The sequence below is a fragment of the Stegodyphus dumicola genome, chromosome 12 (genome assembly GCF_044657685.1).
Source record: "Stegodyphus dumicola isolate Sdum_Otavi_A_Nest chromosome 12, ASM4465768v1".
In the NCBI taxonomy this organism is placed as follows: Eukaryota; Metazoa; Arthropoda; class Arachnida; order Araneae; family Eresidae; genus Stegodyphus; species Stegodyphus dumicola.
Genome location: NC_140779.1, coordinates 102,602,037 through 102,674,125, shown reverse-complemented (window position 1 = coordinate 102,674,125; position 72,089 = coordinate 102,602,037). Strand labels below are relative to the sequence as shown.

At 33.3% G+C, this 72,089-nt stretch overlaps 1 protein-coding gene across 1 annotated transcript; it reads right to left on the bottom strand.

Moving 5' to 3' along the window:
* Positions 1–19,929: 19,929 nt before the first annotated feature.
* Positions 19,930–30,347, bottom strand: LOC118185939 (uncharacterized). Its single transcript, XM_035355914.2, has 3 exons — positions 30,208–30,347; positions 26,370–26,470; positions 19,930–24,502 (listed from the first exon to the last, which is right to left on the bottom strand). Exons 1-3 carry the CDS (start codon positions 30,236–30,238, stop codon positions 23,576–23,578), a joined length of 1,059 nt encoding a protein of 352 aa, XP_035211805.1. The 5' UTR covers positions 30,239–30,347; the 3' UTR covers positions 19,930–23,575.
* Positions 30,348–72,089: the final 41,742 nt, after the last annotated feature.

The window sequence follows — 72,089 nt, the reverse complement described above, 5'->3', positions numbered from 1 at the left end:
TTAATTTTAACAATGGTTCAGCAATAGCTGCAAAATATTTTATAAAGGACCTATAATATGACCAAAGTCCTAGAAAAGAAGAGAGCTTCTTCGCCGCGTTTGGAGTCGGATACTTTTGTACAGCGATTATTTTTGATTCGTCTGTCTCAATTCCTTTCTGAGATATTTTGTAACCTAAATATTTTAATTCAGGGGCTGCAAATTTGCACTTTTCGACATTAACTTTTAGACCGGCCTCATTTAATAAAGAAAACACCTGTCTTAAATCCTGTACATGTTGGTCGAGATTATCACTAGTAATAATGATATCGTCTAAATAGATAAATGTGGACTTTCCAAGAACAGGCCTTAACACAATGTCCATACATCGCTGAAATGTTGCCGGTGCCCCTGAAAGGCCAAACGGCATACGCAAAAATGCATAAGTGCCAGACTTGGTTATAAAAGCAGTCTTAGGCACGTCCTCAGGCCTAACCCCTATTTGAAAATAACCAGTCGTTAAGTCTAAAGTCGTCATATATTTGGTGGATGTTATGTTCCTTAGAATTTCTTCAATAATAGGTAACGGATATACCGGATATTTAGTTATGGAGTTTAATTTACGGTAGTCAATTGCGAATCTCCACCTCTTTGGATGTGTCAAAGGATAGTCATTATTTTTCTTACATAAAACCACCGGGCTAGCATAACTACTTGAGATGGGCGTTATGATCTTTTTACGTAGCATATTGGTGATATGCCATTCTATAATTTTTTCCTTATTCTTATCATACCGGTATGCTTTGTGGCGAACTAGCATTGAATCTCCGGTGTCAATATTATGGTTAGTAACCTGAGTAAATCCTGGAATATCACTAAATAACGAAGCAAATTCACTTACCACTTGTCGGATTCTTCGCTGTTCTTCATTAGGCAGGTGGTCAAGATTTAACATCGGCGGTTCAGCCTTTCCTTCACGCACCGGTTTCATCGTCAGCTTAAGGGACGCTTCATTAAAATCCAGCGTTGCTTGTGCCTCTGAAAGAAAATCTATTCCTAAAATAATATGTGCTTGCAGATTCTTTACTATGAAAAACATAACTTTTACTTGTTCGTCCTTGATACGGACATACAGCGGTAATTTACCTATACACTTCCATCGTTCTCCTTGCGCCGCTAACACTGTCGTATTATCCGAATTGTATATGCGGTATTTCCGAAAATACTTCCTAAAAAAATCTTCTGCCACACAGGAACACTGCGCGCCTGTATCCAGGAGTGCGGTGGCTGGGATGTTATTCACCAACACTTCAATCTTCGGAAGATTCAAATTTTTCACCATTACTGTATTTAACTTGAAGGAAGAGGGGTTTTCTTGGCCTTCGGATGTCCGCACCCTCCCGTCAGCAGAAATCCGTTTTAGTTTAAATCTTGTTGTTTCCTTTCCATGCTTTTCTTCTTTTTCCACTGGCCTTCAGAATTTTTTCCTGGATTACTATTGAACTGTCGACGTTCGCCGGTTGTTGTTGGATACTCGGGTTTCCTTGCCCACTGATTCGCTTTGCTTCCGTAGACGTGTGCTTGACTTTGCTGTGGTCTTGGCGCACCAAATTGGTTTCGCTGTTGATATTGGCGTCTTCTTTCAATGTCCGCCGTTCTTCTACTTTCAAACTGGATTGCTAGCTCAAATAACTTTTCCAGTGTAGGCGGATTTCTTAATTCAATAAAGTCTTGCACTTGGGGCAGTAACCTCGGCAAAATCACTTGAATTATCTCAGGATCCGGACGGTTTCCATACAAGAGTTTGAAGACGTGAATTTTTCTTAAAATAAAGCTTGAGAGATTTTCGATTCTTTGCTGATATATACTAAAAAGTTCCGTTTCTAGTTTCGCACGATCCCTTACAACAGGGAAGGCTTTTACTAGGGCAGTCTTGAAATTCTCGTAAGTATAGGTGGGACTTCCTGCTTGACCCAAGAGACTTCTGCCTATACACTTGAACCAGTTAAGCGCTTGGCCCCTCAAAGCGCTGGTAGCTAAGGTAACTTTTTGAAATTCGTGCACGGGGTAGAGCATGAAGTGATCATCCAATTTTTCCAAAAAATTGGTTACCGGTGAGTTTCCATTAAATGTTGCTTCTGGTTTCATCGAAGCGCGCATGGTCTGGACGATGTAACCAAATCCTTCCAGGGCGGCTGCTGGCATTTCTGGATTCTGAGCCGCTTCTGCAGGCAGCACAGGTTCTTCTTGAAACTCGGCCATGGTTATTCTTCTTCGTTGGGCGCCACTATCAGGTTCAATGTTCCGTCTTATTTTCTTCGGGAACATGCAAGGACCTGACTCGGAACAGAGAGCTTACTAAAGCTATGTTCAATAACTGTGGGAAGTAGACAGGATACACAAGAAGTGTATAAAAAACCCTTTATTTTTCTCTATTTACAATAACTTCCGTACTTCGGAATACAAAGACCCACTACTTGTGCTCTAAACGTAAAAATATAAAAATAAAACTAAACTCTTAACTTTGAAATAATAAACGTGGAAGATTGGCCTTATATTAACAGGAAGCCGTATGTAGTACAGAGAACTGTGAACACTACAATACGTTTAAAATTATCAAGAGGATTAAACCTCTGGCCTGGAAGGCAACCAGAAACTGAGTAAAACTTCTAAGGTAAGCGGCCTGCTTCGGCTAACTCCTTCCTCTCTCTCGCTTGGCAAAAAGCCACAACTTAAGTACTTGGCGTTCGCCAGACAAATTTTGCATAAATACGTTAACGCTTATAATTCTGGCCGGAAGTAGAAAATAAGAAGTGATAGTAAAGATTTAAAATAAAAATAAACGTTAGTAAAACTTAAGATCCTTACAGTAGATGCTCTGTAAAACCTGCTAAACAAATAGCAGCTCATTGCCAAAGGATCGAATATTGGGAAATCCCCCATTTACTGCAGCGAAATTGATTTCACTGGTTCAGTCTTTCGTCGTTAGCGAAAAGACACTCAACGAAGGACATACATGTATATAGCGTTGTTCACATGTGGAGTTACTGCAGCACTTTATATCGAATTGATTACTGATATGTCGGCGAAAAGTTTTATTTTATGATTAAGACGTTTTTTGGCAGTAAAGTGAAACTGTAAAGTCATCAGTTTTGATAAAAAAGGAGATATATAATTCTGCTTGAAGGGACCGCTAAATCAAAATGTTTACGGTTATTTGGTATTGTAGAAGAGGTTTTCACTGGTCGTGACTGAAACAGATGTCGGTCCCCCCCCTTCAACCAAACCACATGCGAGGACTTTCGGCTGCGTACATATTTAGAGTGCCACCACACCGCACTGATACTATACATTTAGAAACATTGGAACATTTACAAACATTGCCTTCTCCGGGATTTGAACCCGGGATCTTCGGCACGGCGTTCAGCGACGCTAACCACTAATATATAATACCGATAAGGCCGCATTTCCAGTGTACTTTCAATTACCTGGGTGCTGATTATCCGTAGCGTCTTCCACAGATCCGTGGTTTCCACGGATAATCAGCAACCGTGGTAGTTCCCACGCCCACACATTCAACGCTATGCGTGAGCTTTTCAAAGCTTGTGTGATGCGGATATAGTTTCAAATGTCACAATAACAGAACAGGCAGACAGTGATACAAATATAGAAGTGAAGAAGATATTAGAAATTAACATTTATCTCACTCATTAACTTTTGTTTGACAGCAATAACTTTTGTTAAAACTCTATTGGTACTTCGTCGATCAAACGGGATTCGAATACAATCACAAAATATCACTTTGAAAAGTACGCAGTGAAATTCGAGAAACATTTAAACATTCTAAAAATAAAAATATTTAGGAAATTTTTTAAAGAAATAAGCACATACAATATGCATGAAAGTCGATACTTTGGGTTATCCGTGACTTGCTTTCCAGTCATAAGTCCAGATAATCGAGAGTAAACCGTATATGCCAACAACATTTTTTCCAATTGAAAATTAATAGGAAAAAATGTACGTAAATCAATAAACATCTATGATCCGTGATGAAGTTAATTTGTAGTAATTTCTTTCCAAGGCTACGAACTTAATCAGAATCAAAACGTTATCAAATGTCAAGAAATAAAGAAGTTTCCAATTGCTTATTACAAACATATATATTTTTATTTATACATCAAAGGATATTTAATAAATAAGAGACAGAAACTAGATGTCATTATTTAGTCTTAAACTTTTATCTCACTAGACAAACTGATATAAGTTTTAATAATTCTTTATTCTTAGTTTAAATTAAGTTATTTAATGATTACTTAAACCTGTTAGAATTATTCTAATATATTTTATCAGTCTAAGGATATAATATTTACCTGTCAATGTGCTTGGATTACTAATTATAATCAAGAGAATGTCTTACTACATGTACCAAGCTTTAGATTTAGGATAGAAAGTAAATCTTAATTTGAATATTTTTCATTTACGATGTTGTTCTTATTGTTTATGTATGCTTTGATAAATATTTTGTAAGCGAAATTTAACATTTATTAATTTTTTATTTTGTTAATAAAATGTTTCATTTTGTTAAAAAATAGACTGCCCCGTCAGCTATTTTTCTTCCTGTATTCGGATTACATGCAATCTAAGCTTGAGACTACTTATCTAAATTATTACCCATAAGCATATTTAAGATACTACTCATAATTATTATTGCTCAGAAGCGCAATCAGTTTCAGCGTTACATTTGCTTGTTTTTTCGAAGAATTAAAGTAAAAAAATTGCTCTTCTTATTGATAGATGAAAAGAACAGAAATAATCCAAAAATAAACACTGTGGTATAAAAAGTGGAAAATGAAGATGTAGATATGTCTGCAATATTTGCTTGCAATACAAAATGCCTGCAGTACTCTGAATTGTAGAGCTTAGTATGCTAATATTACTCGCTTAGAAAAATAATACTCACATTAATAAATCATTAAAAATAAAAAAAAAAAGAATATCGTTACGAATTTTGTACATAGATAGATGATTTTAGTATAATTGGTAAGTGAAATTGCTGTATTTCTTTCGTATAATGCAGCGTAAATATATCAAACTAGAAAACCCGGCGGTCATACGAAATGACCGCTGTTCTAGATATTATAAATTGTAATTTAAATGATTTGTGCAAAGGTGTCTGCTAATTCAAACTGAATTACTCAGGGCAGGCGGTGAGGATGTATCGTTGCTTACTGCCCCACGGGGTTTCACCCTTCTCCTTGTTTAATTGCTTAAAGTAGAGTGCAATGAAGGAAACCATTGGTGGTAAATTTCTTAAGAGCCACCGCTAGCTCAATAAATAAAGGTGATTTAAATAATAAAATGTTAATTCACATGTCAAAGATCTCTTTGTACACAACATTTCTTGTGTAAATCTTTCCATCACTTTTAAGCTCGCCTTGCAGAGGACCATCCATTATTTTTAATTTTACGTCCGTTCTTTCACGAGCTCTTGAACAGGCCGTGTCCAACTCTTGTTCAAGAGTTGCCGAACTCTTGAACAGGTAAGGTTTATCGTGTCCAAATGCAGGCTCAGGTAAAAAAAATGCCAACACGCTTAAGCGTATTGATGGTCATAAGTAAAGGCAAGTTTTACAGGAAGTTGTCTACGTCTCAACTGAAACGGCAACCCTGTGCCAGGGCAACTTCACTCCATTGGCTAGAACAGTTACGCAAGTAACCTAGAAACTATCGGCGACAAACAGACACTTAAGCCGCATATATATATATATGGAGTGAAGTAACATCATCTCCTCAGAAATGGTTGGCTCCCGGGCTTAGCGAAGCACACCGTTGGATTCCGCGGGTCCGTTGCACGCCCTTTTGACCATTCGCATCTCCGTGAGACTTTAATTAGCCGAAATATTAATTAAAAACATTTTCCACTTTCTTTCTTGGGTTTTCCCTATTAGAGTGATTTGGCTACGTGCCAGATTCTTTTTTCTAGAATATCTGAATATCTACGCAAAGGCGCGGAGTTGAAATTCGAGACGCATATCCTCGGATTCCAAACAATTCTCCGAATCCATCGATACCTTTCTCATCTTTGTACGACTTTAATCTGCCGAAATATGAATTAAAAACTGCGGAAACGTTAATTTACGAGCTCATTTTTCCGAGTGGCAACAATAAACTATCGGCGACACACACTTAAGCCGCTTATATATATATAAAGAAGAGAAACTATGCCGGAAAAGTAAGAATACAGGGGAAAATCCATTGAGTAAATGGGTATGTCGGTAATTTGGCGAGATAACGCTAAACTAACAACGGTTTTAGCAACTTATTTTGTCATAAAATTTGGCATGAAATTGCTAAAAGTCGCCAAACTTGGCCAAAATTTGGCGAAATTTTTGCTCGGTTCATGCATCCCCGTGATAAGTATTGTTGTTGAATAAATATAATTTATGATTGCATGTACTGTAACGATAATTCGACTCTAATATAGTTTTCCAACAATTTTTAGAAGCAGAAAGTGCTAGAAATATATCGGCGGCCGGTAAGTAGTTTGAAGTGTAACTACTGATTGTGCTCTGTGATACTGGGAACACATGTACGAGTATTTCTGTGGAAAATTCCGGAACTTTGAAATGTTTCTGTTGATAAAATAAATTTTATTTTGTAAGTTATAGCATTATAGTTTACTTAATGCAAATTAAATATCTTTTTTTTTTTTTTTTTTTTTTTTCATAAAAGGGATCAGTTCCTTTATCCTTTGGGGACAGCCTTTTTAAAATCTGATCTTATAAACTAAATATTTTGAATTTAACAGATTCTTACTGTGTTAATGGTGACTGCCCCATGATGAAACTGATTGTAGTATTACATGTTGTCAACTGACTATCTTTCTGCAAAATCCCATACGGAACATTATCATAGGAGGAAGAAATACTGAAAGCGTTATCTGATGAAAAAACGATCAACCAAGAACTAAACAAGCTGTTTGTGCAATATGTTGTATACTCTCGTGATGCGTTTATTCATTTACAGTTCTTACAGATATAACGATAAGGGCTCATAGTCCCGCTCCACTGCCAGAGCTTAACAATAGGAAAAATTGTTAGTTCGTTTTGACGATTGCTGTGGAAATCAGATACTACAGCTGGAATAAAACTAGTTAAATTCGACATTGTGAAATAGGAAAAGAGATGAAAGATTTCTTTGGCAAAATGTTTTACTTTAGAAAAAAAAAAATTAGCCTTTGTGAAATAAACTTTTATTCAGAAATGAATGAGACTATCAAATGCATCTAATTTGTGGTATCTGCTTTTTTTATAAAAATATAATTTTAAATAAGCAATAAAAAATTGATCTGGCTCAGAAATTTCCAATATTAATTATCTTTGCGAAGAAAGAAGTACGAAATTCGCAGAAAGAACGTACTTTTGCTTAACTTCAGGTCCTAAACCTTCAGAAAATATAAAGCATCATGAAGAAGTTGCAAGAAATATACAGAATATGAGCATTTGAAATAGACCACAATCATTCTATGAAGAAGAAAAGATCAAGTTCCGTTCTGACTTAGAAGAAATTGGAATAAGTTGGTATATTTTTATGTTGTTGGATGTATAAACGAATTGTCGCATTTCCTGTATGCACTCTCCTGTTATCAATCAGTTAGTACGTCCAGCTAGCTAATAGAAATCAAAACCAGGGCACAGTTCATTAATAATATTATTCTGACTTCAAAAATCTTAATGATCTCTACAAATCTATAAAGGAAAGCTAGCTAACGCTATGGTACTAAAATAGCGTTTAAATAATTGTATTTATTACGCGAAACTTGCAGAAGAAATTATTTTTTATGGGAATTTATGGTATTATTCGAATGAATTTGAACCGATAAATAAATTTAATGGAAATGATTTTAATGTAATTAAAATGGTATTAATACACTGAAGTACCACTAAGTTAGGGATACCCGATGTTAGGGATAACAAATTTCTGGCTGCTCTTTTGGCTTTGATGACGGATGCCACATAATGTGGCATTCATCATCAAACCTCTGCAAGTATTCTGAAGGTATCGGCTGCATACCTTCCAATGAATCAATGAAGAACGCTATTGATGAATGAATGGTTTGCATACTTTTTCTCAGAGTATCCCAAAAGTGTTCAATGGGACTTAAAGTCTGAGCTTCACGGTAGCCATTTTACCACGGAAAAGTCATTGGATTACTCTTTGAACCAGGTGATAATTAACGCAGATCTGTGACAGAAGCAGCTGTCGGAAATTCCGCTACCTGTGAAATGGCAAGAAAAGCAAAAAGGCATATAAAGATCGCTCAAGCAGATTTCAGTGCGTCGGTGTACCAAAGTAATGAGGATGGTAGGCATAAGTGCTAAAAACATTGCCAAGACCGTCTCTTGGCCGCTAAGGTCTTGCACAGTTACAACTTAGCACATTGAAGCCCTGAGAACAAGACCCTGAAGCTATGAAAGCGTTAAGAAACCATAGCAGCAAGTGATTTACAGATGCATGAATTCATTCTAATAAAAATTATAGCCAGATTGGGTTGCATGCTGAGCGCTTTATTGTGTCTCAAGCCGAAACCATAGGCTAGGAAATTAACAATGATGACATGAAGAAGTTACTAGAAAATAAAAATAAGCTAAGAAATGTCTTCAGAAAAAAAAAAGGGAGAAGGAAAAAAGTGTCCATACTTCTCTGATCCGCAAAACTTTTCGAGGTGCAACATAAACATTTTCAATAACAACGCGATCTCTTTCTTTAGAAATATTCTAAAATGTATGCAATTGAAATTAATATTGCAAAATCTTGAATGAAGCAAAGACAAAGTGAATCTCAAGTAGCGGCATTAGCGGCAAGGAAAAGATAAAAGAAGATGCCTATGTTTTCGCAGAAGGGAATTTAGCACGTTTCCTCTTAAACTGTTTACTGTCCTTCGTATCGATATAGCAAAATTAAATTACGTTTTCATCTACTTTATCTGTTTAAGAAATTTATGTTTACCTTTCTTGTTTTTATGTTTACTGATTTCCACCGGTTTTGTGTATTTTATATAAGCAATCACCTGTGATCCATGAGCAAATTAATCCATTTTATATTAATTCCTACAAGGAAATTTGTTTTGTTTTACAAACCTTTCAGGTAATAAATGACCTTCAGGAACGATTTGTTTCACTGTATGTCTTCATATTTTTTGAGTAAGGATATAAAATTTCTTGTAGTAAACTTGTGATAATAAACCAGTTAGTATGAGTTGAAATTTACTTTAACTTCTTTCTGTAGTTCTCACCACAATGTGAATTTTTTTTCATTTAAGCTGTGGGTTGAATGTTTTAGAACTTCAGGCAGTCTTCTCTTTCTGTTACTTACTATCGCCAGCTCTGCCAAAGCTAGTCCACCTTAGACATTTCGCTAGCCGTGCTGAAAACCTCGCCGTTAATTACTTAATTCAATTTAAATAGTTTATTTTCTGTGTAGCCACAGAATACATCATCTGTATTGAATAATAATAATAATAAACTAATAATAAAATAATAATAAATAATAAAAAAAATAAAAAATCTGAAATGTTTCAGAATTTAAATTACGTCCAAAGGGGCGTTTTTTAACATTTTGTGTGTTACCTTTCTTTATTAAATATCATGTTCCTCGCACTTAAACCATAAGATCCAGTGCAACAGCAATATCGCAAAATAGTTTTAAAACGAGCATACCTTTAGAATTTCCGATACAGAGACTCACGCGCTGGAGATAAAAATGTTTTTTTCTGCACAACGTTGCCATTGCTCGCTTTGAAATCCTTGAGTTTGTTAATCAAAAATTCATCAAAGTTTTAAAAAATAGGAAATCGATCATAAAACAAATTTCAAATTTCAAATTTGGTCTTCCACATGCTCATATTCGTTGGAGGATTACGTTATTCAAAATTCGATGACTCTATGTACCGTTATTTTATGACAATGTGAGAAATATACATACATTTACGCAGATTTTCATTATTTAATTTCTTCAGATATAATGCAGCACTCTAACATTTTATGGCAACAGTTTGAAAAGTGAACCGACATTTATCCGTCCGACGCAAAATGCCAAAACGAAACTAATAGTCCTTCGGGATTCAAATCTCTTTGGACTAACAATAGTAATAAAATAATAATAAAATTGGGAGATGGTTGTCTTAAAAATGACAGTGGCTTGGACGAAGACATTATTGAAATTGCATCTTTGTGTGTGGTCAACAGACCAATAGTAGAAGAAATATTTGGTTGCAGTAATGAATCCGAATTACAAGACTTGACCAGTAAAGAAATTTTATGTCCAAAGAATGAGGAAGCGTAATGAAGAAATTCTTTCAAAGTTTCCATGTCAAATTTTCAAACACTACAGTGCAGACTCGGTTATTTGTGATGATGAAGAAGAACAAGACACGTATCAGCTGGATTTCATCCACAGCTTGAAGCCTTCTGGAATGCCACCTCATTTTCTGAATTTGAAAGTTGGAGTTATGCTTCTAAGAAATCTAAATCCATCAGAGGGACTCTGCAATGGAACAATGGTCATTGTGAAGAGAATTCTGCAAAACGTTTTAGATTGTGAAGTCATCTTTGGACAGAATGCTGGATCAAGAGTTTTCATTCCACGTATTGAACTTTGACCTTCAGATTCAAACTTTCCCGTTCAGCTCAAAGCGAAGACAGTTCCATATCTCGACTTGCATTTTGTATGACTATTAATAAATCACAGGGACAGACACTTAAGAAAGTTGGAATTTGTTTACCGCAACCAGTTTTCAGTCATGGAATGTTTTATGTAGTTTATCTAGATGTTCGTCTATGACGAATGTTCGTGTTTTAGTGAAAGACACCAAAACGCAGAGCCATTTGATACCCAGTTGTTCTAAAGTATTTACACGAAATATTGTTTACAGGGAGGTAACAACATAAAACAGAAAAAGTTTGATATTTTTGGATGACTAAGATAAACTGAAGCAAGTCAAGATGAAGCTGAAATAGTTTGAGAGTTATGCATTAGTAAATTTTTGTCTGTTGTTACAAAGTGAAATTTAGAGTTGTTAAGTAATCGGAAGTTGTATTATTTTTCAATGTTTTTCAATATTTTTTTTTTTTTTAATTTTTCTTTTCAGGTCTACATGCAATTGCTGTCATTAATTTTTAAAAAAAATTATGTATTTTCCTTTTTAGGCATTTATGAAACTGATTTCATTCATATAAAAATATTTTTTTCAGGTGCATATAGAAATTATTTCATTTAAATTAAAATGAAAAATTCCCTCAGATGGGCGCAACTCGCCCATATGGTGGCACTCAGCTGGCGGTTTCGCCCGCTAGTAATAACAAAAAAATCTGAAAGGTTTCAGATTTTAAATTACATCCAAAGTGGCTTTTTTTAAACATTTTATGTGTTACCTTTATTTATTAAATATCACGTTCTTCGCACTTAAACCATAAAATTCAGTTCAACAGCATTATAGCAAAATAATTTTAAAATGAGCACACCTTTAGAATTTCCGATACACAGTCTCGCGCCCTGGAGATAAAAAGATTTCTTCTGTGCAACGTTGCCATTACTCGCTTTGAAATCTTTGAGTTTGTGCATCAAAAATTTGTTAAAGTTTTACAAAATATGAAATCGATAGTAAAACAAATTCCAAATTTCAAATTTGGGCTTCCAGATGCCCATATTCGCAGGAGGATTACGTTATTCAAAATTGGATGGCTCTAGGTACCGTTGTTTTATTACAATGCGAGAAACATACATACATTTATGCAGATTCTTCATTATTTAATTTTTTTTAATATAATACAGGGCGATAACATTTGGGGGCGACAATTTGAAAAGTGAAACAACGCTTGTAGTGAATCAATGCAAAATGCCAAAACGAAATTAGTAAAAACTATATTATAGAGCTGTGGAAGATATTTTACTAGGTTACGAATACAGAATTAACACATCAGCCAATCAAGCTATTCAATCAAGCCAATCAAGGCTACAGTAAGGAAAAAAGAGGATGGAAATTTTCCTGAAGCATGCAATAATGAAGTACATGGGAATTAAGTAAACAGATAAACAAAGTAAACAGATAAACAAAATAAACAGATAAAATAAGAGCTACATGTGAACATATCTACGTTTCTCTTGTACCCAGCTTCCAAAAGCTACGATAAATTAAAACAGCTTTATAAGTAAGAGGGAAAAATGAATTCCCGATCTCATAAAAGAAAACAAATTGAAGAACACAAAAGTAGACTGAAAAATAATTAATATTTGGATTCCTCAAATGTATATAAAACTAATTCTCAAAGTTACAAAACTCAAAATAACAAATGTTGTGTACCAATGGTCTCAAACCGCTGGCAGTGTTGCAAAGATTTCAAGATTTTAATTATTTCAACCACTAAAAACGAACGTAAATATTGCACATGGAAATCTATAAATTCAGCTTCATATTTGATATAAATCTTATTCAAAGATTTGAATATGCTGACTTGATTAACTTTTATTCGTATTTATCAAGAAATAAATTCGCTTGTTTACGAATTTTGCACTAAAAATAATCAGTTTGTTTTAGAATACGTTTTAGCCTGGACTCTCTTTTTATTCAAATTTGAAAATTGATAAGAAAAGAACCCGACTGAGCGATGAGCATCTACAAACACAATATACAGTGATTTTTTTTTCTGAAATTACAAAGTTTAATAGAATCCAGCCCACCATTAAGTATCAAGAAATAAACTTTAGAATTATTTACAAATTAATCTAATATATGTATTTTAATTTATGATCCAAAGGAAAATCTAGTATCTAAGACACTAGATTATCGTTATTTATCCTGAGGTTTTGTCCTACTTTGAAAGTTTTTGTAGCGTGTTTATTTATAGTTACAATAAAGTACGAGGATTAATTAAGCATATTAAAATTATTTGGAATAAATGCTAGTCTGAAATATTGTTGTTGTTACTGATCCAGTTTGCTGTTACATTGAGGAGAAAAATAAATTTATGCGTATTTTCTGTTTGAAATTTATAGTTTTGTACCTGGAAGACACTTTTGTTGCTTACATTTTATAATTCAAATATATTGACAGTTAAATATTAAATTTTTAGATTGACACTTTCTCAGTTAATTCTAACAGGTTTAATTAATCAGTGAATAACTTACTTTAATTTAAACTAAAAACGAAGAAATTACGAGAGCTAAGTTTTTAGAGATAATTTATGAAGTAAGAGAAAACTTTAGAATAAATGATAGCATTCTAGTCTCTTTCTTTGATTTATTAAATTTCCCTTTGACGCATAAATAAAAATATACATATTGGTATGCAAATAATTATAAAGTTCTTTAATTATTTACACTTTTTTTTAGTACAAGTTGACATCTCATGACTCTTCGACTCTGATAAATTTGTAGCCTTGGCGGGAAACTACTAGAAATTAACTTCATCACGGACTGCAAATGCGCATCGGTCAAGCATTTTTTTTCTTGTTAATAGTCAGATATGAAATAAAGCTATTCACATATAAATGGTTTTTCAAACAAAGCAAATATAGGTAGTGCAGATATTCGAAACTGATTTATTTTTTGACAAGTACGAATAAATGTTAATCAAGTCTATATCTTCACCTCTTTAAATAAGATTTATGTCCCACTGTATATTAATTAGCTCCATTTATATATTTTATGGGGCGTTATTCATGTTTGTTTGTAATGCAGATGAAAGTAATATCAACTTGAATTCAAATAACTAAATTTTTCAAAATTTTGCGATACAGTTTTTGTAACAAATACATAATTGAAATGTCTTCGGGAGCCACATATGACCCTCAGCCTCCAGTTTGAGACAATTGGTTTAAAGAACTTGTGCACTGCCAGTCAGGAAGTAGCGATAAGTAGCTATTATCCTGCAAAATAAGGAGATATTTTCTTACTTTCTGTTTTTTGCATTTCATATTTCAATCAAAAAATTATAGTAATAAAATGTATAATTGCTTAGTAATAAAACAAACAAATAAATTTACGTTAGTTTATGTTCATTTTTAAGAAAAGAGAAATAATATATTTAATCATATTCGGGTATAAACTGAAAATTTATTAAAACACTTTTGAAACCTTTTGCCGTTCGTTCTTAAAGGGATAACACCTAAGAACTGCAAGTTACTTTACAGGTGTATAATCCAGTAAGTTCTTTTTTATTCATTACTTTTTAATTTCATATTTATATATTCATTCAAGTAATTCATTCTTACCCTAAGTATATCACACAAAGTAATCAGTACGAAAAGAACGTGTACGTTTCTTACCTCATATGTGGATACTTATATGAGTTGAGCTATGGAGAAATAAGCTGGAAGGTGAAACTGATTGAAAAATTATTCCTGGCCACAAGATGAAAAGAACTATTGGATCTTCAAAACATTTCACTGTAACTTTCAAAACTTTACCGTATTCAGCATATTTAAATACTGAAGAACATGTATGAAGTGAGTTGGAGAAAAGAATAACGAAACATAGATAAAAATGTTTCATCTGTTTACATTGCTACATAAGAAAAGATTTTTTTACGTAGGACTGGAACCAATGGAAAAATTTTACACGTTAAAATTAGTTGCTTCCTTACCAAAACGCATGAAAATTGTAAATTTTGCTAAAGATATCCAACGATATTAAATGCCTCGTTATTTTCATGTTTGTATTAAACATAAATTGTCTATTCAAAGTACCCAAATACTTATGTGTATTCGTTTTCATAATTTTTATACATTATTATTATTATTAATACTAGTAGTAGTAGCCCAAAGGAGTGTTAGCTCAGAAAGGCTATTAGTCTCGAAATGGCATTTTGCGTTGAATCACTTTTCAAATTGTTGCCACCAAATGTTATCGCCCTGTATTACTTTTCTTAAGAAATTATATAATGAAGAATCTGCATGTATGTATGTTTGTTCCTCGCACTGTCAAGAAACGAAAATACTAGAGCTAACTAGTTTTGAATAACGTAGTCTTCCACACGAACTTGTGTACCTACAAACTCGAATTCTGAATTTCAAATTTGTTTTATTATTTATTTCATATTTCGTAAAATGTTAATGAATTTTTGATTAAAAAACTCAGCGACTTCAAAGAAAGCAGCGGCAACATTGTAAATAGTAAAACATTTTTATCTCCAGCTCGCGAGTCTTTCTATAGAAAATTCTAATGATATGCCGTTTTTAAATATTTTTAGTCCAAAGGGGCGTTAGCTTAAATGTTCTCGAAACGGCCTTCGAAACGTCTATGTCTTCGTAAATAAAAAAAATCGCTCTATTGGGAGTAATCTAAAATCTGACAGCTTTCAGACTTTTTAAAATTTTATTATTATTATTTTACAAAAGAAGTTTTGAATACCTTTTTTAAATCAAGCAAATTTTAAAACAGATTATAGTACATGTGTAAGAAAAAGAAAACATAAATTCATTTTGTTAATACTTAATTACTGACATAGGGTATATCTGCAAATAAAACTCAGAATATCAAGTGTCCAAAAAACAAATGCGAGCCACTGTATAAAAGCGAAGCAGTAGTGGAAGATTTCACAGTCGGTTGAATCATCAAGTAGCAAAAAGAAATGAAGAGCGACGGCGAAGAAGAATCAGCAAGATCACCTGGTGAAAGGTTGGAAAAATACTAAACATTCTCACTAAACGGAATGAGCTTTTAAAGGAAAAGAGTAGAACCTGTGAAGAAAGTGGATATTTGAAGGGTATACTTGCAGAGACTTCAGTTTGCACAGACAAAACTGATGAATTCAAAGCAGCAACTGATTCATTATAATTAAACTATGAAAAAACATACTTTAATACGATTTTTTATTATATAAATTTGCAAAATTACCATGTGTAATTTTTCCCATTCCTCTAAACGTTTAACAATGCTAAAAATATTTATTTTGCGGCATTACAGAATTTTAATCGAATTATACGGCATACTTAGTAATCCGGCATCGATTTTCTGACTTAAGGGAGGTACTGTAATTGGAAGAGACTTGCGCCATTTTATTTATTTTAGTTCATATGTGAAATTTCAAATATCCATGTGATTTATCAATGTAAACTCAAGTTCTAAAAATATCCATGTGATTTATCAATGTAAACTCAAGTTCTAAAAATATCCATGTGATTTATCAATGTAAACTCAAGTTCTAAAAATGCTAAACGCAGTTCTCTATTCCTTCCTGCGGCTATTTTTCTAAAACCATGAGGATAATTAAAGACCAATGAGGGTTGTATAAAACCTATACGATATAACGGTACCTTATACGGTTATGATTAGTACTCATGTATTGCTTTAATTTGGGAAGATGTAGATCTAACTTAATCAGTTGATACTGAAAGTTGAAATGTTTTCAGATGCATGATTTATCTCCATCTGATTGTCGGCAGAATATGCCTCTCAAAAATGCATTCTATCTATTTAATAGCAAATGTTACTGTGAAAAAGAATGGCATTCGAAAAAATTTCAATTCGGGGAAAACGATTAGCATCAAAATATAATATAAAGAACATAGGACTGCCGGCGGTTGAGTTAAAAAGGCAAATCTTCAGTGTAGGAGAATATTGAATCAAATCTCATAATTCAAAGCTGGTGAAGCTTAAGCTTCACCAGCTTTGAATTATGATCAATGCTTAAGATCAATGCTGTAAACAGTATGATATTAGTTTAGTAATTGTTGGCCAAGATACATATTATTGTTGACTTTATAACATCGAGTAATTTCACTCACCAGAATCAGAGAACATCATCATTGAACAGTGAACGGCTAATGCTATATGATATGCTTGGATGAATGATACTTCCAGCTGTCTTGATCCAGGTGTACCTGTTTATGCATGGACAAGATCGCATGTGATTATGCAAGTATCTGTCAGAAATGTGTTGGGTAAGTTGAAGGTGGGTCTTTCATTGTATGGAGTTCCATTGTGCAGAAATGACGAAAAACTGTTTCTACGTATTTTCCTAACGCACGCTATGGCCAGGATTTACATTCAATAGAGCACCTACAAGATATAATGTCTATCTCATTAATTATTTTATAGAGAGATTCAGTACCTATGGTTGTATTATGCCATTCAGCGTGAGTGGCTTGATTATGCTAATGCAGTGACACCACCAATACGCTTTAATTCCATTGTTACTTTGTAGAGTCGTTAGAATTTTGCGATATCAGGATATAGAAGGAATCCGCAGTGTCCTCGCATGGATTCGAACTCCAGAACTCCCGATTACGCGTCCAGAGTGTTTCCAGTTACACCGCGAAGACATGCGGAAAGGAAGAAAAAAATACTTTAAAACTTCAAATAGCCATAGTCATTCGAGAAAGAAACAGACTCATGGAAGAAACAGACGTTATAAATCGTGCGTGCTTACTTATTGTTTTAGGATTTCAGGTATAAAGTGCTAATGTTTAGCTGACATTTCAATGTATTCATCTGAGGTACATGATAGACTGTACTTCAGAAAATATCTTATAACAAAAGCATCCATAATGTCTTTCCACAATTTGTCTTCTTGTTTTGAATCACGGTTTATCGGCAGTGTTCGACCGGAGTTAATTGTAACTTCCAAACTGACATGAATCTGAAATAAAGCCTTCAGTTCTCAAGTCTTCATTCTTATTATCAGCTCAAAGCAAAACTGAATATGTGCCTTGAAATTTTGCACGTAAATTCATTGCAATCAGAAAAGAGTGCAATGAACTGTACAATTATTAAATTTTATTAATAATATTTTATTAAAGACCTCCGAAATACAGTTTTTGTTTTCTTACAGACATCATCAAACCTTAGAACCCCTGAAAGTCCATGGGAACCCCGTTTGAGAAAATTCCTGGAATTTCCCAGTGTGTTTCCTGTGATTTTGGACAACTGATGGAAAGAGCCTTTTTAACACGTGTTGTGCTCTTAATACTTTTAATTCTGCCACTCAGGAATATTGGGAAACAAGTCGTCTAATTGACTAATGCATGAATCACGTTTATGCGTTAACATATACGGAGCCCACCAGCGACCGAGCGGTAAAGACGCTGAACACTGGTAGTTCGGTCCGAGGTTCGAATCCCGCGAACGGGCTGGCTGCATGGGCGTTTTCGTGGTTTTCCTCATGTGTAACGTGTATACGAGCCAGTTCCCCTTAGAAAGTCCTCCACGAAGGCATCCCTCCCCTTAGGCAGATAGCCCTAGTGTGCTTTACCATAATTAAATACACCACACCACACGTTAACATACACATTTGTTTTGAAAGGTTCTCTTTACATTAGATTAGATAGCTTCATCGTGTCGAAACATACTAAAACTTTACAATAAAGCGCAATATTTTATTTATTTTTTTTTTTCTGTATTCATGCTGCACAATTCCTTTAAAATATTTCATCATGGAGGTAGCTGTAATTCTTTTTTTTTTTTTTTTTTTTTTTTTAGAAAATATATACATGTTTATTCATTCAGGTTTTACTTTTTTTACATTTCATTCAAATTAATTTAATTAAATTTATTGATTCAGTTTCATTGTAAAGCTTTTTGTACAATTTTGAGCATATTTTCTTTTTTAATTTTTATTTTTGTTTCCAGTATAAGCCATTTTAAGTTTTTTACCATTAAAATTTTTTCCCCTTCTTCCTCAATATTGGAACTTTTCCACATAAATCATTATTAAAAGGAGTCTTATTTATTTTATTTTCTGTCAATTTCTCTAAAATAAAATCGTTTTATCAAAAAGCTTGATATGAACTAAATTTACTTTTGATTTGCAATAGTTGCTTTTGATTTACGAAGTTAGGCAATTTTGCATTTTCTTTGATTTTAAATTTATTTAAATATTTATTAAGCACATAGCTTTTAATTTACCCAATGATTTTTCTGGTTTCTTTCTTCGAAACTTTTGTTATACTGTTTATTTTTTCACAGCAATTTTTGTTTTAGGTTCACGCAGAAGAAGATTACAACTTAGTTATTAACTAAAATTTACAAAAAAATAATTTTACTGTATTGCAGTTTTAATGGACTTTAATTCATAATTTTAATTAAATTAATTTTCTATTTGGCACTTTCATTTAAATTATTTCAAGAACTGCCAGTCATGCAGACATCTGAAACGAAAATATGGCAGTTGAAAATATTTCGGCTGCTACTTGAAAAAGGCCAAAGAATTTTCAACAGTTCTTAATTTTATTATATTATTTTAAAGAGTTGTTTTATTTTTGTTTTAAGTTTTGTTGAATGTACTTTCTATTAGTCTATTAAACCCGATTTTTTGATTTAATTCATCATTTAATTATTACCTCATGATGATTTAATTAATTTCGCAGTATACTAAGTGATTTTACTAATTTATCGTCATAATTTGAAATTTCTAAACTTTTGTTTATATATATGCATACGTAGTCGAACTTCATTAAGATGAAATTTAAAGGTATAGTAGGAAAATTTTGAGAATCTGTCTTATCAACACAAGTTAGGCTTAATTTCGAATTCCACATTTTCAGCATTTAGCTCGATCATGAAAGTATGAAAAATGCAAATTTGTATACGTAAATATAATTATTATTTATTTAAGATTACGAAACTACTGCTGAACAAAAATATAGTCGGAATATTGTTTGCCATTAATGTATAGCTTATGTAATATGTAATTTTAAACAAATCTTTTAAAATCCAAACAGTGGGAGAAAAATTAAAAATATAAAAAATATTGAAAACTCGGAAAGGCTAAAAATTTGTACTATAGAGTTAAAAACAGTTTGAAAACTTCATTATTCTCATGAGATTAGAAATGTTTCAACTCAAATTCTTTTACATGCAAAATACTTTTAAAAAATCGAAAAATAAGAGCATTTTTGTGAGATTATCAAACAAACCACATTTTTAAGCAAGTTTTATTAAAAATAATATATTATTTACAATATTTAAAACTTTCAGAATACAAATATATTTTTCTATATACAATATACTCATTTTCCTAATGAAAATATTATAAAACAAAACATTTCAAATTTAACATATTTCTCCTTAAAATTATACTGTATTCATTGCAAAATTAATATTATATTAAAAAATCTTATATTAAAAGAATAATTTACAGATAAAAATTCGTTACATACAAAATGATTGAAAATGATGCTATTTTTTAGATATTTATAAAGATTATTACACATTATTGTTATTTTAGAGAATATTATAAATTAGTTTCTTTGTATATTTGTAAACCATTATATTTCTTGCGAACTGTAGACTATAAATGGCGCTAAAACGTCTTTATAGCTAATACACTTTTGTACGTTAATATCCCTTACAAGCTAATGGTGCTAATACACTTTTATACGCTAATAAACATTAGTGGTTTTCTCTGGTAATGTTCTGGTGTAGATTTCGAGTGTAGTGTATTAGGTAGCAACGTATATGCCTCCTTTTTATTTATGCCAAATAAAGGAGTATGCATTTAAGTTACTTTCTCGAGAAGCTCAACAATCAAGAACCGAGTAAGATTTTCTCTTTATTTTTTAAATGAATATTAACAAATGAATTTTTGTTTTAATAACAGTCCATTTCCTTATTCTAGATAACAAGGGCATATTACAAAGAAGCTAGAGTTCGAAATATTCCATTCTTATATTTATATAACATTTTCTTATTCCAGAGTCTCAGTACATAAAATACTAAAATATTTAAATATGTTCAATTAATTCATCGCAAACTACATTGTATCGTACACGCCTTGCAGTGATGCATCAAATAAAAACAAACACTAAACAGGAAAACTAACTATACGTTCTTTCCCTATTTAATGTTTCCTGCTAATTTTTTAAAATTTTGATAAAAATGATATAAATAAATAAATTTGACAATGTAGCGATAATCTATCCTTTTTGAAGTATCATTGAAAGTTGAAACGAGTTGTCTAAAAAAATAGTTTAAGAACAAAACAACTAAAAATGTGCAGCTTTTTGAAATAAATATTATAAAACGTAAGTTGATTTAATTAATTACCAAAATTTAAGCTTTATAATTATTAAAATGCTTTCAGACCACTGCATTATATTCCTGAATAAATATGATACATTTGGACAAGGTCGTAAGTACCACAAGGGCACTCGGAGGCCCCTAGCTTAGGGGGACTCTAAAGAAGAGGGGAAAATATATCGATTTTTTGTACTGAAAATTTAGTTTAAGGTATTGAAAAATTAAATTTCCCTAACTTTATTTATATTTTTCCTTTTCAAGCCAAGAATTTAATTATCTAATTAGAAATTCAATTTATCTTTAATTAAATAAAAAATATACCTGAGAATGAGGGATGACTAATCAGATTATGTCAACCTTGCAACCAGATGGCACCATTATAAAGGCCAGTTAAATGTAATGATTGTGGGCTAATAATTTAGAACGTTAGGTATAAAGAGACTATAAAATAATTAATGAATTTCCTTCTTTAACAGTTAGAAAACAGAGACTTTTGCAATCCAAATGTAAAAATAGATTATACTGAATAATTTGCTAATAAGTCTTATTCCACACTAGGCTTTAGGAAGACAAATAATTTTGGCTAGAATATTCTTTTTGATTAAAAAGGATTAAACAGGAATCAAAAATGATATATAATAGCACATATCAATGACAAATTCATCGAAAAACATTTTCTTCTATTAAAGCATATAAAGCTACTTTAATTATTAAGAAAATGCTCAATAATAACTAAAGAGAAGTGGTTAAGTTTGAAAGGAACAATTAAGAGGGGGCCCAGTCATCTATTGCCCCAAATCTGCCAAGAGCAGAAATAAATACTCATTTCATTGAGCCATTTTTAATTATCAGTTCATTTAATGTCACCTTACATTGCAAGAATACTGCAATGTAATAACACGTTTTGAGAAAGTGACAATAAATCTCGGCAGATTATTGACTTAATATTTAAAGGCAATTCTCGCATCATTTTTAAGCCTATAAGGCTATATATTTCAGTTATTCGCTGGTTCTAAGCTTTGTAGTCTACTAGCTATCATTATGCATGTCAGTATAAGCAAGTATAAACTTTCACGACGCCTTAACTTAAATCCACCAGTTTTTGTTACGTTAAAAGGTAGTGTGACGAATATAGTAAACGCGACCACATTGAAAAAATATATTATCCACAGCAAATTTCAAAAGTATTGCAGAAAACCTGTAGTTCTTCATTAGTAATAACTTCGGCTATGAAAATCTACAACATTTACATTTTTTGCAATTGACATACTCTAAATAACTTGAAATCGTTGATAACTAAATTTATGAGTAAGGTTGGGCAAGTCGTACCACCTCTTAAGTCGTACGTTTTAAATAATTAGGCGCAATATCATGCCAACTGTGCCTTTTCCGGCAATACGATTTTTTTTCACACCGTCAACATATTTTCTTTCACACCGTGTTCTTCTTCCTATAATATCTATGAAGAAATGATTCAGTGCCTAAAATGTAAAGGATGGACACACGACTTATGTGGAGTTGACAAGAAAATGAAACAATATCGTTGTGACCATTGTTGTAATTAATTTTATAAATAAATTAATTGAGAAAAAGTTTTATTATATTTGTTCAATTTTAATCGCAGTTCAATTTAAGCTATAGGTGGTATTACTTAGAATACTGATTGTCTAAGTCGTTTTAATTTTGTGTTCGTGAATTTTATTAATTTTATCCAAGAGAGTACATTGTATGGTGTTTTGTTGTAATAAATATCTGTAACGACAATACGAAAAACTATTACCACACAGGATTCTCATATTTTTCATAGCTTCTACGATTTTTAAATGTTTTTTCTTAGAAGATACGACTTACGTAACTTTACCCTATATTAATAAAATAAGAGAATTGAAAAAGAAGTTTAAAAGCTTTGCTTTCTCAATTAAATACACATGAAAAGGCACTGCTCTTAAACATATTGTTCCTAAAACCAAATACCTACAAAAAGATTCACCCAAAAAGGATTTATTTTATAATACTTAAAACTCACTTATCACTAAAACAATTTAGTGTCCCAGTGATTAAAAATTGCACTTGAAATTCCATATTTTCATTTAAAACATTTCAGAGTAAGATTTGTTTTTCAAATAGCTTAATAACGAAATAAGAAGTTATTTCCTTGCATAAAAATATGACATGTTTCTTTTGCGCCTCCAATATGTTTTAGCAAAAGTGCATAGGTGCATTTAGTAATGTGTAGTTTTTCTCATATGACGAAATAAAAATTAGAAGTATAATGACATTCATAAATTTCGTTCAATTTTACTCATCTGTAGAAGAAAAGCGATGATTGTTTTCAAACCTTCAAAATTAAAAACAAATATTGAATTTTACTTAACCCAATACCATGACCCAGCATGAAATGAAAATGTGTATTTCACATGTAATGCATTTAAGAAATTTCCGTTCTCTATCACATCATTTTTGTGAGATTTCATGAGCTAAAAATGCAAATTTAAAATTTGGAGAACTGGAAATAATAAAATTAATCCTTCAGACAAAATAACATATCACATGTCTATCTCAATTTGTATGCTTAAATTTTTTATCCTAGAGTTATCACTTTTCCCCCTCCTCCTCCATAATGAGGTGCTGGCGCAACTCCCTTCCCTATTCCAACTCCCACTCCTTTACCAAGTTCTACACCAAAGAAGACTTTGCCATTTAAATTCAGTATAGGTCTCGGTATACCTTGAAGAAGAAGTCTAAGGAAACCCAAAGGATCAAGCTTAATGGCTACTGTTGGCACAGGGATATGAACATTTTTATTATATCCGTTATAACCCACTGGTTCAGAAATGTAGTGTTCTCCTGAATAACCTCCGCCATATCCTCCAGCATGTGAATTATCGTAACCATGAGCTTCGTAATCGTATATTCCTTGCCTATCGGCTTTAGATGCAGTTTTATCGTCAGTTGGCTTGCTGCTTTGCTGAAGCTGAGTATAAGTTACCTGAGAATCAGTACTGGATTCCTTTTCTTGAGGATAATCGAGTTTCTTGTTAATATCGGTTGTTTGCTGAGGTTGTTGATAAGAAAGATTTCCATCATCATTGCTTGCTTTCTGTTGAGAACTACTGAATTTAATGCTAGAGCTTGTACTGGTGGATTGTGGCTGTTGGTAGGCAAGGCTGGATGTTAAAGGAGTTTGTTGTTGGTAAGCGAAATTAGGATTATTGTTGGCTGTTACAGATGTTTGCTGCTGTTGATAAATCAAGTTACTTGTTGGTAAACTTCGAATTAAAGCAGGTACTTGTTGCTGCGTATTTACATAATTTTGAGGCATGTACTGCTGTGAATACCCAAGATTGGTTTGCTGTCTGTTAATGGCTTGGAGAGCAGCTAACAATTGTTGATTTCTGTTTTCGTTATTAACAGTGTTTACATTTGTAGTTCTTACACCTGTAGCTGGAAACAATCCAGAGCGTTTCATGAACTGAAGAAGCTCATTAGTACTGGCAGTTTCCCTATCCTGTGAAATAAAATGCAGATGTAAATTAAGCATTGCAGACAATCATTGAAGTACTGAATAACAACAAGAAAGAAAAATAAATAATAATGGTTTACCTGAGTTTTACAGTATTAAAATATATCATCTGTAATTAATAAAATTAATCTCTACTTTAGCTTACCCTACAGAGTTCTATTTGTACAGAATTTAAATCTCTGTCCTTCAGACTGACAAGCGAGCTATTGTTCTTGTCTGAATCAAAATGATAATGTCCTACAAAGGTTAAAACAATCTCTTTTATTAATTCCTGAATTTTAATAGTAGGCTCTGCTTGTGTTATAGAACGAAACTTCGCCAGTTGGGAGGTATTAGAATGACATAAACTGCAATTCAAATCTAAGTAACCTAGTCGGAGACTATATAAAGGGACATACTTAAGCTGGATTTCATACTTAAGCTTTATTATATAATTAAGCTGGATAAGTAATTAATAGCATGTTTTTACGTTGGAAAGCAAAATGGCTAAAGCCAAAATAAATTTGGCAGAGCTGGCTGTAAGACGGGAAATGCAAAGCGAAATTTCCAGAAGCCTTAACTCTACAACATTTAAACCCTCGGCTTAAACATCCTACAACTAATTTACATTCTGATGAGGACTACAGGAAAAAAGTTATAGTAGAATTTCAAATCATAATAATTGGGTAATTAATATACAGGGTGATCAAAAAGTCAGTATAAATTTGAAAACTTAATAAATCACGGAATAATGTAGATAGAGAGGTAAAAATTGACACACATACTTAGAATGACATGGGTTTTATTAGAAAAGCAATAATTAGAAAAGCAATAATCTGATCAGAAAAGCAATAATTAGCATAACAAATTAAGACAAAGCAAAGATGATGTTCTTTACAGGAAATGCTCACTATGTTCACCACCATTCGTCAACAATAGCTGTAGTCGAGGAATAATGTTGTGAACAGCACTGTAAAGCATGTCCGGAGTTATGGTGAGGCATTGGTGTCGGATGTTGCTTTTCAGCATCCCTAGAGATGTCGGTCGATCACGATACACTTGCGACTTCAGGTAACCCCAAAGCCAATAATCGCACGGACTGAGGTCTGGGGACCTAGGAGGCCAAGCATGACGAAAGTGGCTGCTGAGCTCACGATCATCACCAAACGACGCGCGCAAGAGATTTTTCACGCGTCTAGCAATATGGGGTGGAGCGCCATCCTGCATAAAAATCGTACGTTCCAGCAGGTGTTTATCAGCCAGGCTGGGGACGATGCGATTCTGTAACTTATCGGCGTACCTCTCACCCTCACGGTAGCAGTTACAAAACCAGAATCACGCATTTCCTCGAAGAAAAAAGGCCCGATAACCCCATGTCATTCCCCATGTCATAAAACCCCATGTCATTCTAAGTATGTGTGTCAATTTTTACTTCTCTATCTACATTATTCTGTGATTTATTAAGTTTTCAAATTTATACTGACTTTTTAATTACCCGGTAAAATCTTACAATTCCTTTTTTTTTCTAGGAAACGCTTCATAACGTTTTTCATTTTGTAAATTACTGTAAATTATATTCTATTTCATGTAAATTCTGCTTTTTTATTATTATCGCTGCATTGTATTATAGAAGCGCTTCCCGAAAAGACTGTCATATCTCAGTTTGAATTAGAAGCTCTTTTTAATGACTATTTCTTAAGGGTTTTCTGAATAAGAAATTGTGATATTATTTTTTGGAATTTTAGGAGTGAACTTTGGGGAATTTTAGGAGGATTTTTAGGAAGAGGAATTTTAAGAGGATCTTTTTAGGAGTGAAAAATCGTGATATTATTTTTTCAAGAAGCAAACCAGGTAGAAGAAAGTACACATATACCTGTCTTTCTGTATTTAAGTCAGAACCATCCTCTTTAACACCAGATGCAAAAAATTGTTCTAAATCAGTAGATTCAGCTTTAGCATGGACAAAAACGATTGCTGAAAATAAATTAAAATTATGTCAGTAATTGTTAATTAGAATTACAGATATCAAATGTATTTTAACTGTTTATGTACAAAAAGATTTGATAATTTTTTAAATAAGCAAACATTTGCCTTGTTAATTTTTAGTCTCTTACGTTCCTGACTCTAGCTTTCATCTTAAATCTAATTATTGAAATAATTGCATTACATGTATCGATGCTTTTGAAGACATTAGTTTACAAGATCATCATCATCATCATAAGGGCACAGCCCTGACCCTCCTAGACAGCACAAGCCGGCCCATATGATCAAAACGTGGAGTCTACAGGGTATATCTAAAACATTTACTTGTAAGGATTATGTTAATTTTATTAACAGTTAAATTTTAAGTTAAAGTTTCTTTCCTCTCAAATTCTTAACTTCAACTTACTACTTCCGGCCAGAACGTAGTTTTGGAATTTTTCTGAATACTTAATGAGGAGGAGCGGTATTTAAACCGCGATGTTACTTACAGAGTTAGAGAGAATCCGAGTTTCTAATTTACGCTCGTCTGCCTTTTGGCTACTCTCTCTCTCTCTGAAAGCTGTTATTACGCTCGGCCGTACTCAGACCCTTGATAAGCTTCGTAGTCAAATAGAGTTAAGGGGCCAACTCGATTAGAATCTTGATAGCTTCGGCTATATTTCTTTAGTTAATCTTAGTTTTAGTTTAATTTTTAGTCTCTTAAGTTTAAGCCCAAGTGTCGGCTGTGATTGTACACTCCAAGACGGAGTTTTGTTAAATCTTATTGGAATAATAAAGGGTTAGTTACCCTTCCATCTTGTTGTTTCTTGTTCGAACTTAAGCGATTATTCGCTAACTAGTTCTTAAGATTTGTCACTTTCTACAGTAACTGAGAAATACACCAGTGAGAATCTTACATACTAATAGATATACAGTGGTACGTTGATATGCGTCATGAATCCGTTCCAAATCCTTGGACATATACCAAACGAGCATTTCCGATTAGAAATAAAGGGAAAAAATTTATATTTTTATAGCAAAAATCACATAATTAATAGTATAACATTGTTTAATACTAAAGTACAAATGCAGTGAATGAAACATACACTGTACCCAAATGAAGCACTTCATATGATACTGTACATAAATGTTTTACTGGTACCATGATCAAAGGGAATTTTTTAAAATGCTAAATAACAACTTTATAACAATCAGCTTTGCAACAATTCTTTTTCCACTGGTGATCCTACAAATTTCTTCGTAGCTTCAGATGCGACTTCATAGTTTCGTAGTTACGAGTTTCCTTTCATATCTGAACATTTTTCTGTAGTAATGCAAAATTTCTCATGACGAAATAAAATGCTAAAAGCTCTAATAAGGCTACCGAAATGAGCGGGAGAGAAGGTATCATTTCAACAGCTGAAGTGACAAGCCAAGTAATTACCCTAAATTCTGTGAACTCAAGTATAACATTTCTCAGTAATTATAATTAAAATCATGTAGTATATAATTGCGCATGTATTGGTTCAAGGATCGTAGTCAAAGCGTAAAAAAGACAACTTCCGTTTCCGGTTATATATTCCTGTGAAAGAGTACCAGCTACGAATATTATAATACATTATTAAATTTTGTAATGTAAGAATTTATTAACATATGTAATTCTACGCTTTGAAGACTTTAACCGCAAGATTTTAGGTGGGATGAAATAGGAATACCTTCAATACTCTGGTGTTAAATCTCCATGGAAAGAAATTCCTCAAATTAATGTATTTTAATAGTTTGTGAAATGGGATACCAGATAGAAGTGGATTCGCTATTATTCCCTATACTTTCCTCATATATTACCTGTTTATTAATTAATCAAAGAAGCTAACAAAATGTAATTTTAGTTACAAACTGGTGAGCATCTAATGGTAATTAATTATGTCATTATTGATAAGTAGCATTTTGCTGAATTGTATCCGAGAGTCTTTTACCATTCTCGTTGTATTATTCACAAATTGCAGAGAAAGACTTCCCGAACAACAATTTCTGCGTTCTTCTGCTCTTAAATCATAAGCATTCAGACCTTATCCGCTATCTTCTAGGTAATACCTAGCTCTACTAACAACCATAATAACCGAGCTGTAGTCATAATATTAAAGTTGTTAACTAATAAATGATTTGTGGTCCAATCAATGAAATATTAATTTTTGCTTCACTTTGTTTTAGTTTGGTTAATCCGTTCAAAAGGATTTTACGGCTCGGCAGCTAGTGGAGCAGTTTTTCAAGCTTATTCACCAATACACTCTCCAGTTTATTTTATATGTTGAATAATTATATTTAACATCTCAAAAGTCTTCTTATTTAAAATTTCAGTAATTTTGGTTCAAATACTAGTTTTACAAAATGAAAAACAGAAACTGTTTAAATCCCATAAAATACTTGAAAGATATTTTATTGGGTATAAATACGAATTAACAGTAGTTTAAAAGTTCAGAACAGTTATAAAATCAAAGGTATAATATTACTACCAACAAGCGAAGATTTTCCCAAAATTTCTTAATTACAATCAACATGATTAAAACTAATTAATTACAATCCCCATTAAAACTAATTAATTACAATCCATATAAGTCCATCTATTTGAAGAGTTTCAAATATTTCGCATAATAGTTTAAACGAAAATTAAATGCAAAATAATTAAATCTAAAAATTAAATCTCACAAAATTAAATCTTAATTTTCTCGTTTGCAGCGTGATACGCAAATCGTGATTATTGGTTAAAAGATTAACAAGTAGATTTAATAGCTAATGAATTTAAATTTTGTTTGCAGTAAAGAGAAAATGTAACTTCAAAAATCTATGGAAGGAAATGCTAAGTAGCGTTTAGTTCTGCAATAACCTGACATTAAAAAAAATTACTTTTCCATTAAAATGCTTGATTCACAAAGATTTGGGAAATGGATTGGGATTTTGATAATTTACAAAAATGTACAGACACTTTATTTTATTTTTCTCCAGGTAATTTTTCGGAATCGAGAATTGGTTTTATTTAAACCTGAGAAAATCTGAAAGACATTTTTATAGTTTAAAATTCTCTAGAATAGTAGTATCATATTAAATTGCATGCGGATCGAATACATTACCTGAAACTTTCAGAAACATCTGATGGTCAGAATTTCTTTTAAAATTTTATTAACAAAATAAAAAATACTTTAAATAAACTTTAAGATTTTGCTTACTAAATAGTTCTCAAAACATACATAAACAATAAAAGGGGGAAAATAAAATGTATGGTTATTTTCTACCCGAAATCTAAAGTTTGTTACCATAACATATTTTGTTGTTTACGCTTCGTGATTCAAATATTTTACAGCTAAATATTAATTGCTTAGACTTAAATTTCTTCCAAGTAATTCTAACATACTTCATTAATCATTAAATAATTAAATTAAATTTAAATTAAAAATAAACAAATTGTGAAATAGTTTTCAGAGAATCTTTATCAAGCCGGACAAAATTTGAGGATAAATAATGATAATACCTTGTCTCTCACATTTATTTAATTTTTCTCCGAAAGTTAAAAAGTTAAACTGTTGAAAGTTAAAAAGTTTCTCCAGAACAACTTTTTAACTTTCGTAAACTTTCATTAACAACTTTTAATTTTAAATGTTTATGAAAATTCTATTTTCATAAACATTTAAAATTTAAAAGTTGAAATTGCATTAAATTCCTTCATAATTTTGCGAGACCAGAAAAGTACTTACCCACCACAAGCACAATCCTGAAAATCCACATACTGTAGGAGTTACGGAAGTATGGAGAGGAACTTATAAAAAATATTAGAAAATTCTGTTGTCATCCGCTCAGTGGAGATGTGAAAAGGAACTGTCACTGGCTGAAAGTGGGGAAAGTGTTTTCGTTGAGTCTCGACACGCCATAGTGATCTTAAATAAGCTGTACTCGGTCATTATGGTCACGTGGTGGTTTCTGTATGTAAGAATTACACTTCGGGGTTAAAAAAAAACGTGTTGGTCATTTCGGAATGTGGGCTTCATGGATACGCCCGGTGTTTTGTTTTTCGGATAGATAGTAATTTTTTTTGTTCTGAAGCACGTTAAATTTACGTAACTTTCTTGACATCTCGACAATGTCGAGATGAGAAATAACTCTGAAAGCGTGCTGTATGACTCGAGTGATGTAATATTCTCAATTTTCTTGAGTTCATTGGTCCATTAATAATTTTCTTTAAGCATGCAAGTATTCGATTAAGTGCATAATAGATGCAAAGAATGTACTTTGTCGTCGTTCTTTACCATATTAGTTGTTACGTTAACAGTTTCAACATTTTTCTCCCCGGATCATCTAATAACTTAACACGAATTTCCTAAATTATAAATTCTTTCATAATATTTGCTGTATTCTCGTGTGTCTAAGCCGCACCTGTAGTATTAATCATTTAATTTTTTTCAAAGGTAAACCGGGGTAGTCTATCTACTATCTACAATATTTTTTTAGCCCGAAGGGCGTTAGCTCAGAAGGGCTATTAATTTCGTTTTGCCATTTTGCGTTGCTTGATTATAAATGTCGGTTCACTTTTCAAATTGTTGCCACCAAATACTATCGCCCTGTATTATATTTAAAGAAATTAAATAATGAAGAGTCTGCATAAATGTATTTATGTTTCTTGCATTGTGAAAAAACAAGGGTACCTAGAAATATCAGATTTTGAGTAACGTACATCTAGGCCCGAATATAGGCATAGGGAAGCCTGAATTTGGAATTTGAAATTTGTTTTATTATCGATTTCATATTTTGTAAAAACTTAAACGAATTTTTGATTAAAAAACTCAAGGGTTTCAAAGCGAGCCAAGCCAACGTTTTACAGAAAAACATTTTTATCTCTAGCGCGCGAGACTGTGTGTCGGAAAGTCTAAAGATATGCTCAATTTAAAATTATTTTGCGATATTGCTGTTGAAATGAATTTTATTGTTTAAGTGCGAAGAACATGATATTTAATAAATAATGATGATGCTGTATGCTGTTACTAAGCTAGTATTAACCCCTCTTTTGAGAATTAATCCCTAAGGCGTTGGTCGTAATGCGATAACTACGCAAAAGCGTTGCCAATATGACTAAAAACGGAGACTGTCGAAAGTAATGTTCATCCCAAAGCAATGGATTTTATGCTCAATTTATGCTCTGCTATGTTGTTGCTGCTGTTACACGCGTTGCTGTTGAAAGAATATTGTTGTTGTGTTGCCACAAGTTTCTGTATAATTAGTACTAATCATTCGCGTATATAAGCCACATTTCCGATTTTCATGTGCTTTTTTGTGAAGAAAAAGTGTAGCTTATGTACGAGAGAATACAGTATTTCAGATACGTAACGGCCAAAAGCATCTGCAAAATCATAACTTAAAGGAAATAATTCGTTAATTGCATGTACCCGAAAAACATGTTTTAAAATACAATGGTTCTTCAGTGTATGCCATTAATCCGTTCCAGATCTTTGAATGGATACTCTGCACAAAAAAAGGGGGAGGGAAGCAATTCTATATCTCCCGTTCTAACAGTTTAATTGAAGAAATTTAACTTGCCTTTATCTTGTCTAGAAACCACGACTTAAAATATATATTACATTTATATATATATAAAATTACTCTAACATAGATACCAAAATCGGGATTTTTTTAAAATGACACGAAATATTTTTCTATGTTTCGATTGTACGACTCAAATTATGCCATAGTGCCAAGTTTTGTAAAAACCGCAGGGAGGGTTAAAACATTAACTCTTAAAATTTTAGCTCCTGAGTGTTAATTGAATCATGAATATATTTTCAAATATCTCTTTTTTATTAAACTTATTTCATTCCTTCTTTCACAGTTCAAAATTTAAGTTCAGTCCAAATAAAATTTGCGATATTTTCTGATTTCATTTTAAAGTTTGTATTTTTTACTAATGAGTATAAATTTTATCAAAAAAGATGTTTCAATTATAAAACTTTTATCATCACTTTAAAATAGATATATTTCTAGGCATACTTATAAAAAATAGAGTATTTTATTCAAAATTTTCCAAGATATACGCAAATTTACATAATGGCGCGTTTTGAACCTTGCCATATTGGTTAAAAGGCCAAATATAGTTTAATAATTCCAAGTGAACTATTCTTGGCGCAAACTAAAAAATGCGCCAAGATAAATTTTTAAATTTCTTTTAAATTTCTCACCAATTTTTACAAAATTTAATATTTAGACATACTTTAAGTAGTAGAATTGAAATTTGGAAAGAAATTGGCTTGTCATTTCAGAAAACGTCCGATTTTGTGTCAAAATATCTACTTTAGAATAATGCTATATATAAATCTAATATATATCCTAAGCCGAGCTTTCGAGACATGGAAAACGCAATTTGAATTTCGTCAATTAGCCCAGAAGAACGGGAGATATAAAACTATTCCATTTTTATTTTGCGGAGTGTAGTTATTAGAAAAATAACCCGGCAGTTTTGTTATAAATAAATAAACCAAGAAAGCAGTCCGCTAATGTCTTTGTACTTGACCATGAAAAATAAGGAATTTTCTAGAAATATCAGGTTTTGAAACTGAGATGATCGATAGATATATGACTGATATGAAAATGATCAAAAACTGTAAATAAATTATCTGATCATATAGATTTATTCAATGTGGAATATGGCAATAATATACATAAATTACATGCAAATGAATGTAATTTATGTATATTAATTTATTAATATAATTATTATTTATATTATTTATATTTATTAATATAATTATTATTTTTGTAATTTATGCATCTTGGGATGACCGCACTGCACGTCAAAGAACTCGAGAAAACACATAATCTGCTCACAAGATTTATCTAGTATTTGAAGTTTCACACGACTAGAATATAAAAATCATATTCGATTAGACTTTCTAACATTTAAGACTAGCATAGGTAGCCGATTGAAATTAATCTCTTAAATCATGCCCATCTGATAATTTATTTTTATGTCGCAGATACATTTACAACCCCTTCCTTTGCATTAGTTGTACGGCCTTTTTCTTTTTATTAGCACTGATTTTAGTATTAAGCAGTGCATATCAAAGTGTATGAGGCACTTCAAAAACATTTGCTCGTACTTGAAACGAAAAGTCGCAAAGAAAGCCTGAGAAACTGATCAGTCTGCTCTAGTTAAGGATACGAAAAGTAGACTTGTTTGCCATTATGACTTTATAGAACTTGACACCAGAGAGACTCTTGGTTTTTCACTTCCTTATACGAAGTAAAGGAAATATTGCAATAGCGGAAAATTTTGGGCATCATATTTCAACAAAAATATCTTTTTGGCCATTTCTGAATCCATTTGGACGATTTTTTTGCCTGACGTTTGTATGTACGGACATAATAAAGGACATTTAAAAAAAAAATGGTTTGTAAAATGGATTTAAAGTGGATTCAAAAGATAGTTTTTCTTCACCTCTGTACGTGTGCACGTACGTTCTTATGTGTATAAAACTAGCATAACTAAAAAAAAAAAAAAAAAATATCTGAGGAGCATTCAACTTTTGTACATGGAACTGCTATAATATGTATTTGCACAACTCCCTTTTTTTATTACAAAAGTAGAACTAAGCTTATATGTATATATATGTAATATATTAAGGAGCAGGAATTTTGATGGCGTAGAAGTGTTGATCCCGTAATGACTAGGAAATTGGAGGCGAAGGCAGATTAAATCTTCAGTTTTATTTTCAGCAACATGTTGCGGCTACACACAAGTCGGCACATTAAATGTGCCTGTTCCAAAGGGCTTATATTTTTGATAGATTTGCAGCAAAAAAGAAGAAGCAAACAGACTATAGTCACGCTAAGGCAAAGCGTAGAAAGAAAGGGAGTAATGTTCAGGATGAAATCTCAAGTCAAGCTGAGTTAGTTTTGGTTCTCAAAGCATATTAATTGCTGTAAAACTATCATTGGCTGCTTGAGTTTTAGTTCAATTTACATCACCAGAATTACGTAAGAGTCATATGACATAGATTTTTCTCGAAATGACGCAGTGCAAATAGATGTTGCTATTTTTAGAAAAGAGAAGGGAAATTAATTTACGTTGCTAATTTAATCTTTTGCATACTCTTTATTTTTCTTACATATATATATATATATATATATATATATATATACCCATCTCCTTACCAGGCCTTTATTTTCACAATCGTTGGTCGTAGTCATATACTTTCAATTAAATATTTATGTTATAGCAATGTCAAATTAAAAAACAAAAATCTAATTTTCGACAAAAAACTAAATCGTAACGAAATAACTTTTTTATACGTCCCCCCCGGTTTCCTATATTTTATATTTGGGAGAATTTTGTACTCGTTATGATAAAATGAAATCAGGAAAAGTTTGACTTCCGTACGACAAAGATTGACCGAGATATTATTTTTGGATATTATTAGATGTTATTATTAATTACTAATTTTAAAATCGGCGATTTTTGTTGTCATTTTCAACTTGTCTTGAAAGATCGGTTATTTAAGATAGAATAATTCGAGGAAATAAGTTGAAATGAAATGCAACAAAAAGTGTGCATAATAGGCCGTACTAGGAAATCATGTGGTGTCCATATCAGATTTTTCTTCTTAGTAGCACTGTAATTTCGGTGTCAAACAGTGCATATCAGAGTATATGAGGCACTTCAAAAACATTTGTTATACTTAAATTTTACGATTCAATAAAAAGGTCCAAAGAAAACCAACCTTAAAAAGTATGATTCCGCTCTAGTTAAGGCTTCGCTGGTGTCCCCCATACTTTTTCCTTTACCTTTACCTTTACCTTTACCTCTAGTTAAGGCTAGAAAAATTAGACTTGTATGCCATTATGACTTTAATGAGCTGATGGACGAACTGCTCTGAGGTGGAGGACTGCTGCCGATCGTGTCATTCAAGAATTTAGAGATATTTCCTTCCACATACCTTCTGACGTAAGTCGAACCAATTTGACACAACATAGAATCGATACAGCAGAACATCCAACCAATCAAGTAACATCTAAGACGTCTACCGATCGCGAAACAGCAAGAGGTAGGAAAACTACTAAAGAATATGCAAGAAAGCGATGTTATCGAGACTTCGGCAAATCCTTTTGTCCTGCCCTAGGATCCTGGTCCGAAAGAAAAGATGTTTTGACTAGATTTTGTGTTGAGTATCGTCAGTTGAACAAAGTCTCGGAAAAAAAATCCCACCTACCCTCTTCCTAGAATTGATGACATTCTGGACACTTTCTGGAAGCAAGTGATTTTCAACACTTGAGCAAGGCAAGTATTAGAGTATTAGTACACCCTAATGATCTAGAAAAGACTGTAGTATATGCTAGTCCTTGTCCTGACAAGGACTTTGGCAGTTCAGTATGTTGCCGTTTGGATTATGTAATGCGCCGGCAACGTTTGAGAGCCTCATGGAGACCATGTACTGAGGGGTCTTTCCTATTGACTACTGATAAGCATGAAGGTGGAAGCTTAATAGTTTGGAAAAGTTCCGCTGCCTGTAGGATGGGAAATTTACTTCTTAGAGAAAATAATATGAATCGGTATAAATATATAAATATTTTTAAAGAAAAGGTAAAACATCTGAAACAAAGTTTGGAATGAAAAATATGTTCAAGCTCTATCAAAATAGCGATCCTGAATGTTTACTTGCAGTTATTATACAACTGTACTTAAGTTATTAAAACTCCTCCATATTCTTCGAACTTAAACCAATGCAGCATGTATGAGTGAGATGGTTTGGTTTATTTAATTATGGGAAAGCACTCGAGGGCTATCTACCTATGAAGCGGGATGCTTTCGTCGAGGATTTTTTAAGGGAAACTGGCGCGTAAAAGCTTCGCACATGGGGAATGCCAAGAAAACGCCCATACAGCCAACACGTTCGCCGGGATTCGAGCTCCAGACCGAGCTACCAGTGTTTAGGGACTTTACCTCTTGGCCGTTGATGGGTATGGATTCAAGAGAAAAGAATAAGTAAACATGACATTTCTCCGGAAGCAATTCTTACAGAGGAATTGAAAAAAACGAACATTCTTTTCGAAATATGTATATTTTTACCTATGGCGGGCCCTCAGCTGACTTAGGCTTGGTCACTACTAAGACCAGAACTGGTGGGCACATTATTCTGAAGGCACATAATAGGTGGGACACCTTTGGTATCACAGTCGGCTTTGGTACTACTATACCGTCTGAAAGACACTCGAAATATTTAGTTAAACCCATCAGATAGCACATAAAAAGTGGAATTTTAACTAAGAGATGTCTAATGAAATATTGGATACCACGTTACTGTGGTTTCTCATCATCATACCAGCTAATCTTTTTTTTTTTTACCTTTAATCACGCTAATTTCGTGTTTTGACTAAAAATAAGTTGCTTTCCCGAAGCATCCAAATACTTAATTAATTCAGAACTTTTCGAACAATGTCTTTTTTTTTCTCGAAATCAAAAACATATCGAATACAGCAAGTTTGAAACATGATCAATAATATAGGTGAAAGGAAAAGAAAATCATTTCGATAAGGTTTAATTTTGCAAATAAAACAGAAAAGACATAAGACCGAAAACAAATGAGAACCACAATATGAGCTAAATATACAGTTGCTGTGGAAGAAGTTATTTTCAAACTATAGCCAGCTTTCTTAAGGAACTAATTAAAGCTTCGACATTCTAAATTCTACAAAAACAATCTGTAAATAAAGATATCCGCAAATGGTAACTCTAAGGCAGACTGATATGCAATGAAGCTTGAATTAAAAGATGTACATGTTTTCGAAATTTTAAGGAATGTAAAATTTGAAAAAGAGTGAATGAAAAAGATGTTACTCAAAGCATGAAAGCATTAGTTTTTAAACTACAAAACGTCAAAAAGCAGCTAAAAGGTACCAGATGCTTCAGACGGAACTTTACGATTTCCTTCTGTTTTCCCAAAGGAAAGTTATTTACAATTACCACCTATGTGTTTGTGTTTTCCTTGAAAATTTTTAGGTCTGTTTATCACATGTCATGCTGATGTCAAAAGAACTTTTGACATTTCTTTCCATTTTTTTAGAGCTTCAAGAAAATCTTTCGAAGAAAGTGGATTTGATTTGATACAAAATTTCCGGTTTCGTTAAATATAAACAAATAAACTGCATAGATAAAATGAATAGCACTTCCCCATCATTGTGATAATCAGAAAAAAAGAATTAACACTGCCCTGTAATGATACTCATTTAATCTTTTTGAAGTGCTGTAATAGTTTATACATGACCGTAACTAATGATTTTTTTATATTCCTTTCTTTCAAACTTTCCTCAACATAAAGCAATTTATTTTTTGCATCATGGACAACGTTTAGGATTACTTTTAATGGCGTTTATTCACTTATTCAAAATTTTTCTTTTTATTTTCTGTCATAAAACGTTTGAGTTTTTTTTATTTCATTGAAATAGCATACAGCGAGGAGTATTTCATGTATTTTTTTTTATTATTTGTCCTGACTATAAGAGCTCGACACTATTAGCTTACAGATTAAAGAAAGTTTAAAGAAAATTAATTTTGTTTAAGACTCATGAAAAATGTTTTTATTGCAGGCAAATTCAATCTTTAAAAAATTTTAAATCTCTTATATTTAGAGTCTTCAATTTTATTATTATATTACAGTCTTCTGTATTAAGAGTACTTATTGTTGCGTGCGTACGGGTTTGTTATGAAATGAATGCACAAGTCCGATGAAAAATGGACAAAAATTTATTATTATCACAACAAAAATGCTTAAATGTTCTCAAATTATTATGCAGTATTACAATATCTCACAGTAGTTATCTTTTAACTACTCAAATGTCCAATAGAATGTAATTCAAAACAGCTAAAGAAAGCTAATCCGCGAATTCGCTACAATTAACAAGAGCAGTTTTCTAAACAACAAAAAACTAAGCAACAACTACGAACTGAGATGTTTTCCTCCTTTTATAAGATTTTAAAATAACGCGCTAGAATTTTCTAGTACTTTCTCGAAATCAAAAAGAGATATTTATTTATTTGATGCACGCGCTCTTGTATTTCCATTTTTCCGGCTTAGCATTCTTTTAATATTCGTCACGCGCTGCACTGCGCGAGAAATAAAACCATTTAATTTATAACTGAACTAACATTAGCTTTTTAAATACCAAATTCGTAACACTGCCCCCTTCCCAAGGATTGCACGTCTCGGGCAGTACAATCCCTGGACAGGAAGCCAAACTTACAACTGAGGCATAAACATTACAATACAATATCAAACAACATGAACAATAAATGTAATAGATAACTTAAACAAATCAAATACTAAATGCATATCAATTACTAAATACAAATCAAATCAAATACACATTTAAAAACAAAAAGGACCATGGTCTTATACTATTTACAATTATTTACATTACGTACTATGGCTATAGTAATGAGCTAACCTATCGTAATGAACGACTTTAAGGTTTAGAGTTCGAAGACTTACGGATCCGAAACACGACATCATTCATCCTGTTTAAGACTGTGTGGTGACCATCCCAAGGTGACTGTAATTTAGGACTGACTCCTTTTCGGCGAATCGGGTTCCACAACCACACCTTGTCTCCTTTGTTGGATCTATGTCCAGTAGCTCTCGTGTTGTATCTGGACTTCACTTTCTCCGTCGCCAAGTTCACTCGCTTTCGTGCGGAACGGTGCATCACTTCAAGACGGGCCTTGACATCTTGGATGTGTTCCTCAGGCAATGAAGGCGCATCCGTACGGCGATGAAACAGGCGGTCACAAGGCTGACGAAGGTCTGGACCGAAGAGCATCTGTGATGGAGAATAGCTGGTAGTCTTGAGTTTCTTTTCGACCCTAGCATGATTTCGGCAGTTTCTCGAGCTGGTTCTTTCGGACAAAGTGTCGGCATTTCCAGGTGAGGATCCCTTCTTAGTATGGATATTCATGTCTTCAGATCCTGAAAGCAGTTTGTTGTTTTTCAAGTCTAAGGAAAAATTGTATTTCCTTAAAAAGTCCAATCCGAGTATGCATGGATCTGTAATATCCGCCACATATGCCGTGTGATGGTAGGCAGCACTTCGAAATGTGATTTTCACGTTTAACTTCCCAGCTATCTCGATCTTGTCACTAGACGCAGTCTGAAGGGTAACACAGGATGGCGTCTAAATAAGTTTATCTTTAAACTGTTCAGCTAAATCTTTCCTAATGATGGTAACATTAGCTCCTGTGTCAATGATCATATTTCAAGTAACTCCATCGATATGCCCATTGATGGAGAGTCCGTTACTGTTGCCACTCACTCTAGAAACCTTGAGTGCTTTAAAACAAGGTTTTTCATTATCTGGCAACCTCCGTTTTTTGATATGGTCATTAATTTGTTTCCTGCGTCGTTGCTGAGAAATGGTCTCAATTTCCGTACTCTGGGGTGTTCTGCAGTTCTTTCGTATGTGGCCTTCAACACCGCAGTTCGAGCACTTTAGGGTCGGTTTCTTTTCTACACTATTCCGTCTCAAGGCATTCACTGGTCTTGTCAACTCATCCGTTTTATTATCCGTGCCCTGGGGTGTTCTGCAATGCCGTCGTAGGTGACCTTCAGAACCACATCTCCAACACCTTCGAGCCACTTTTTTCTCACTGCTACTCCGTATCAAAGCGTCGACTTGTCTGGATAAATCATCTAAACGAGCCATCAGTTGATCCACTGGCTCGTGGACTCGCACAGCTCTGGCTGGGTAGCGATCTCTACGAGTTGCTTTCTAGGCTGCCTCGAACTTCATGGCGTACAACAGAGCGCTTTTTATGTCCTTCACATCCGCCATTCGCAGTGCTTTCTGTATTTCAGGGTCCCGGATGTCATCGATGAAATATTGCAGGGACAGGATTTCCCTTGTTTCTGTCGGGCAATTCGAAAAGGTGTGATGTGACAGCCTTACAACATCCGTGGCGAGCTCCTGAAGTGTTTCGGTGGGCTTCTGTTGACGGGATTTTAATTGGAGCCTGCTGTAGTCTTTTAAACATTTCTCGCCAAAGCGCAGCTCCAAAGCGCCGGATAGAGCTTCGAAATCTAGCCTTTGATTTTCGGGAAGCGTCTGCAGGATATCCGCTGCGTCTGCTCTCAGAGAAGCGGCGAAATGACAGGCCTTAGTTTGGGAATCCCATCCATTCGCCTCCGAAACGATAGAAAATTGTGTCCTATACACTTGCCCGGAGGTCTTCCCATCATAAGTGGATAACTTCAGAGAGGGACGAGCAGGCATGGGTAAAAATTTAAAACCATCACTATTGTTCCCTGCCGTCGCTACGAATTAGCAGAAACTCTCCCTTCTATATGTTCTTTTACAGAAGAAAATTTTTTCTTCTATTTCTTCTTTCACCGAAGAAACTCCTTCTTCAATTTGATCTTTTACGGAAGAAACTTTTTCTTCAATTAGTCCAACTTTATTTTCAACTGTGTCAATTCTGCCTTCCATAGCTTCAAATTTATTTTCTATTATGCAGGTAATTTCTCTTTTCATTTCTTCTTGACGTGCTTCAATCTTTTCTTGACCAGCTTGAACGGCTTTCATTTCGTCCTTAACGGATTCCTGGCCAAATTTCATTTCTTCCTTAACGGAGTGGACGGCCCCTTCCATCTTTTCTTGGAAAGCAGCAAATGCAGTCATCATTTGCCTGAATTGTTCTTCCATCGCTCTTGTAATTGGCATTCAAAATCCCACTTCAGACACCAAAAATTGTTGCGTGCGTACGGGTTCGTTATGAAATGAATGCACAAGTCCGATGAAAAATGAACAAAAATTTATTATTATCACAACAAAAATGCTTAAATTTTCTCAAATTATCATGCAGTATTACAATATCTCATAGTAGTTATCTTTTAACTACTCAAATGTCCAATAGAACGTAATTCAAAACAGCTAAAGCTAATCTGCGAATTCGCTACAATCAACAAGAGCAGTTTTCTAAACAACAACAAATTAAGCAACAACTACGAACTGAGATGTTTTCCTCCTTTTATAAGATTTTAAAATCACGCGCTAGAATTTTCTAGTACTTTCTCGAAATCAAAAAGAGATATTTATTTATTTAATGCACGCGCTCTTGTATTTTCATTTTTCCGGCTTAGCTTTCTTTTAATATTCGTCACGCGCTGCACTGCGCGAGAAATAAAACCATTTAATTTATAATTGAACTAACATTAGCTTTTTAAATACCAAATTCGTAACATTATATTAGAGTCCTCTGTATTTATATAATCAAATATCCTGTGCACATGTGAATTACTATAAAGCTGCTTTAACTTAGGAAATTTAACTCATATAGTTAGCATGTACATACAACATATACATAAAAACTTATTAAGTTTTAACTTTAACTGGGTTAGAAAAGCACAGCGCAACTAACTTTCAACACTCACCAACGGTGACAACGTCAGACGTTCACGTTTAGTTTGATCAGCAGCTCTCTCTGTGTAGGAAGCAACGACAGCAAAAGACAAGCTTTTATTACACGAAATCTGTTCCAAATATAGTCACTGCTTCTTCTTCTCATTTTAATTTCAAGATTGAGCAAGATATTCTTTTCGGACATGGCTACTTTCCTACGTAGCAGCTCCGTCTAGTGTTGCATTTCATTGTGTAAGTCTTTCATTGTGTAAGTCTCTTAACAATTATTCATGTATCCCTCATCTCCGTGCCCACCCGTGGCCGAGCGATAAAATCGCTGAGCACTGGTAGTTCCTGCATCGTTTCAATTCCATGCGAATGGGCTGGCTGCATGGCTGTTTTCGAGGTTTCCCCCACGTGTAAAATATGTATACAAGGCAGTTTCCATTAGAAAGTTCTCCACGAAGGTATCTCTTCCCTCAGGTGATAATCTGAGCGATCGTGTGCTTTGCCTCGATCATCTAAACCTAAACTCTTATCTCCGTCACAAGAAGGAATTGTTCAAATAGAAATACTAGGCCATATAAAATGGGATCAATGTCAATAGAAGTTCGTGCTTTTCATAGATGAATGCAGATAGGGATTTCAGAGAATAATAATTATAAAAAAGGATTTCAATAAGTAGAGAATCTAATAAAAAATATCAGACACTCCTGTGTTAAAAGTAACGTACAGTAAGACCCCGCTTAACGCTGCTCTGTTTAACGTGACACCCAGCTGGGACTGCAGGTAGTGATTCCCACTACAGTAGTAAGGGCCTGGTTTCGAACCTTGGAGAAAAAAAGTATGGTTGTCAATGTATAGTGTCTATGGGACATGGGGGCACTCAAAAATAAGCGGTAAGCCTTAAGTCCTCTTGAAACGTTGGTGGTAGGGGAAAAGGGGTGGAAGACCCTCGGTGTCGTCCGGGATGCTCTCCATCAAAACTGAGGGCGGAAATGAGCTAAGTCGTACTATCACCTGCATGATGATCAAGGCTCTTGCAAACGACAGGTGCAATTTTTCACTTCTTGTCACGATAAATTTCATGGGCTTGTTTTGTTTTCAAGCAAGCGAGATTAGTCAACCCAATAACACAGTGCCACTCCACGTTGTTTCAGTATTATGCGGTAGTACTGGGATTGCCTGAAATAGCACGCAGTTATCGGTATGGATTTTTTTAAGATTTAAGCTGCAAAAAAGATCGCTTAATACTTCTACTGGGTGATAACACTATTGGAGAACTTTAAATTAAACTGCTGCTTGTTTATTAGTCCAGAATTCCGAGAGCCTTGAAGGGAATTTAAAACTTTACTTGTAATTTGGAGTAAAATAAAAAAGTCTTGAATATCTATAAAAATTGTCGAGAACTGATTTACCGAGCATTTTGGCCCATCTGTTTAATGCTATCGCGAATTTAAAAAACTGGAACCGAAAGCTTTGCTTTTGTTTGATAATGCTACAAGTCATTCAACGCATTTGTCTGACTTAACAGCATGCATTCGAGCAGAAGTGGTTTGCTTGCCGGCAAACACAACTTCGTTAATGCAACCAATGGATCAATTTCAAATTTTAAAGGTTATTATCTGCGTCATGCATTCCAACAACTGATTGATAAAACGATGGAGAAAATAAACACTCCATTAGAGAACTTTTGGAGAAACTGCAATATTACGGATGCTGTAGACAGCATCAGTCTTTCCTTGAATGAGGTGACCGAGAAATCTTTGAAAGGAGTATGAAAGAATGAATGGCTGGAGCTAAGCAAGGATGTTGCTACAAAAAATGCATTGCTGATATCGACGAAATTGTCAAGCTAGCTAATATGTAAAGACATTAGTTATTTTTGGTAAAACCGGAGAGAGGAAAATTAGCAACCGCCTTCACCGGGAATCGAAACACGGACCTCTGGAATACCGGCCCAGCTTGCAGAACCATTACACCACGAAGGCACGCTAGGAAAGCGGGAGAAATACCTTATAAACAAAACAAGTTTGGATAATATAAAACAGGTTTGGATAATATAAACACCAGTTATAACTAGTGAAAGTCTTTCCAATGACGATCTTAAAAAAATTAGTCGAACAGCAAATAAGCGTAGAAGACGAAATTAAGGATTTTGAATATGAGGAGCAACAGGAACTTCTAACGCATTTTGTAAAAAACGATTTAGACACTATAACTAAAATTATGGATCAGTTTATTCAAAGTGATTCAGATTTTGATAGAAGTTCGAAGGCAAGAAGAAATGTCATTGATGCGATGTCTTGCTATCGACAACTAATTGCCGAACGAAACAGGAAAAGGCAAAGAACATTAAATGACTTCTTCCACCACCCTCCAAAAATGTCAAATGAGGAAGAACCTTCATTATCACAAACATAATTTCTTTACTCGAACTATTTTTTAATTTTTTTAATAATATTTTAGGAATAAAAATTTATGTTAGTAATAAATAAGTTTATAATTAATACATTAAAAGAGTATTTAACAATAAATGTTGAAAAATAAAACAAAAATGCTGATAAACATTTTTATTCTCTTTTCTGTTTCATTTATTCTCATCATTTTCTTGTTAAGGTGGCTTCAACTCTGTTTCATTTAAGACTGGGCCTTACTGGAACGTATCCCCCGACACGAGCAGAGTCTTACTGTTCTTCAAAATAATAGGTAAGGTACAGAGATCCCGTGCGTGATGTGCTTGGAATGCACGGAATGCTGATCATGCTTCCCTGCACAGAATGCACGGAATGCTGATATAGGATTCTATTGCTAGGCTTTGAGCAAAATCGTTTCCTCAAAGCCATAGCAATAGAATCCTAGAGATTTATGAACGTCTTCATGCATATGTATAGGAATACCAATTTATAATATAAAACAATCAGAGAGGATCAGCATCAAATTCAATTAATGACGAATAATTAAAAGAAGAAATTAATGTGCGATTAGCTTTACTAGCTCAATTTTACGATTTAAAACAGTTTGAGCATGTATGGTTTGGCCAAAAAGACATGTTTCTGTACTCGATGGTAGAACAATGTTTAAAACTGTTTAAAATAAATATAACAGGTTTGGATAATATAAACACCAGTTATAACTAGTGAAAGTCTTTCCAATGACGATCTTAAAAAAATTAGTCGAACAGCAAATAAACGGAGAAGACGAAATTAAGTCGAAGAGATAGTTCTTTATCTCTCTCCCTTTCTCTGCTGAATTTGTTGATATTGTTACGAATTTCGCATATATGTAAATAATTTTAGTGAAATTATATGTAAATTGTAGTATCTCTTCCATAACATAACATGAAAGGCCTCAAGAGTGTGAAGCTTCGCCTGAAAAGCAGGATTACGGAAGTAAGTCTAGAGCTATCTCGAGAGAATGCCGAGATAGCGCAAAGTTGGCAATAGTTTCGGCAACTCATTTCTATCGCCAAATGTGGCAAGAAATCACCAAAAGTCGCCGAATTGAAGACCATTTGGTGACATTTTGGTCAGATCCCTGTGACTAACTGTATTCAAGCCTATGTAACTGTAACTGTGTACACCTTAGAACAATTTCGAGAAATCGAAGGTGCTGGAAATTTCTTGGCGGATGGGGGAGCTCTAAGCCAGGAAATAGCATAAGTTTTCAGTTTAGTTCAGAATACAGAGAGATCACTGTGCAAGCTTATGCATTTGAAGCTTTTCGCATTACCTCGTGTTGAAGATTTTTAGTAGTTTGAAGTAATAACTACTGATTCTGCTCTGTCACATTGAGAAGAGCTATACGAGTACTTTTGTGTAAAAAATTCCAGAACTGTAAGGTGTTTTCTTTTCTTTTTTTTTTTTTTTTTCAAAAATAAATTTCATTAAGCTGCCATTGATTCTGTGTGCATGCAATCTATGACGAACACATACGCACGTAACAAATTGTTGTAAATAACATGGGCCACCCACAGAGTCGTAGCTAGGGTTTTCAGCGCCCAGGGACAACTGAAGATTTTGCGCCCCCTACTGCTTGCCAAGGATGGAAAACATTGAATTCTAAAATGTCGTAACATCAGTTTGGCACCCTTGGATTCTGCGCCCGGGAACAGATGTCCCCTTGCCCCCCTCTAGCTACGCCCCTGGCTACCCAACCGGTAAAGTTGTCAATGACGCTGACTGCCGTACCGATGGGTCCAGATCCTGGAGAAGGCATAGATGTTTGTAAACATACAGTACCAATGCTTCAAGGAGTACTCCAAATACACAGCGAACTGAAAGTCCTCTCTAGGGGTTGGTGGTAGGGGAAAATGAGTAAAAGACCCTCTGATCATCCCCGGAGTATTCTCAAAATTTGGGCAAAATTGCATATGTAGTGCGGCGGAATGGTATTTGTACAATCAATGATGAAAATCTACTTCTCAGCCCTTTTCTGCCTGTACCAGTAAACAATACGAAAAAAAAAAAAAAAAAAAAAAAAAAAAAAAAAAAAGAACTGCTGCTTCTTCCTTGCCATAGAAAGTGAACACAGTCAGTATTAAAATACTTCATCCATTGTATTGTCCCACCTCACGTTTTGGAAAGATTCTGTATGAGCTAACTCTTTGGTCCTAAATGTTATTTTTATAAAATACATTTGTATTATTTAAAGCTCGCAATTTAATTCTAATTCAATGATGAAATAGCAACAAGTCTTTCCTATAAATTAACTATGTATGTGAAATTTACAAATTAACTATTTTTATAAATTTCTTTATTATTCCTTAATTTATGATAATGAATATACGCATCTGTGTTTCTTTGCGTATAAATGCAGTGAAATCTTCTGTACAAAGGAACTACTCAGTAATCCATATTTTCTTATTTGCTGTTACATTGTTATGGTAATCTGTATAGATGCAGCAAAATTACACCGACATCAGAGCTCAATGTGTAAGTGTCACTGTTAAATTGTCCAAATCATTCTTTTGAGTAACTGTTTTATTTTAGTCTCAGTTCCATAGATAAAATTAACATCTTCGAAATCCTTATTTGTATAACGACACATACTAAATTTAAGTTTTCACCTATTGCTTAAGAACACCTCATCGTGCCATTTCAGCACACACATTTCATTATAAACTCTGGTTTTTCAGTCTCCGCTATCTATCTTTACATTTTTGCCAAATATCTTTCAATAACCATGTGTAAGAATGATTACATTTAACTCCTTTAAATTTGTCTTCAAGAATTTTGATTTAAAATTCCTCCATTCTTACAAAGCCCATGATTTTACGACCACGAATATATCATAATATGACCAAGAATATTATTGTAACTAAAAAAAATAATATGCATTTCATAAACTTGAAAGGTAATTGAAATTGGTTTGTCCCAAAAATAATAAAATCTTCCTTATTCTATCAGATATGCTATCAAAACTCTAATTTTTCTAATTAAAATTTGTATTTTTATATATTGCTTTTGGCAATATAATAATTTCATATGGCACGAACTTGTTTTATTGTCTTATTCAATTTTATTGGCCTTTATGAGCGGATAATATTGATACAGAGACAATTTAACCAAAAAATAAGGTTTTTTGCAGAAAAATAAATTTTACTAACCGAAAAATCAAGAGTGATAAATAAAATTCTTTATATTTTGACGGAATTTTTTTTTTACTATTTTACAAATCATATCAAATACCATTAAATATCTTACCAGAATACTCACTTTCATTTATTTACACCTAACTGCAAAAAGTTAATAAATAAATTCATGTTTTGTATTTGCCTAAAGTAAGTTGAAAGAATTCATGACGAGCGCGTATGTCTACATATTTTTCTGATAATACGCAATGAATAAATACGCAATGAGGAAATAGACTCCTGAAAGCGAATAATCAATATTAATGAAACTTATTACTTTCCAAAAACGCCTATAGTATTCTTATTAATTTCATATTTGATTTTGCTGTTGTTCTATCTAGAAACGGCTCGCAAAGATAATTTGGATATTTTGAAAAAAAAAATGCATTGTTTTTAATCATATGATGTGTGCCTAAATACTATCCAAATAAAGTATATTGTACTGCCAGCAATTTCAATACATGTTTTTAGGAGACGGTTGTTACTTTACACCGATTAAAAACAAATATTTTCAATTCTTGTTATAATCAAATTAACTCAAAAACTAAATTATGAAGTAAGACCACTCTTCCAAACGCTAAACCACTAAAGATGGCCTAAAGATGACCACTCTTCCAAACGCTAAACCGGTAAGAAAAGTACAACCCTTGGGAAAATGGACTTGGAAAGATATCAGTCATTTTTCATGTTAAATGAAGCGAGACCACAGAGGTTGCATAGTTTTGCCACTATTGTTGTCAAAATATAATTTAGAAATTATACGCATAGGTAATCCCACAAATTTGAAGCATTGTCTGATCATTTAAAGCCTATCTTAACTATCGGAAGCTGGCAGTTCCTTCCTTTAGATGTTTAGAGCCATTGTTGAACAACTAGCTAAGTTCTTTTACTAGAACTTCCCTGTTTAAAATGGGTTCCCAATTCTTCCACTTAGTGTGGCCGTACAAAACTATGGTTGAATATCAATTGTGCTTGCTTTCAGACGCAAAAGCAATGACAATTGTGGTCTACTTTCCTTTGATAATAAATTGGTATAATTTCAGTTGCCAGGGTTACCGGCAATTCGGTTTTCAAAGCAACAGTGATGGTAGATCTCTTCCGTTTTAGAATTCTAGATAGTTTGGAATGCTTACAGAGCTTTATGATTAAAGCAATATATCAATAATATTTCAAAAGGATTTAAATAATGAACAGGATTAGTATTATTTCAAACTCGGCTAAGCCCTAGGACCAATCATTGGTTTTGTCATTATTCACGTATGTCATATTAAGTTAACTCTGGAATGTTACCTGAGGAACATTTCATCAAAACTCTCGAAGCAATTTTATGCGACCCAAGAATATATTTCAACTATACGTTTGTTGCATATGCGCAGTAAAATATTTTCAAGATTTTTGGTATTTGAAGCTCAAATTTACATTAATTCCATTGCTATTAAAAACGAACATGAGTATCTCTTGAGAAAATTTATAAATGAAGCTAATTAATCTACAGTAGGATAAATATTCTATTGAAAGATTTGAAGATGCAAATTTGACTAACTTTATTCGTATCTGCCAAAAATAAATTAAATCAATTACAAATTTTTGGACTTGCTTGAGAATACATTTCTTTTTGAAAAGTTTTTTTTTTTTTTCGCAATTGAAAATTAACAAGAATCAAAACTTTATCAGAATCTATCAGCCATCAGATGCCAAGCTGTAGTAAGAAATAAAAGAAATTTATATTTGCATTTTTATTTATACGTTTGTAGGGTTTATATTTATTTTAACTAACATTTATTTTAAGTTTAAACTATCTTTCCTGTCAAGCCTTACTTTCCCCTGGAATTGCCAATGCCAGAGTATGTAAATTTTAGTAGAACGCGCAAGGATTCATATTGTCAGCGGAAGTAATCTGAGTAAAATAGAAGGGAAACGAGTTCGAAAGTGTGCTTTCTTGCTTCACGAGCGTGGAGGTGGCTAGTTAGAAATTGAAGAACCACGCGTTTCGGCCTGTGTGCTTGCCTTAGTAGATAGTTAAATTATTCAACGTAATATTCAGAAGTTTGCTGAATTGTCAGCGGTATCTTAGAACGCGGTTAGGTTAGTTACGTTTAGAGAGCCTCGTAGTTAGTCACTTGTTGTTATTCTTTTTCTAGTTTCTTATTTTTTATTTTACCGCCGGGTCGGCGTAGTTTGTGAGCGTCAAGAGCACGCATCTGTAATTTCTAAAGTTGAATAAAAAGGGATTTAAACCCTTCTCAAGACTTTGTATACTTGAGACTTTGTATACTTATATATACCAGTTCATAGCAGTCACCACTATTGTTGCGTGCAGGTTGGAAGAAAAAATTAATAAATAAGAGAAAGATTGTCATTATTTATTCTTAAGTTTTGCCCCATTTGGAAAGTTTCCTTTGAAAACTTAGGAAGTTTTCATAATCGATTTATTTTTATTTTAAATTAAAGTAAATTATTTAATTGCGAATTAAAGGTTTTAGAATCATTTGAAATAAATGTTAATCTAAAAAATTTAATATTTAGCTGTCAAAATATTTGAATTACAAAATGTGACCAATTAAACCAAAATTTATTTTATGTTTTACAAAATATGAAATAAAGAATAAAACAAATTCGAAATTCAATATCTGGGATTCCAGGTGCCCACCATTGGGTGGAAGACTACATGTATTAGAAGTTCGGGGGAGATTTTAGGTGCCGTCGTTTTTCTACAGAACCGAAGAACTGAATAAATATATATAGATTCTTCATTGCTTATTTTTTTAAACAATACATGACGATAACATTTGTGACGACAGTTTGAGTGATTCGAACAAAAAGGGAGTTTTGAGATAATTAGCAGCCTCCAGTGCTTAAAAAACAGGGTATTATTCTGTTATCGGCGCCGGATTCGGAAATGTATGTATGTATGACGTGTGTATGTATGTGCATATATTTATATATACGCACAACATACATTCATACATACATATATACATGCATACGTGCATACGTGAATACGTACATACATACAGTTTTGAATCCAGTCCCGATAACAGAACCGTACCAAAAATAGGAAGACAGCATCTACCTGAATATTTTCATGGAATATGATTTCCCTTTAAAAAAGTAACTTTTTTTAGACCAAAGGGGCAATTTGCCTAGAAGGGCTATTAATTTCATTTTGGCATTTTGCGTCGTTCACTATGAAACGGCGTTTCACTTTTCAAATTGTTGCCACCAACTTTGAATTGCTTGCTGCAGTACGAACTTACTGTACAGGACTCTTTTCCAAACAATTCTTTGGGATACGAAAAGGAATTAATTAATTTTTCATAAAACTCCTAAGAAGAAAATTGTTCCGGCTTGTCAATACTTCAGATGACAAACTATCTTCAAAGAGGAATTGAGTTCCTAATATAAGATATCATTGTACCACTTGCAGGATGCATTTTCTCTAATTGCAAAATGATTTGGGAATAAAAGTACTAGAGCTGGAAGTTGGTAAAAGATCACATAATACATATTTTTTAAGATATTTAAATTTTTATTTCCTCAAATAAAGAGTGTGTACAAAATATAAACAGCTACTTGCCCAAAGACGTAATCAATACTGATATTGATTTGGTGATGACAGTAACATTTACAATTCAGAATAAAGAAAGTTGTTTCACTGTACATTGCATCTATTGCAATCGAAATCAAAGGAAGGAAGCAAATTATTAACTTCACATCCTCTCAGATCCAAAGCCATAAAAATTTACTTACCGTCTTGAAAATATTGTCCTTATTCTTTGGAGCGTTAAGTAAATTCAACGGAAACATGCAAATGAAGATAATTTTACCCTGAATTAGGGTATTTAGTTCTTGATAGTTAGAGAAACATTGTATTGTTCTGTAATAAAATATTGTGATTTTTTTATTTAGATAATACAACTCAAGCTTCGTAAAATTTCCAAAATTTAATTATATTCCCAAGCACGTATTTCTGGTATTAATTATAATTTTTTCCCGAAATATTCTTATATTTTAACTATTACCATTCCCTTTTTTCAAATGGACTTGTTTCGCATTTCATTTCACATATTATTGCGTGGAGTGTGCTTGCAAATTGCGAATTTTAAGTGCCCACTGATGAAGTAAACAGTAGTTGCTCTATTGGCATTTTACTATTTACTTATTTACTCATTATATTTGGCCTTTGGATCAGTATGTCCATAGAAATTGGATTTTTTAATTATGGTATGGAAATCGTTTAATTGTATGAGCTAAATAATTTGCATTCTCGTGCACTTCAGCATGCATTCTTGATTCTCGTCGCTATATAGTTAGGCCTGGGTTCGGAGCCCAGAGAAGTTTTGGATAGTATACAACAGGATGATATTTTCATTGGTCATCAAAATTAAAAGATAATGATAGAAATAAAACGTAACTGATACTTAATGAAAAACTATTAATAGCAATTTGTGCAAAAGCATTAGTTAACATACAGTGTTTGGCAGGTGATTATTAAAAAAATATTGAAATTAAAACCAAATTTATGGAAATTGAAATATGATGGAAAAATTAAATCACCTCTTATGGAAAAAAGTTTTCTTTAATGTATGATCACCTTGGACACATATGCATACTTCACATCTTGATTTTATAGACTTAGAAGTGTTGATCAAGTCTTTTGAAATCGCTGGCTACTCTTCAAAATGTGCCCTTTTATGTTTCTGGGGGGTGCGGGAAGGAATTTGTTGCCCTTAAATTCGGTCCCGTAAGATATTCCATACATGCTCAGTCTGGTCCAAGTCGGGTGAGTAAGATGGTCAATCCATTCAAGTGATATCTTCTGTCTGCAAGTATTTTGACATTACATATGCTTGGTAAAGCCTAGTATTGTCATACATTAGCAAAAGCTCTGAGACAACAGCACCCTTAAACAGTCTAACTTGAGGTTCTCGTACCTCACATATCTTCGAACAGTTCCAGAACATCCTTGAAAGATATGCAGCTTGGTGCTGCCATTTGTCATGACTCCTCTCCAAACCATTAAACTGCGGTCTTGGAAACGGGATATTTCACGGAGAAGGAAATACAAGTTGCGTGTTACTTCATTTCTTCAGATCCAAACACGTCTAAAATCATTGTTCAAACTATATCTGGACACCTCAGCAAACAATATCGGCACCAGTCATCTTAGCACCAGTCATCTATTCAACATTACGACAGCACAAGTTAAACGTGCCCCTCTGAAAGCTGGAGTGACTGGACACAAAACCATTAGTTTTCTCGCATACAGTCAAGCCTCGTTAAGCGTTCGTACAGCAGTAGAACGGCTAATTCGAGTTCCTGTGGCAGTCTGAAAGTCTAAAACATAGTGTCTTGTAGTCGCATCGCGGTTTCATTGAGCCGAAAACAACTGAAAACTGTCTTATGATGTAGGTGTTGCTCTTAGTCGCTCTTGATCAGGCTGTATATTAACTGATCAAGTGCTTAAAAAGCGGCTGCAAACTTTTGATATGACACTTTGAGAGTATTCAATCTTGGGCTATCTCCATTTGTGTTTGACCTCCCTTGATTCTACCAATTATTCGTCACTTTTGACCTTCACTTAAATGACTCCTTTGAGCCATACTGATCACTCTGAGAAATACTGATCACTCTGAGAAACCACATTCACTTTAAACAACACTACAGACCAGAATTCCAACATGCGTCCATTGGGCACCACATTGTGTATCAGCGAATTTGCATACTTCCGGCGCTTACGCTCGGAAGTGCAATTTTGTGTTCAATTGTATTTAATTAAATAATCAAACCAATTGGTATTGGTTGAAATATTAATTTAGTGAGCATATTTTTTCTCAATATCCTTTAATTTTGATGACTGGTGTAAAATACTGGAGAGCCAGGAGTCCTCTGGAGCAATGGTCTGAAATTGGTGGTCCGTGGGCCGCATGTGACCCTCGGAGAAAAATTACTTGGTCTGGGAATACATTTCAATTTTATAATTCTTTAAATATGATTGGAAAAACATTTCAAGATTTCAATCATTTGAAGTCAGAGTGTACATTATTTTCGTTACTGTTAAAGACAAATATGAATAATGCACCAGAAAATCTCTAAATGGAGCTAATCAACTTACATCGTGACATGAATTTTATTCAAAGATTTGAAGGTACAGATTTTGTTAACTTTTATTCGTACTTGTCAAAAAGTTAGTAAGCTCAGTTTCAAAATATTATATATAAAATGACAGAATTCTAATTTTGTTTCAAAGACTTTTATGAAAAATTCCATATTTCCTCCCAAATTTTCCTCTAATTTTATTCATTTCGTTGTCCAAAAATCCAGAAGGAAAAGTTGTGCGAATAATTACAGATCCAAAGATACAGATTTTATTAAGGGAGTGAGGATGTAACAAATGGAAAGCAGTCATGGATAAATTGCAGGTAACCACCATAATATTATTTCTTTGAAAGAGAATTGCTTCTCAAGAAGAAGGAGCTGTAATATTATAATATTTAATAAGTCATTTTCATTTCTACTTCTCTGTAATCGCTGTTATTGTTGTCTCTGCTACTCCTAAATTAATCCATAAATAAATAGAGACTGTTATGGATGTGCTGCTGACTGAACGAATCGTTGACTGAATGGCAGTTTGTGTTTGGTTCGCTGTTAAGGGTCGGTCACATACTGAAAACAACGACATAGACCAATCCATTTTAAAATTTAGGAAAGCTCCCTTTTTGAATGGAATAAAGAAAATTCTGGAATGAGCGAAAGAAATATGTTAAATGTTGTTGGTGTTGCTTATGCTCACTTGTCTGACGTAGTCAGCTGTAGTCTACGAAATTCCTTGTGACAACGAGCGCTAGATTACGCCTGCCGTTGGCAACAGCCTTGAGCACCATTCAGGTGACTGCGATTTAGCGATGGCCAGGATTCCGGGGAGACGGGTCCGAGGGTCTTTAACCCCTCTCTTCTTCCACCAAACTATACGAGAGGACTTTCGGCTCGCCACATACTTCGAGTGCCGCCATGCCGCACCGACGCTATGCATTTACAAACATCCATGCCTTCTCCAGGATTCAAACTCGGGAGCGACGCTAAACTCTATATCGGTTGGGCAGCATGCTAAATAACTTCAATAAATGCGAGAGAAAATCGGAATATTAGCTTCAAATAAAAAAAGCCAGTAAGAAGAAAAAATATTAGAATTTTATTTCAGTGTCTTCTGATATTTCTTATTGAAAATATCCTAACCTATCAAAACCCTTGATCCCGTTATTCGATTCAAAGTAATTAATAATGATAATTTAAAAACAATTAATAATGCGTATACAGAATGTTTTGCTAATTAACCAGTTATTCTGCGTTGAAAACTCCTTCTTTACGCAGTGTTTCCCAGAATGCAAATTAGTTACGCTGAGGGTTTGAATGTTTAACAGCGAGACCTTTTAGCACCCTCATCTTAGTATTAGCCGACTGCCAACTTTGCCAAGTTTATTCCGGCTTTAGCATCTTTCTAGCCGTTAATTATCTTGAGCCAGCTTAAGTAGTCTGTTGTGTGTGTAGTCTCAGACTACGTTGCATACATTTGAAATTAACCTCATTCTATAATATTCGCAAGAAGCGGAGGTTCATCTGTATCATAAGTAGTGTCCTTTATTCATTCAAGTGTTGAATAAAAAGATTATTTTAATCTTCTTAAAGACTTGGTCATTTGAATCAGATTATTGCGATAACTCGTTCTAGGGTTTAGTAACGTCTTCAGAACACTGACACAAGCCTCTAGCCATATCAGAACTCTTTGTGTATTTTTGATGAATCTCTTTTACTTCTTCTTATTAGCTTGCAGTTATAGCCTACCCTTGCAAATTCTCTCCTATTAATAAATTCATCTGTCTTGAAGAAATTTACCATACGTATTGCCTGAAAAACTTTTGATTTTCGTTTGAAAAGAGAGATGTAGTTAAAGTGGAAATACAATTTTTTTTTCCGTAACCATCTATCTCAAAGTATGTCAGACAGTAAAACTGTCACTGGATATTCAGATGTCTAATAGAAAAGAAAACCGAAACATCACAGGAACTCATTCAAACATTTTCCTTATCTTAACTTGAGCACTTTAAAAGGTATCTTTAAGCGAATTCAGTGATTAGATATGAGCTTGATGATATCGCTGTTAAAAATAAACAGCATTTAATTAAACCATTTTGCGCTATCAGTGAGTATCAACCCATAATATGATTCCCTTGAAAAAAAGACTTCTACGCGAAATGTAAAATGTAATTGCAGTTTCCGATTTTCTCAGTTTTTCCTCTTTTGACAGACAACGACATTTTTAAGGAACTAATGGGATGAACGATGATCAAATCGCGTGCATTACCACCTTTTTGAAAGCACACAGAAGCCGCACCTTCCCCGTTTCAATGTCTGCAATCTTTTTATTATATTATTTTTTTCTTACTACTTTCATTTACTGCTTCCGACGCCAAATAGGAAGTTATAATTTCTTAGAGGAAAGAGAGAAGCCGACAAAAGTAGTAGAAGGAAAACCGCATTTCCCCAATTTCACCTTCTTTCAAATCTCATGGACTGATTCCTTTCGTCAATCGTAATTTGGGGGTTGAGTTGTTTTGATATTTATCGATTATTTTTTATTAAAAACGAACACATCTAACTCCATGCGTAGCATGTACGTAATTACCAGAGATGAAATAAAGATGGTAATTTATTTGTTTACTTAAATAATTGATATATTTTGAAGAATGAATATTAAATCTTAATATTTAACAATAAAGGATTTATTTTCTGAAAAAACAAAATCTCAGTACCCTGCGTAATGTTCATTTAGCAATCATTGTAACCTGTGGATGTCTACTATGTAATAAGTTGTTTCGATTATTAGATTAAAAAAGGTGATATGAAATCCCACTAAACTAATTTTAAAAAATACTTCATCCCAAAATTAGATACCAGAAACTGAGAAAAATGCGCTACTTTAATTTATAATATTTTGATTTGATGCTATGATATGAGAATCAGAATTGCTTTATTAAAAAAAATATGTGTTACCGCTGTTAAACATCTCTGTGAAGCAAGGTTGATTGATCAACTAACATTTAACTAATAGGTTCACTAATGGTTATTTGTCTAAAGGAAAGGGCGTCTTCTTCGAAAATTTTGGAAAAAAAATTATTTCTTATTTCTTAAGCCCATAGCAAATAAATCATAAGTAAGCTGAGCGCTGCCTGAGATGACCACTGACCTGACTTTGTTGTAAAAGTCTTACAGTGTTAATAGTCATCCTGGCAGAAGGGAATATTTCTTCCGTGTAAAAATTATAAATATAAATATTACATGGGCATACAAGGCCTGTGTATAAGCATAGAGTATGTTAATTACAAACATTGTCTTGTACACGTTACATGTGATAGTTACATAAAATCATGACAGTTATGTATACTTTCAAACATTATCTGAATTCATATTTACAATACTTTTACTAAGATAATCAAAGTGAACTTGTAATTCATTTACACATTGACTGGATTTTCAATATCATTTTAAATTGCTTTACAATATTATTTTTATCACGTACATACAAACTGGATAGTAATATGCTTACATTACAATAGATTTGCTCTTATAGGCCTGTTACTATTATACGGGGTGAGCTATTTTTGTAGTGATGATTTTCAGTTGTTGTAGCATTTTGAATTGCTATTAAAATTATGCTGCGAATATACAATTCTCAAGGGAGGGGGAGAATTTCTTAGTACCTTGCTGAGCATAGCCTAATCACCTCTATTTTAGTTTTCGTCTGCTAGTTGCCGCAAATATTCTCCGCCCACTGCGGCCAGTATTCACTGCTTGGCATTTTTAAATGCAGTTTATCGGTTTGTGGGCAGTTGAAGAGGAAGTGATCTGCATCACCTACCGCACCACATTCACACAATTCTGATGCTCGTTTGCCGAATCTCTTAAGATAATGTGGGAAGGGACCATGGCCAGTGTAGAATTGAGTTTGTGCTCCGCTGTATGTATTAATTGAGCATGTAACTTTCGGAAAGAACTTGTAGGTTCTTCTCCCTGTGCTTTCCCTTTTCCATATTTTATCATAAGTAAGCTGCCATTTCAATCGCTGGAAACTAAACTTGATTCTAAACCTACTGTACTTTTGGGGCAGTAGTCCTTCAATAACACGTTTACAGCAAAAGCGTATCAGAGATACGAATAAAAACAACCATTACCGATTAATTGGGATGTACTGAACACGAAAATAATTGTTAAAACTGTTTATTAGTTCGTGTTTCCAAGACCTATGGACTAGTACTTATTCGCACGCTAATGAAATATCCCCGATATGAAAGCCTCCTCCTTATAATTGTGTGTTAACAATGTTGATAATGCTTGTCGACTTCTGATAATTACCGATAGTTTGGGAATCTTTGAAAACAATATTTATTAAATAAATTAAATTAGGATTGTTATAATACTTTTCTCAGTCTAAATGGAGATTTGCGTTCGGTAGTATATGAGTTCCGTTTCGACACAATGCATAAACAGTATTTACGATAAATTTCAAAGCACTGGTTAATTACACACATAAAAGGAAAAAGCTTGAAACTAACATTAAAAAATGTCATTTCGAATACTCATAAGCAGTTTATGCAACAGTTGGAATTAGGATATAAGGCATTTCATTAAGACATAAAAATGATTACATAAAATACGGCACTGTAATTAATGAAAGATGAGACTTAAATTTGAAGTTAAACAAGGTACAGTGTAAATAAATTAAAATATTATATACATTTCAAACTTTATTATTATTTATAATTCCATACATAACCTATTATCTTAAATTTCTCTAAGTCATTATATTCCTAACGTATATATTCATCATACAAGCTAATTTTTATAAAAAGTGAAATTATCGAACAAGACATTATTGAAGACTGTACAATGGTTATTCAAAAAAAAAAAAATAAAATAAATAAATAAATGAAGTTTTAGATTTAACGGTTACCCAAAAGAGTATGTTAAGGTTTTTCACTCTCTTGCTTAGCCTTCAATCTAATAATCTGTTGTTACACTCACTCCTACTAACCCATTGTTTTTATTGTCTTTTTATCTTTATTATTAAACATAATTTTCTCGCACTTAGCCCCATATAATTCAACAGTAAAATCACACAAATTTTAAAACCTGCATAGCAGTATACGTTTAGAATTCCCGATGCAGCATTAAGCGTTGGCACACGTTTTTCTGTTTTTTTTTTAGTCATTTCTCAGTTCATTATATGAATGTTCAGTTTTATTACTAGATAAGATTGTTTACAAAGCTATTTTAATATTTTTTTTGCCTTTTTATTATTAACATTTTGTGCGTTTACTTTATTTGTAAATATCACGTTCTTGGCGCTTACGCCGCGTAAAATTCGATTGAACAGCAAAATCGCAAAATATTCAAAAACATTATAGCTTTAGGATTTCGGATAGACAGTCTTGCTCGCTGGAGATAAAAATATTTTTTTTCCATACAGTGATGCCACTGCTCGCTTTGAAATCGTGGGGTTTGTTAATCAAAAATTCATTTAAGTTTTACAAAATAGGAAGCAGATAATAAAACAAAATCCAAATTCGAAATTCTGGCTTCCAGGTGCCCATGTTTACATTATTCAAAACTTGAGGGTTGCAGGTACCATGTTTTTCTTTCACAATGCGAGAAACATGCATACGATCACGCAGATTCTTCATTATTTAATTTCTTTAAATATAATACAGGGAGATAATATCTGGTGGAAACAATTTGAAAAATGATACGCCATTTATAGTGATGTAACGCAGAATGCCGTTTCGAGACTAATATCCCATTTGGATTAAAAAAATAATTGCATTAAATGGCTGTAAATTCGTTGTACTTTTACAAAGCTAAACTGATTGATATCCAGTCACAAGGGGCTGCCAGTAACACATATCAGGTTCATAATGAACCTCGTGCATCGTACGAAAGCGATTTATAAAACATTTCAAACTTTTACCATCATAAAAGTATTAGAGTTAATGAAGCATGGAGAAAGCTTAATTTTTAACACTCATTAATAATAATGATGAAAATATCGAAGCAAGAACTTGAGTACAGAGTAGCTGAGCGGAAGTTTTATAAATGACAAATAAATACGTATTTAATTACAGGCATTTTCCAGCACCTTATTTCTATTAAGTGCTACGAGGTATACTTATGACGCAGGTTTAGAAGTTTAAGTCAATGCACTTCAGACTCTAGCAGACTGACAAGCGAGTTATCGCTCCAGTTTGAACTGGTGGCAAAATCCTGAAAAGGTTTAAAATAACGTTTTATTAACTCTCTAAAGGCACCACTTGTGCTATAAAATAAAACTTCGGCACTTGCGGGTAATAACATAAGTGAAACACAAATTTAAGTAACATAGTCGGAGGCTGCATCAAAGGGTTTCCTGAAGTCAGCTTATACATTTTAATCTCTTTTTAACGACGGATAGTAAAATGGCTAAGTTAATAATCTCTGGCAAGAGTTAAAAAAAAAAAAGAAATGGCTGTACAACGTAGCTTGCAGGCGAGGCTGCCAAAGTTGTAACAGTAAAACATTCAAAAACCCTAGCTTATTTTTGTGTTGTCCATGTATTTCATGGAAGAATGGTTGTCAGAGCCTCAAGGTGGTTGGACTTCTACGTCCATCCCAGCTTTGAGAGAAAGCAACGCGGGGTGGTCCTAGGGTCTTCCTCCCCTCTCCCCTACCACCAAAGCACATGTGAGTACTTTCAAAACCTTCTTTGGTACTTTCAGCTCGGCATATATTTAGAATGCCCCACGTCGCAAAGACACTAAACATCCATGCTTTTTCCGGGATTTGGACCCGGACCTTTTGGTACCGCAGTAGGCTTCTCTAACCACTACACAGTCTGGGCGACAAAACTTCGACTCAAATACTTAAATAACTAATCTGCATTTTTATGAGATTTAAATTATAATAATTGGTTAATTCCCATAAACATATATAGTCATTAAGCTCTGACAAGTACTATGAAACTCTTAAATTCTGAGGGAAAAAAATTCGCAGAAATGTGCTTGTTGTTATATTCCAACAGAAGACTATCTTCCAGTGATAGTTGGACGTTTTACCACTTACAACAGGAAACTACATTCTGAGAAATGTGAAAGTTGCTTTTGTTCTTACTCACTTAAAGGGGGACTGGGCAGAGTCACGATCCCCATTCGATCAAAACTAGGTGACGATGAATTATCGTTCACTGTGTTTTAATTCAAAAGCCACTGTAGAGATATGCATTTTTCAGAACAAACATGGAAACGTGAATCAACACAGAACATCAGTAAATGTAAAAATCAACTAGCCTCTTCTCGAGACTCGAACCACGGCTCTTTAAATAGTAGTTGGATGTGCTAATATAGAAACTACAACAACATGCAGAGGAAGAATGTAAGTGAATTAGAAAAAACCATGAAAATGTAAAGCGAACAAAACTAAAGTGATTACACACGTAGCTTGGATATTAAAACTTATAGGTGGTGATGCACAATTTGATAACACTGAGCAATTATTAAAAAATACCATATTTCAAACTGGAAGCTAGATAGCCCTATACGTCCAGCGAAGCAATTTTATGCAGCCCGCAAATACATTTCAATTATGTACTGATTGCATACACTGTGTTGCAAAGATTTAAGCTTCTAGTTATTTGAAGTCCGAGTTTACATCATTTTAATTTCCATTAAAATCGAGCACAAATATCGCACTAGAAAATCATAAATGCAACTAATTAATTTACAATGTGATATAAATCTTATTCAAATACAGATTCAAAGATACAGATTTTATTAAGTTTTATTCGTACTTGTCTAAAAATGAAAAGCTCAGTTACGAAAAGTGAGTCTTGACCCTCTTTCAAGTATAAATTCAATACTGAAAATGCTAAATATGAGAGACATTATAAATTTTACAAATCTATTGCAGTTCAATCTTGAAATAGACATAAAATAAAACTTCTTATTTGTGCCATAATTGAATTCATTTGATTCCCTATTGTCTGATATGATCTGAGAATAGAAAACCGTTAATGAGATTATAAATTGTTCCAAACAATTTCCCGAGTGGGAGGAAATGGAAAAAGGAGATCAGTTTTATTGGTCACGACCCTGCATTAATAAAGAGGCTACAGGATTAAAGAAATGATTCAATGACGCGTTTTGGTCTTCTACCACTTAAAATTAAATTGTAGGCGGAAGTATTAGATACTAGACGATTGCATCTGTAGGTCCATTCTATCGGATAATAAGACTGCAATCATATCGTCTATAATTATGAAGTTTCACCTACAAGACGGTCTTATCTATTAGTCCAATATACAAGTTATTGATGGAAATATAGGGTTGCATACGGTTTGCAACTCCAATAAACCGTACTTGCTTGCGTACTTTCTCCTTTTTATTAACTAATTTTATCGTACAAGAATCAAGAGAGGAAATTTAGGCGAGTAATTTAATTATCAAAGAACGCAGTTATGGTAAGAACTTAATGAAAAGTCGTTATTGATAAACAGGTAATTATCACAATATTATTCCTTTGATAGAAAACTGTCTTCCAATAAGAATATATAATAATATTAACATTACAATATCGATATCTGATGGTAACTGAGCCGGACAACTCAGTTATCTCATAATGCCCCATGGGCATCTCACATAAGTTTCGATCACAGCTCCCAAAAGAGATTTCGGAGGAACGAGAGAATGTGGGGGCGGAAAAAAAACCCTCATTTCAAAAGAATGAATACGTCAGCAATAGATAAGGCTATAATGAACTGGAACGTAAACAATAGAAGCAAGGCGAAATCACACTGCCACTTCCGAGTAGTTTAACGAAGAATCTGAATAACATAGGTTTCAGATAATCAATGCAAGGAAAAATAAAATGGACGAAACGCTGGAACAAAAACGCAAATACAAATTCAATACACTGAATAAAAGTAAGAAAGTTCAACAGAATACAATTTACCAATAGAGTAGCTCTCAGAGGGAAAAGTATGTACAATAAAGGAAAGTAAAATGATGGGAATATTCTTTTAATTTTCAGAACCAAGGACGCCGCCTAACCGGGATAGTGGCATGGAGGTAGGAAGTAAGAAGGAGTCGCCCTAAACAAGTTTCTCCGTACCCTGCTCTGAAGCACCGGCGATCCCTACGTGGTGACCAAAACATTGGTCATTTACCATTGAGTTCTATGGGATTTGACGCGTTCGGGTGTAAATATTTTGTAATTACGTCGCAAATATACATATAAATGTATATATTTTCTTTTTCTACAACACTTCAGAGTCCTAAGTATGTGAAAACAACATATTTTTAAACAACATTTCATTCTGAACGGAATTAAATGCTATACTTTTCACAGGACAGTTTTCTCAGAATGGTTTAATTTGAATGAAATATTTTCACAAGTTTTCGTTAATTACATTAGAAAAAAAAATTAAGGTAATTCGATTTTATTCGGTTAAGGTACAAAAATTAAGATCAAAGTTTATTGTATTATTAATATTAAAATTATGCATTATTTCTTTTCTATTTATAGAGCTTCTTCCTAAAATACTTTCTTAAATATGACATGATTCTTTTAAATCGAAAAATGTAAGTCAATTTATAATTAATGCTCTATTCGGTTCATTTTAAATTAGAGAATTATTAGGAATTAGCGAAATACTTTAAATAAGTATTTCGCTAATTCCTAATAATTAAATATGTATTAAATAGTATTTGACTTTCTCTGAACATTTCTGAAAGGGAATAAAATAAGTTTTTTTTTTTTTTTTTTTTTTTTTAAAGTATTATTTAAAACTTGTAATTGAGTTATTATAAAATGTAAAGGGAATAATTCTTTTAATTATACTTATCAGATTTTTTTTTTACCCTTCATTTCAACAATACATATTCCAAAACTCTTTATTACGTTCTTAAGTGCGCATCTCATAGCATTTGCTTTACAATACCTTTTAACAGATTGCTTTCCAATACGAACAATTCTTGCTTAAATAGTTTTATAACGTATTTGTCAACAGGATTTCAATTTATGTTTACAATTCAATATTAAGGTTATTATATATTTAGATAATATTTATAATCATTATAAATTAGATACATTTAATCATTAGATTTCTTCACAGTACTTTCACAGTTTTTTTATAAGTGAATAAATTCTTCATTTCAAATACATTTATAAATAATTTAATGAATATTTAAGTATTTTGTCAAAGGCAGATACATGCTTTTTGCAAGCACATGCATAAATACCCATACATATTTCCTATTTATCATTTCCGGCATGTGCAAATCTTTAATTTCTGTGCATTCACTATATTTTTCGTGTAAAGTAATTTACACTAATTTAGCATACACCCAAAAGTTTTACATAAAAAATATATATGAATATAATTTGAATGAAAATTAAAAGTATTATTTTTAATACCCACTCAAAGGTCAATTTTTCTTCAGATCTCTTTTAGCAATTTTCTTAAAATCTATATTTTTGTAGTGCAACAGCTTAGAATTTTATAAAACAAATTCATAATCAAAATCGCTGTTGTTAGTTATCGAAAAATAACCAAGATGTGATTTTTGCGTAAATGTCAGTAAACTATACAAATTGCTATTATCCATCCCACTATGAATGTTTCTTTCATGCGAGAGTGTCCCTTTTTCGATTTCTATGGAACTGTCGTGTGTCGAAATACTATCAGAATCTTGTCAAGCGAGCTTCTGAATGTAAACAAATAACACCCCGTCTGGTGACCCAAGCTTCAAAGCAGTGCTTCACTTCTAGCGCGGAATGGCCCCTCCTCCCTTTCCTATCTCCATGCTCCATGGATAGTGGTTAGGGAAGCTGGCTGCCATACCGAAGGGCCCGAGTTCAAGTCCCGGATGTTTGTAAATGTATAGTGCCTCTGCGGCGTGGAGGCATTCTAAATATGCGGCGAGCAGAAAGTTCTCTCGAGAATTTGTGATAGGGGTAAATGAGTGGGAAGACCCTCATACCCGTCCCCCCTGGAAGATTTCTTTTAAAATTGGGGGCGGTCATACTGTCAGCTGTATGGTGCTCATGGCTCTTGCCAACGACCGGCGCATTCTCCCACTCCTTGCCACGTAATGAATTTCGTGGGCTTGTATTAATAGTACTTTTAGACAAGTGAGTGACAACAACAGCAACAAAACGGATTCCTAAATAACTAGCGGGAAAAATGGAATACTGTTTATTAGCCTGATGTGTTGAACGCATTCTATAAGAAAGATTGTTTCGTGCAACATGCTTTGAAATAAATCTATTAAGTAACCTCGTTTCTCCTAATATAAAAGAAACTGTTTTAAGGATTTCTCTAATATAAAGAAACTCATACCCATGTATGTATTGTTTTCAGTATACGGATTGGGCGTCCAAGCTAAACAGAAAGCACTGCCGCTTGAAAGAAGTGTATGTTACTAGCCTCATGCGCAAAAGATCCCCCCCCCCAAAAAAAAATTGGCATTTTCTTTTTTCTATCATCGGACTTCTCTATTTTGAGTATCTCATTTTAAATGTAAAAGTTTAAATATGCAGCTTTAATTTTTAAGTGACTAATTTTAAAAATATTAGGGCTATCATACTATTCCTAATAATTAAATATGTATTAAATAGTCAAATACTATTTAATACATATTTAATTATTAGGAATTAGCGAAATACTTATTTAAAGTATTTCGCTAATTACTTAAAAATTCTATAAAGTATTTAATGGATACCAACAAATCAAAATTGGATTTCAGTTTTTTAATTTATGATTTTTACAAGCAATTAATATTTTAAACTTTATAATTATTTATTCAATAAACATTTTAAATTTTGAAATATTTTATAACGTTTTATTTCAATTGAATATTTTAAATTCTAGTTTGATCATACAGCCTCCCCATCGGTATAGTAGTCAGGGAAGCTAACTACGATGCCAAAGGACTTGGATTCGAATCCCGGAGAAGGCATGGTTGTAACTGTCCGTCGCTTCATAGGAAAGGCGATGGTGGCCCACCTATTAGGTGCCTCCATAATAAAGAGACCACCACATCCGGCCTTGTATAGATTAATGGACTGGGTTACATTTGTAATTGTTCACAATCTGCCATTGGAAAAAAAAAAGTTTGATCATACAAAACTAATATGATTTTCAAAAGGGTATTTTAAATTTAATAAACATCATCTCATTTTAAATCCAACATTATTTATTAAAAACAAATTATACAGTAGGGGAGAACATGGATAATGTGAAACAAAAATATAAATTTTTCGTTACATGTAGCGCCCAACAGCGGCCGAACGGTAAAGACGCTGAACACTGGTAGTTCAGTCCGAAGTTCGAATCCCGCGAACGGGCTGGCTGCATGGGAGTTTTCGTGGTTTTCCCCGTGTGTAACGTGTATACGAGCCAGTTTCAATTAGGAAGTCCTTCACGAAGGCATCCCTCCCTTTAGGCAGATAGCCCTCGTGTGCTTTGCCGTAATTGAATAATACAATCCATTACTTGTAGCATTGCTTCAAAAATTAAAATTTCATCGTATATGCGGTTCTAATTTTGTAGAATTAACTCAAAGTCCTTCATATCTTATTAGACTGATAAGCGAATTATCTCTCCATCTGAAATATGGTGATAAAATCCTGCGAAGGTTTAAACAGCTTTTTCTTATAACTAGTATTTAAATGAACAGAAAGCAAAACTCGAGCTTACGAATAACTTCACCAATTTTTACAGTTATTTAAAATAACATGATTCGAAATTTTAATTTCAAAGCATCGTATTCGATGACTGCAGAAATTAGTCTACATACATTGGCTCACTAATTTAGCATCGCGTTTTAACTTCGACTAAAGGAGTATTTATTGGCAGAGCTGAGTAACAGAACGCAAACTGTAGGCGATCCGGCAAAAGCTCTGTAGTTAAAACATTTGAAACCATCGACTTACATACTTTATGTAACTTTCGACTTAAATCTACTAATTTACATCCTGGTGAGGAATACGGAAAGAAGTAATAGTAGAGATTTAAACCATAACAATTGCTTAATTAATGTAAAATATTCTATACGTCTATATAAAACGCTTAAACGATATCAGTTTTTCTTATTTTTCCAATAATATAATTCTAAATTTTGAATGGAATTCGCTGGTAAATAATTCCCTGTAATATCGTTAAAATCTACTTCCGTGAGTTTCTCCGGATTGTAACATGAAAATAAGGACAACACAACAGAACCCCTACATCTAAGCAAAAATTATAGACATACCTTACAGTTGCATAATAATTAGCTCACTTTCAGTGTAACAGATGGGAAGTCTTGTGTGAAATGTTTCATCCACCAGCAAAAAAATTACGCAGTTTACATTGTTCCACGCCCTATCTTGGAAATCGTCTTTTTGTTCATTGTTTCAGTAAATAGATTTTATTCTGAACGCGAAGAATCATTGTCAAAGAGAACAACGAAAAATTGGCATTTTCTGCTATTTTTCAGCAAGCTTTAGAAAGAATAATCAGTCTAAATGAACTTTTGTAACAAAAGATAAAAAAAAATCCCAGCTTATAGTCGATGGTTATAGCGACAACATTTACCGAAAGTACTCTAAATTTTGCTTTCTGATTTTATTTCTTTCTCCTTTGCCTTTACTAATCTGTTTCATTTTAATCACAAATCCCTATAACTGGAGCTTAGAAGTATCAAACGCATTGCTTTTTTTGGTTATTTTGTACTCACAATATAGATTGAAATAGTTTGTAAGCCTTAAGACACAGTTATGCATTGTTGCGGTAGATTCAATACTTAACACAGTGGTTCACATTTGTTTTTGACAGAATTGTGTTCCATTTAGTGGTTCCCATTTGTTTTGACAGAATTGTGTTTCTCAATCTTTAATACAGTGATTCGCATTTTTTTTTTCAGATAACTGTGTTTTTTGGGTTTCATTTGCAAATATCTAACAAAAATTAACTAAGTGATTTTTTTTAAATCAAACATACTATTGATCACATATTCTAAAACCTGCTGGTTCTGCAAAAAGTTTCAAAACGCTTATAAAGCTCTAGTTTATTTACGTGTCTTTGGCTACTAGACATTTAAGGAAGTATCTAGCGACTATTCGCTGGTCTTCTTATAACTGTAAAATATTAAGTCAAAAGAAGGGAATACCCTTTTATTCACTCAAAAAAATACATGCAGACTGTCCCACTCGGGCTTATAGGAAAGCCTCCAATTGGGATTAAGATAGAAAATGAGAAACTACTTCTAATTAGCTAAACTTCTGTCAAAGTTGTGCAACCAAGTTGGCCTATAATTAAACCTCAGTGGCGAATACTAACAGGCATGTAAGACTACGGCCGTATGTAGTAAGATAGGCAATTAAAGCAATGACACTGTCCGAAGGCAGAACACTCTTTACTGAGAGCTTCTGAGCTCTTCTACGGAAGTGACAGAACTTCCCTTTAAATACTGATTCTTCTTCATTTGCCTAATATGCGATACTGAAATCTCATTCTGGCAGGGAGTTGTAGATGCAAGAATTTAAAGGAAAGGGTTTCAAAATTAAAAATAAGTATTAGAAAATTAAAATAATCTCCGCGCGCTTTTAGTAAATATATATCTGTATGTATATATTCAAAATGAACTCACATTCAAATGTTCGGAAATTTTGAATAAACAATTAACATTTAATAAAAAGAGGAGAATAATGAGATATTCAATATTTAAATGGGTATGTTTTAGCTAAAATTGTATTATCTGTACGCTTTGGCATGAATTGAACTAATTTTTTCATGTAATACTATTCCATTCCTAGGCAAGAATTGATTTAAATAAAGATTTTGAAGAAGTATCATATTTCTATATTCTTTTCCCAATACATTCCATATATATTCCACAGAATTTAAGCCCGGAAAAAAGGAGAAGTTAGGATAAGTTCGTGAGAGTTGCATGAAAACTGCAAGTGAACACTTTGGACTGTACATTTAGGATCATTTTGACAGATTTTTGAATGCATTTTTCATTCCAAATTTTTATGCAGACACTTCAGTCTTTCATTATAAACATTTATACATTTATAATAATAAATATTATTTCAGAACAAACATTAGATTTCTTATTCTAGAGGCAATGAAACATCCTCAAACTATTATGCCTGTTTCCCCGTGCGTGACATTAGACAATAATTTTCGAATTCAATTCTTGAATCAGATTTTGCCGAAAATTAATTCGTCTACAAGACCTAAATATATTAAACTTTAACATTTCTGCAAATATAACATCCACTATGATAAAAGCTTTTCTTACTGTATAGATTTTACCAAACGCTAAGCGTATTTTCCTTGTTTTCTTGTTGACTAAGAAATTCTTCTTGCTGATCAATCATTGCATCCATATATCCTAATGAGTGTTCTAATAATTTCAGAGTTAATTTTTATTGCAAGGCTTTCTTCTAAATCTATCGCAAGTTTTATTCACTAAAGTTTAGGTTTTGTTGAATTTCTCGTAGAATAAATAAATATTAAATTTCTTGGTGTTAACATGGAATATGGTCCAAATATCAGAGTATTTTGAAACGTTCTATATGCTCTGAAGCTCCCCTAAACAAAAAATACTGTAAGCATATTGTACTGGATCTGAAGAACTGAATCAATCAAGCGCTAACTCCCAGAACTGGTTTCTTTTAACTATCGTCTTAAGATTCCTTGAAATCTCCTTTCTACATAAGACTAACAATACAGGTATAGAATAAAAAATTGTCAAAAATTTGAGAAATGCTAAAAATTAAACACACTTTTAATATGTGAGAATAAATATTCTTTTCTTCTTAAAAATGTGAATCGAACTTTACTTTCACGTTTCAAACAAAAGCTCCGCTCTTTGTTGCAGAATCAGGCATTCGCTTGCTCACTAAAGTGAATAGCTTTGTGAACGAATATCATATCTTTATTCCTGGCACCCTTTCAACAAGAGCTCTCTCCGTGAACTGAATCAGTTCCAGAGCTGATCTTCCATCTCTATTATTAAGTAAGTAATATGCAATAAAACCGAGTGTAAGGTGCAATGGACATCACTGCCTATTCAGATAATCAGTCCATTTGCAGGAAATGAAATCTATCGAATGTTGTATAATGAGGAGTTCAGACAGCAGTGATAGCAAGGACAGTAGTGTAAGACAGCAGCAGTGATAACAGCAGTACACAGGGACAAATGATCAGTTCTAAAACACAGTAAATCATCGTGTATGGAGGCCCGCCATTTTCAGTGTCTGTAAGGAAATAAGGCAGTTTCAGATGTTATGATTAGGTGCATTGTGATAATTTGATAATCCCTGACAACAGAAAGTATAAATATGAAATCTTGCAACTGATTGTGTGTGTGTTTATATATATATATATATATATGTGTGTGTGTGTGTGTGTGTGTGTGTGTTTATATATATATATATATATGTGTGTGTGTACAGAAATAAACTATTTTAACAATTTGTCTCTCAACGAGCGAATTAAAACAGTAGAAAAAATTAAGCAAACATTTGTTTTATTGCAACTGTGATCACGTTCGCCCCATCTACATTTAGCTCTTTAATTATTACCTCAATTTCTTCCTATACATAGAGTAATTCTTTTTTGCTTTTTGGTATTAAAAAAATAAACTGGCATTCGAAAGTTAAAAACGCTGCCGTAAAATTTAAAAAAAAAGTGTTACAGCTTTAATTAACATCCAGTTACACATGAAGATAACAAAAATGTTTATGCATGAAAGTAAACAAGCATTATATACAAAGGATAAAACAATATACCTTTTTCAGCAGATTATATTACGACGTCACATTTGGGTCATTGTAAAATTCATGTTTAAAGCTAAATGCAAACAAAAGCTAAATTTTCCTAACTTAAGGTATGTTATACCACTCCGGAAATTGGCATAGATTTTACAGCAACTGCCTATGCTTTTAACGAAGTTATCAACCATCGCAGGTACTAGCAATGACCATTCCTCCATCACAGAAATTTCTAGTTGTCTGAGAATGCCTGGAGGAGGTAAACATGCAGGGTCAGTACTTCTAAGTATCCCAATGATTTTTTAATGGGATTAAGGTCAGAGGAATAGGTCGGTTTCTCCATATGAGAAATTTACTCATTTTCGAGGTACTCATTTACAATGATGGATCGAGGGAAAAGGCATTATCATTTATATAAAGGATATCAGGACCAGCTTCTGAACAGCTGTCATAGGACAAGTCTTGAAATATGTGCAACTGTGTACATTATCCCACTGAAATACCAGACCACATTATAATGCTGCCAACTCTGAATGTCCGATATTCGATGATTTTCTGGGCCTGATTCTGTGTGTCTTGTTTTCGTCAGACCTTTACAGGTTCATCATCTGATTCCAGGACAAATTTGGAGTGGTCCATAAACAGGCGTTCAGACAATCTGAGACACTAAAGATGCTGACGACATAGAATTAACCTAATCGGTATATCGGGTGGTTAGTGAAACACAAATATTTGGTATTCAGGCACTACAGTCTTTTCATATGATGACTTTGATGTACAGTGCGAGCAGAGTTTGTCTTGTCAAGTGACGCTGCAACCATTAATGTAGCAGTTGTGGAAGCCGCTCGTCAATTACGCTTGGGTACTACAATAAAATACTGATCTCCAGAAAGGGTGGAGAACTTGGTTTAGTTCTCCGGACAACTGTTTGACTTGTTAAGAATTGTTTTCGCATTCGAGCAATTACTGAATGATCAGCGCTAATGAAAGACTGACATCATTTACAGACTGTCTTGCTTCGATGTAAATGCTTCAATGCAATGCCATTGCTTTGTAAATACATGTGCGGCAGGATGCATTTAAAATATACAGTGAGCCGAAAGACTTCTTGAGTGGTTTGGTGGTACAGAAGAGGTATGGGAGACATTCAGATGGCTCCTCCGGAGTGTTCTCCTTCAAAATTGGGGCGAAACTGAGCAAATTCGTCCTTATTACCTATATAGTGTCAATGACAGATGTAATCTTGCCCTCTTTGCCATGATAAAAATTCGTGATCTTATTCTGATTAAGATATATAAGTGAGTTAGTCATAGCAACAGAAGCATCATTCAACCGATCAAAAGTTATGGATCCCTCCTAGCCAATTTCATCTAGACCAAGAGTTTCTAACGGAGTCGGTGTCAATTCCCAGTGGGACAATGAAATTTTAAACGAGTTTATGATGCTTAAGAGGTCGACAACCAAATATGAACCGGTAATAGATCTGATAATGGATGAGGCGACTGAACACTGGTAACTTCATTTCCTGGAAGTAGATCAAGAGGATGCAGTTACATTTTTATAATTATATTTATGTATAACATAAGTATAAACCATATTCCCTTCAAGGTATCAAGGTCAGATAATATCAAGTGCTGTGCTATATGCATTAAGTAATTTTAATTTCATACCATGCTTATTTAAACTCGGGGTTCCAGAATGGGTCGGTATCGATGCTTTTGATGGGATTTT

Excerpts from the sequence above, each read along its gene's own strand:
- LOC118185939 (XM_035355914.2), bottom strand. The coding sequence starts at position 30,238 with ATGTGGATTTTCAGGATTGTGCTTGTGGTGG. Across the intron at positions 26,471-30,207 it reads CAGGATTGTGCTTGTGGTGG|CAATCGTTTTTGTCCATGCT; the intron begins GTAAGTACTTTT and ends ATTTATTTTCAG. Across the intron at positions 24,503-26,369 it reads ACTTAAATACAGAAAGACAG|GATAGGGAAACTGCCAGTAC; the intron begins GTATATGTGTAC and ends TTTATTTCACAG.